This window comes from Quercus robur, chromosome 10 (assembly GCF_932294415.1).
Source record: "Quercus robur chromosome 10, dhQueRobu3.1, whole genome shotgun sequence".
In the NCBI taxonomy this organism is placed as follows: Eukaryota; Viridiplantae; Streptophyta; class Magnoliopsida; order Fagales; family Fagaceae; genus Quercus; species Quercus robur.
Genome location: NC_065543.1, coordinates 53,233,046 through 53,304,373, shown reverse-complemented (window position 1 = coordinate 53,304,373; position 71,328 = coordinate 53,233,046). Strand labels below are relative to the sequence as shown.

At 35.1% G+C, this 71,328-nt stretch overlaps 5 protein-coding genes across 9 annotated transcripts in view; 3 read left to right on the top strand and 2 right to left on the bottom strand.

Moving 5' to 3' along the window:
- Window positions 1-442, top strand: part of LOC126702798 (squamosa promoter-binding-like protein 13A) — a 4,477-nt gene extending 4,035 nt beyond the window's left edge. For 2 of the 4 annotated variants that reach the window (XM_050401655.1, XM_050401656.1), the window contains one exon: window positions 1-88. This exon is cut by the window's left edge and continues 773 nt beyond it. The gene's annotated coding sequence lies outside the window, so the exon portion shown is untranslated. Of the gene's footprint in view, window positions 89-306 lie in introns of those variants that run through there. The other 2 variants (XM_050401658.1, XM_050401657.1) reach the window with 2 other exon arrangements.
- A 26,030-nt stretch (window positions 443-26,472) lies between these two features.
- On the top strand, window positions 26,473-32,125 carry LOC126702777 (F-box/LRR-repeat protein At5g63520-like). Its single transcript, XM_050401627.1, has 10 exons — window positions 26,473-26,802; window positions 27,653-27,760; window positions 27,847-27,939; window positions 28,273-28,416; window positions 28,916-29,017; window positions 29,159-29,198; window positions 29,547-29,699; window positions 29,955-30,133; window positions 30,553-30,677; window positions 31,511-32,125. The coding sequence occupies exons 1-10, from the start codon at window positions 26,590-26,592 to the stop codon at window positions 31,971-31,973; spliced, it is 1,620 nt and encodes a 539-aa protein (XP_050257584.1). The 5' UTR covers window positions 26,473-26,589; the 3' UTR covers window positions 31,974-32,125.
- A 16,693-nt stretch (window positions 32,126-48,818) lies between these two features.
- On the top strand, window positions 48,819-53,936 carry LOC126701611 (F-box/LRR-repeat protein At5g63520-like). 2 transcript variants are annotated; one of them, XM_050399832.1, is made up of 10 exons: window positions 48,819-49,243; window positions 49,392-49,499; window positions 50,545-50,634; window positions 50,767-50,907; window positions 51,273-51,374; window positions 51,453-51,492; window positions 51,727-51,867; window positions 52,274-52,470; window positions 53,106-53,221; window positions 53,369-53,936. In XM_050399832.1, exons 1-10 carry the CDS (start codon window positions 48,977-48,979, stop codon window positions 53,793-53,795), a joined length of 1,629 nt encoding a protein of 542 aa, XP_050255789.1. In that variant the 5' UTR covers window positions 48,819-48,976; the 3' UTR covers window positions 53,796-53,936. The 2 variants fall into 2 exon arrangements, with proteins under 2 accessions (XP_050255789.1, XP_050255790.1); XM_050399833.1 differs by having other exon boundaries at window positions 48,870-49,243; window positions 52,280-52,470.
- A 4,202-nt stretch (window positions 53,937-58,138) lies between these two features.
- LOC126704346 (uncharacterized) lies at window positions 58,139-62,417 on the bottom strand. The gene is made up of 5 exons (XM_050403337.1): window positions 61,938-62,417; window positions 61,665-61,769; window positions 61,357-61,520; window positions 58,588-58,826; window positions 58,139-58,317 (listed from the first exon to the last, which is right to left on the bottom strand). The coding sequence occupies exons 1-5, from the start codon at window positions 62,415-62,417 to the stop codon at window positions 58,139-58,141; spliced, it is 1,167 nt and encodes a 388-aa protein (XP_050259294.1).
- Window positions 62,418-62,670: 253 nt separating this feature from the next.
- Window positions 62,671-63,633, bottom strand: LOC126704345 (uncharacterized). Its single transcript, XM_050403336.1, has 2 exons — window positions 62,953-63,633; window positions 62,671-62,898 (listed from the first exon to the last, which is right to left on the bottom strand). Exons 1-2 carry the CDS (start codon window positions 63,631-63,633, stop codon window positions 62,671-62,673), a joined length of 909 nt encoding a protein of 302 aa, XP_050259293.1.
- Window positions 63,634-71,328: the final 7,695 nt, after the last annotated feature.

The following is a 71,328-nucleotide window of genomic DNA, read 5'->3' as shown; positions in this document are numbered from 1 at the left end:
CCTTATGTTTCTCAGAGTAACTGTAATGGATTCTGCATTGGGATGTTGCGATGATTTTAAGTAATACTAAAGTTTCCATATTTTTAAATTTCTATGGTAAGTCTTTTATGACAGCAACATACTTGGTGAATGCCTCTTACTTTGTTGGTTTTATACTTCAATAGCTCCCTAATGCACATGGAATTTTAGTGTGCAAAATTTTGTTGACTTATTCAATTCTGTAATTTCTTTACCTGCTAATAATTTTTTTTAAAGGAGAGAGAGATGTAAAAACTATATTAATGCTGTATCTGAACCACCCTTTAGGTACAACAGCTTGGAGCTTTATGATGTGCTATTCTTTTGTGGTGTGAAATTTCTGTTCTATAATGCACTTTTGACTCAACATTTTCCTAGCTCTAAATAATGGCATATACCATTATCACATTCATATGTTAGTCCTTTTATGCTTTCTTGAAGTGCTATCTGATTCTCACTCTTCATGTGAATTTCCTAATGATACTTAGCAACTATCCAAATAATAAAATGTACAAATACTAAGACACTAAATTGTATGTCCAATTGTTCAAGTACCTTTTCAGCTTGACTAATAAAGCTGTTGTTTTACATATCAAAAATAAATTAATAAATAAATAAAGCTGTTATTAACCTAAAGGACAATGAATCTTGTGGTTTAATGGTATTGGTTGATTTTTTCTATTAATAAGAAAAAGAAGCGACATCAATTTTTTGGTACTTAATGATCAAATCAATCTAAATATTCAAAGATGGATGAAAGGGCTATTTTGAAAACAAATTAAACATGGTAGAATAAAATGAAAAATTTAGACAATGCATATTAAAAATTATCTTAAACTTTGCTAAAAATATAATTTAGTCTAAAATACACTAATTATCTAATCCCGGCCAAACAGGTTAAAGAAAACACCAAGACCATTTGCTTGTTCAAAAAATGTCAAAGAAAGCACCAACCAGTTTTTCTACGGACGCATACTCTTACTTATACTTTTACATAATTTACACATCTGTCAATGTATAATTAGATTACATCACTTACATATGGTCCAATCATTGTTCACCGTATGTTTAAGTTGTGTTAAAATGTGTGGTCCTAAACTTTTTTAACACCAAAGGATAGCCAAAACTCTGTTGCCCCTTATGGAAGGCTAGTTCCAATCCAAAACTCCAATGCCATTATAGGAAGGTTAGTTCCATCAGAAACGTGAGGACCTTTTGACTAGAGGGAAGAAAAAGGGGGGTAGGTTTGATTACTTGTGATAGGTTAGGTAATAGGTACGCAGCTTCTGACTTGTGAGTGAATGCACGTATGCCTCCATTGATGCATAGCATGCCTACGTTCAATAATAGTGCATTAAAAGAGGTGTGCTTACTAGTTATTATACCCACTATTTGATTTACCTTTTAGACTACGAATAGTGAGCAGTGAAGTAATTTCAATTGTTTTCCATGTGTAGTTTTGTTTTATTTATTTCGGTGGAAAACTTTTTCCAAAATTTCTGGTATTTGAAATGATGGAAGTAGCGACTTTTTCTATATCAGTGCTTAGTATAGTAGGCACCGCCAGCTTTAGAAAACATAAAACCCAAACCGAAAACTTCATTTTTATGTGTAAAAAATATTTAATTTTGATGGTCTATTTTGCCAAGAACCTTATTGTAATTCAATTAGTTAGCACTTCGTAGTGTTTCTAACGGAAACAAGGGTTCAAATCTCTCCTCCCCAACTATCGAATTATATATATACATATATATTCAAAAACTAAAAAGTAAAACACTAAACCAAACACCATAGGGAGCAATATTTTTGTTTTTAAAAGCTTAAAACAATTTTTGCTAGGAGCTTTGTAGCAACTGGTACCACTTGATGTTTTCAATGAAGACATTCAAAGTTCAAATCTTCTCACTCCTAACTATTGATGTATTAATAAAAAGAAGAAGCTTAAAACATATTTTAAGACGTGTTATCTAACATAAGTAATTATTAAAGTATTTTGGGACTAATGTTCATTCCTCTCATATAATTGTAGGTCCAATGATGGAGAGATCCATCATTCATGTGAAAGGTGTAAGTAACTAGGTATTGTTTTTAGTGTATTAGTATATAATTTCCCATCAAACATGCTTAAAAGTTTCATCTTAAATAGCAAATCAAAATTGGAAAAAAAAAAAAAAAAAAAAAAAGGCAAATCAATAAGAACATGTATTCATCTAGCAGATTTAATCAAATTGATGAGTTATTATTGATTTCAATAGTTTTTAAAGCATGCTATTAAACCATTGTAAGTTTTTGGTACTTCCAAGAGCAATACTTTTTCCTGTCATATAATTGTGAGTTCCATTAATCAAAATTTATAGTGGGATTATTATGTTGGAAGACGGGGGAAGCATTACTCCAGGTGTACGTATTGAATAATATTTCATCAAATATGGCTTACATCCTAAATGCATTTCTTAAATATGAATCATGTCATGTAATCAATCAACATATCTAATCAAGTTACAGAGTTATTATCTATTTAATGGTATTAGATTTCTCCTTGTGAATAGAAAACCTAACCAGAAATGCCAAAACGATGCTAATGGGACTAATGGTTTTCGAAGTACACATATCTCATAATTTACAAAAATGCCACCGGCCCCTTCAGAAAACACATAACCCAAGCTCAAAAAGTTGAAAACTTCATTTTGATGTTTTTCAAAAAAAAAAAAAAAAAAATGATATCAACATTGTATTTTGAGAATAAATTTTAAAAACTGAAAACTAAAACACTAAATCAAACAACATTGGGAATAAGAGTTTTTGTTTTTGTTTTTGTTTCTAAAAGTTGAAAACAAGTTTTTTAAAAATGTGCCATCAAACAGGGAATAATGCTCTTTTTTTTTTTTCTTTTTCTCAGATAACAATGGGCCTACCATCGGTCCATATTATTGGTTTGTATTGTTCTTGGTGTGTTGAATATTTTTTCATCAAATAGGCATACAGTTTTATCTTAAATGCCAAGTACCTTGTAACTTAATTAGTACTTCTCTATTCACAAAATGCTTAGAAGGTCTACAGGAGAAAGGGTTCAAGCTGCGAAGTTAACAATATATTGTAAAATTTTCAACCAAAAAAAAAAGAAAAAAAAAAAGCTTCATCTTAAATGAGAATGAAAGGCATGTAATCAATCAACATATCTAGTCAGAAAATTGAGGAGTTATTGTCATTTTAATGGTATTAGATACTCCCAGTAAACAAAAAACCCAACAAAAAATGTTTAAAATGTTTGATGGATTTTGAAGCACTTATTTCATAATTTACAAAACTGTCATCCACTTTAGAAAACGTAAAACCCAAGCTGAAAGCTAAAAGCATCATTTTGATGGTGTTCAAAGAGCTGATCTCAAAAAATTTCGAGAATAATTTTCAAAAAATGAAAACTAAAACACTAAAACAAACACTATTGGAAATGAGTTTTTGTATTTAAAATTTAAAAACAATTTTTAAAAAGTATGATCAAACAATACTAATTATTTAGTACTTGAGGAATCATGCTTATTCCTCTCACATAATATTGGATTCATTAATTAAATTCATGATGGAACTCATTATTTAGGTGAGAGGAGAAAGCATTTGCTTCTAGAGTATTTTCTTCAACAAATGACCGTTATAATTTCATCTACTCCCTCCTCACATGAATGGTGGATCCCACTAATTAAATTCATGGTGGGACCAACCATTCATGTGAGAGGAAGGACTACGCATTTATGATACTTCGGGAGTACCTAATAATTTTCCTGACAGATAATCAATCAGCAGATCTCTTCAAGTTGAGAAATAATTATTCATTTAATAATATTGAATACTCCTGTGAATTGAAAACCAAACCATATCTCATAATTTATGAAAATGTCACCACCCTTTTAGAAAACATAATAAAACCCAAGTTGAAAGCTGAAAACATCATTTGATTCATTTTGATGTTTTACAAAAACCTGAACCTCAACATTGTATTTTGAGAGGAATTTTCATAAATTGAAAACTATAACACTAAACCAAACACATGGGAAATAAGAGTTTTTGTTTTTGTTTTTATTTTTAAAAGTTGAAAACAAATTTTAAAATCTGTTATCAAACATAAGTAATTATTTGATACTTTGGGAGTAATGCTCATTCCTCTTATATAATAGTAGGCCCGGTTATTAAATTAGTGATGAGACCCACCATTTACGTGGAAGGAGGAAGCATTACTAGTAGACTAATTCTTCATCAAACAAGCGTTCCAATTTCATCAAACAAGCATTTATGTGTGCTATCAAACATGAGTTTTTTAGTACTTCAAGAGTAATGCTAATTTCTTTCATATAATAGTAGGTCTTGTTAATTAAATTTATTATGTGACCGTCATTCATGTGAGAAAGATGAAGCATTACTCGATTAATTTTCTATAAAACAATCTTAAACCTCTTCTTTTTTTTTTTTTTAAGTAAAGCATCAAACGGCCGTTACAGTTTCATCTTAAATGCATTTCTTAACTACAAACAAATGACATGTGATCAACAATAGATCTAGTAAGCTTATGAGTTATAATCATTTTCATGGTGCAAAAACATTTTTCAAAATGTGCTATCAACATGAGTTTTTAGTACTCCTAGAGTAGTGCTCATTTCTTTCACATAATAGTAAGTCTTGTTAATTAAATTCATTGAGTGACCCTTCATTCACATGAGAAAGATAAAGCATTACTTGAATAATTTTCTATTAAACAATCGTTACTTTTTTTTTAAAGCATCAAACAGTCGTTACAGTTTCATCTTAAATGCATTTCTTAACTGCAAATAAATGAAATGTAATCAACAACAAATCTAGTAAACTTATGATTTATTATCATTTTCATTGTATTGAAAATATTTTTTTTAAATGTGCTATCAAACATGAGTTTTTTAGTACTCCTAGAGTAATGCTCATTTTTTTCACATAATAGTAGGTCTTGTTAATTAAATTTATTGTGGGACCCTTCATTCACATGAGAAAGATGAAGCATTGTTTGAATAATTTTCTATTAAACCATCATTAGTTTTTATTTTAAAGCAAAGCATCAAACGGCAGTTACAGTTTCAACTTAAATGCGAATAAATGACATGTAATTAACAGTAGAACTATTAAGCTTATGAGCTATTATTAACTTCATGGTATTGAAAATAGTTATTTTTATTTTTTATTTTTTATTATAGGATTTCAACTTATGGCGTTTGCTTCTAATGATTGTGTTCTTTATCATCAAACTAAGACACCAATCAGTTTTTGATTGTGACAGGAATTAAACCCTAGATCTCTTATTCAACTATCAAAAACTTTTCTAGTTGAGTTAACTAGAGCCCACAAAAATAGTTTTCAAATATGCAATCAAACATGAGTTTTTTAGTACTCCGAGGGTGATGCTCATTTCTTTCACATAATAGTAGGTCTTGTTAATTAAATTTATTGTGTGAAAAGATGAAACATTGTTTGAATAATTATCTATTAAACAATCATTAATTTTTTTTTAAAAATGTAAAGTATCAAAGGGCCGTTACAATTTCATTTTAAATGCATATCTTAAATGTGAATAAATGACATGTAAATAACAACAGATCTATTAAGCTTATGAGTTATTATCAATTTCATGTTATTGAAAACTGTTTTTTTTTTTTTTTTTTGGATAAAGTTTCAACCTATGACATTTGTTTTTTATAATTGCGCCTTTTATCATCAGACTAAAACACCTATAGGTTTTTGGTGTAGGCAAAAATTGAACTCCAAATCTCTAGTTCAATTATCAGAGATTTTACTAGTTAAGCTAACTAAAACCCATGAAAACAATTTTTTAAATGTGCTATCAAACATGAGTTTTTAGTTACTCTAGAGCATAGCTCATTTCTTTCACATAATAGTAGGTCCTGTTAATTCAATTCATTGTGTGGCCCTTCATTCACATGAGAAAGCTGAAGCATTGTTTGAAATAATTTTCTATAAAACCATCATAATTTTTTTTTGTAAGTAAAGCATGAAACGGCCGTTACAATTGAAAGATGAAGCACAATTTGAATAATTTTCTTTAAACTATCATTACTTTTTTTTTTTTTTTTTTTTTTTTTTAAATTAAAGCATGAAATGGCCATTACAGTTTCATCTTAAATGCATTTATTAAATAAAAATAAATGACATGTAATTAATAATAGATCTATTATGCTTATGAGTTATTATCAATTTCATGGTATTGAAAACAAATTTTTTATTATTTTTTTTTTTTATAGAGTTTTAACTTATGGCGTTCGCTTCTAATTATTGCGCTCTTTATCATCAAACCAAGACACTAGTCGATTTTTGGTGTAGGCTGGGATTAAACCCTAGATCTTTAATTCAACTATTGGAGACTTTACTAGTTAAACTAACTAGAATCCATGAAAACAGTTTTTAAAATGAGCTATCAAACATGAGTTTTTTAGTACTCCGAGAGTAATACTCATTTCTTTCACATAATAATAGGTCTTGTTAATTAAATTCATTGTGTGACCCTTCATTCACGTGAGAAAGATGAAGCATTGTTTGAATAATTTTCTATTAAACACTATTGTACTCTTTATCACAAAACCAAGACACTAGTTGGTTTTTGGTGTAGGCGGGGATTGAACCCTAGATCTCTAATTCAACTATCGGAAACTTTACCAGTTGAGTTAACTAGAACCCATGAAAACAGTTTTTAAAATGTGCTATCAAACATGAGTTTTTTAGTACTCCGAGAGAAATACTCATTTTTTTTCACATAATAGTAGGTCTTGTTAATTAAATTCATTGTGTGACCCTTCGTTCGCATGAGAAAGATGAAGCATTGTTTGAATAATTTTCTATTAAACCCTCATTACTTTCTTTTTAAAGTAAAGCTTGAAACGGCCGTTATAGTATCATCTTAAATCCATTTCTTAAATGTGAATAAATGACATGCAATTAATAACAAATCGTTTAAGCTTATGAGTTATTATCAATTTCATTGTATTGAAAACAATTCTTTTTATAGACTTTTAACCTATGGCGTCCGCTTCTAATGATTGCGCTTTTTATCATCTTACCATCAAACCAAGACACCAGTTGGTTTTCAGTGTAGGTAGGGATTGAACTACAGATTTCTAATTCAACCATTAGAGACTATCAGTTGAGCTAACTAAAACCCACAAAAACAGTTTTTAAAATGTGCTATCAAACATGAGTTTTTTAGTACTTCAAGAATAATGCTAATTTCTTTCATATAATAGTAGGTCTTGTTTTAAATTCATTATGTGACCATCATTCATGTCAGAAAGATGAAGCATTGCTTGAATAATTTTCTATTACACAATCATAAGTTTTTATTTTTATTTTTATTTATTTATGTAAAGCATCAAACGGCCATTACAATTTCATCTTAAATAATTTCTTAACAACACATCTAGTAAGCTTATGAGTTGTTATCATTTTCTCGGTGTTGAAAACATTTTTCAAAATGTGCTATCAAACATGAGTTTTTTAGTACTTCTAGAGTAATGCTCATTTCTTTCATATAATAATAGGTCTTGTTATTCAAATTCATTGTGTGACCCTTCATTCACGTGAGAATGATGAAGCATTGTTTGAATACTTTTCTATTAAACAATCATTACTTTTTTTTTTCTTAAAAAAGTAAAGCATCAAACAGCCATTACAATTTAATCTTAAATGTATTTCTTAAATGCAAATAAATGACATGTAATCAACAACAAATCTAGTAAGCTTATGAGTTATTATCATTTTCATGGTATTGAAAACATTTTTTAAAAATGTGCTATCAAACATGAGTGTTTCAATACTCCTAGAGTAATGCTCATTTGTTTCACATAATAGTAGGTCTTGTTAATTAAATTCATTGTGTGATCCTTCATTCACGTGAGAAAGATGAAGCAATGTTTGAATAATTTTCTATTAAACAATCATTACTTCTTCTTTTTTAAAGTAATGCATCAAACGGCCATTACAGTTTCATCTTAAATGCATTTCTTAAATGCGAATAAATGACATGTAATTAACAACTGATCTATTAGGCTTATGAGTTATTATCAATTTCATGCTATTGAAAACTTTTATTTTTTGGTTTGATAGAGTTTCAATCTATGGAGTCCACTTCTGAAGAATGCACTCTTTATCATTAGACTAAGACACTAATTGATTTTTGGTGTAGCGGAGATTGAATCATAGATCTCTAATTCAATTACTACAGACTTTATCAATTAAGCTAACTAGAACCCACAAAAACAATTTTTAAAATGTGCTATCAAACTTGAAATTTTTAGTACTTTGAGAGTAATGCTCATTTCTTTCACATAATAGTAGGTCTTGTTAATTAAATTCATTGTGTGAAAAGATGAAACATTGTTTGAATAATTATCTATTAAAAAATCATTAATTTTTTATAGAAAGTAAAATATCAAACGGCTGTTACAATTTCATTTTAAATGCATTTCTTAAATTTGAGTAAATGACATGTAATTAACAACAGATCTATAAGCTTCTGAGTTATTATCAATTTCATGGTATTGAAAACAATTTTTCTTTTTTTTGGGGTAAAGTTTCAACCTATGACATCTGTTTTTGGTGATTGCGTTTTTTATCATCAGACCAAGACAACTATAGGCTTTTGGTGTAGGCGAGAATTGAACTCCAGATCTCTAATTCAACTATCAGAGACTTTACTAGTTGAGCTAACTAAAACCCACGAAAACAGTTTTTAAAATGTCCTATCAAACATGAGTTTTTAGTTACTCCAAGAGCATTGCTCATTTCTTTCACATAATAGTAGGTCTTTTTAAATTAATTCATTGTGTGACCCATCATTCATGTGAGAAAGATGAAGCATTGTTTGAAATAATTTTCTATTAAACCGTCATTATTTTTTCTTCTTTTTAAGTAAAGCATGAAACGGCCGTTACAGTTTCATCTTAAATTCATTTATTAAATGCAAATAAATGACATGTAATTAATAACAGATCTATTATGCTTATGAGTTATTATTAATTTCATGGTATTGAAAACAATTTTAATTTTTTGATAGAATTTAACCTATGACGTGATTATTGCGCTCTTTATTATCAGATCAAGACACTAGTCGATTTTAGGTGTAAATGGGGATTAAACCCTGGATTTCTAATTCAATTATCAAAAATTTTACCAGTTGAACTAACTAGAACTCACAAAAATAGTTTTTAAAATGTGCTATCAAACATGAGTTTTTTAGTACTCCGAGAGTAATACTCATTTCATTCACATAATAGTAGGTCTTGTTAATTAAATTTATTGTGTGACCCTTCATTCATGTGAGAAAGATGAAGCATTATTTGAATAATTTTCTATTAAACCGTCATTACTTCTTCTTTTCTTTTCTTTTTTTAAGTAAAGCATGAAACGGCCGTTACAATTTCATCTTAAATGCATTTCTTAAATTCGAATAAATGACATGTAATTAGTAACAAATCCTTTAAGCTTATGAGTTATTATCAATTTCACAAGTATAAGTGTTTGTAGGGTGTGGAGGGTAAAGGCCGGGGTTCAAGTCTTCAGGAGGGAGTTTCATACACATATACACTTAGATTTTGCTAGAGTAGAGTTTCTATCTTGTATCCAATAAAAAGTTATCATTTTCATTAGAGTTTTAACCTATGACGTCTAGTTTTGATGATTGCACTCTTTATCATCAGACCAAAACACGAGTTAGTTTTCGGTATAGGTGGGGATTGAACCTCAGATTTCTAATTCAACCATCGGAGACTTTGCCAGTTGATTTAACTAGAATCCACAATTTTTATTTTTTTTAATGTGCTATCAAACATGAGTTTTTTAGTAATTCAAGAGTAATGCCAATTTCTTTCATATAATAGTAGGTCTTGTTAATTAAATTTGATGATGCCGAAAAATCATCAATGAGCCACACAGCCCTTACGCGCTCATGACAGTACCTACACAACAAAAAAAGAAGACCTAACAGAGAGCACCGGTGTGGTGCCGGCCAAAGACCCTCCGAAGGTCAAGTTAGAAAACTTCTCACAACTCTAGAGTGCTAGAGTTGAGGTAAATTATGCGTATCTTAGTTTATGAGGGTCTTGGGGTTTTTATAGTAGTGTAGGGCTGACATTCGTGCCTTGGTTAAAAAAATGTTTCCTTGTAGGAGAGATCCTCTTTAAGTCGCGTATTTTGTGGAGTTCTTTCCTTATAGGACTCTTCTTGATTAGGGTTAAGTGTAGGGCGCAAGATATTTCCTTATATACTTATGCGTGTAGACCAAGTCATGTTGAATCCATCAGCTTCATCCTGTTAGCTTCGCTATCCGTCAATGCCTTTTGATCGTTCCTATTTACATTGACAACCTTCAGGTGCGCCTGTTAGTCCGTGAGATGGATCGTCAATCTTTTAGAGGTGTTTATGGGCATGTAAGCAAAGTCGTCAGCTTCCACAGGTTCGTCAGCTTTACTTTAGGAATTTCTACCTATCAACTGCCCCCTACTTCATAATCCTGTCAGTTTTAGCTGTTGGGTTGTGGAGTTGATTTATATATATTTTTTGGTAAATGGGGCATTTATTGTTTGGTTCCTTGAGCAGCCATAAATGTCAGAACACGTGGCTCAAGCCAATTGGCCTTGTTTCTGGACAAAGGTGTCGCTTCGTCTTCTGTGCGTTTCTTACCCTATATATTCTTCACTTCCTTCCTCATTTTCTTCTATTTCATTGCTGCTGATCATCAGAGCAAACCCATCACTTCAAGGATTTCGCCTACGTCATCGTGCTTTTGTTGTCGTCCTTTAGCTGAGATTGTCATCTTTCAAGAAACCGTCTGCTTTACTTGGTAAGTCACCTTTGCTCTCACTACCTCCTGTCTTTTACTTTTATCCTAGTTGATTGTGAAATTTTTTTAGAAAGACTGTCAACTTAGGTTCTTAGAATACCCCTGTCGCTTATAGGTAGTTAGATGTCTAGAAAGGCGACGAGTGAACAGTCGTTAGTCCACAAGGGAGCGGGCGACGACGAGGTCTTCACATCAGGTCATGAGCCCGAGGAGGGCTTCTCCTGGTTGTCAGAGTGGGAAACGTTAGCCCAATCTTCTGACGAGGAAGTGGAAAGTTGTGGAGGAGAAGATGAAGTAGTAAGTGAGGGCGAAGATGAGGATTACGAGGGAGAAAAAGGGAGAGAGAGTGACGGGGATGAAAATGATGGTGAGGAGAAGGTCTTAGAGAGTACTTCAGGTAGCCCAGGAGACGACCATCCTTTCATCCTCCCTTAAAAATGGACGGTAAATGACTTTCTACCAACGATGTCGGACAAGGTTTTCAACACTTTACGTGACCGTTACCAAATTTCGAATAACATCCCAATCTGTCTACTTGGGAAGTTTGAGAAGTGCTATTCAGGGAAGACCGCGGATGTCGACATGTATGATGCCATGTTCATGGCAGGATTGAGACTACCTCTGACAGCACTTCATCGTCAGTTGGCCAATTTTTGGGGTTGTTCATCAACCAAATTGCCCCCAACGCTTAGAGGATATTCATTGAGACTGAGATTTTGTGAGGTCGTCTAAGTGGAGGGAACCATCAACTAACTCTTGACAAGTTCTTTTGGTGCTACCGTCCTCAACACATTGTCTCGTCCCAGGGAACATACCACTTTGCTATAAGGAAGAAGGGGCTAAAGCTGGTATCTGATATGCTTGATTCCAATAGGAATTGGAAGGGCCGGAATTTCTTCATCAAAGGGACGAACTGGGTGTGTCATCAGGAAGAGTGGGAGACGATGTCTCATGGCTTTGACAACACTTGGGCTTATGTCAAGGATTCAGGTTAATCCCGTCTGCTTCTTTCAATTTATTTGTTTCGAATTTCTAACATCGTCTACTTTTCTTGTTTTTTCGGCTAGTGTTCGTCCACATATCACCGACGTGCAAGAAGCTTTTATTTGTCGGGTAACAGAAATCCCGTTGGATAAGCGGAAGTGTCGGGATCTCATTACACTCGACACTTTACACGCATATTATGGGGGTCCTAAGCCAACACTAAAAGCCCGTCGTCTTAACGCTTATTCCCGTCGTCGTAAGTTTATCCATTTTAACCCTTCTTTTTTCTTTCTTCGTCGGCTTGTCTAAGGCCGTCACTTGTTCCAATACTTGTTATTTGCCCTTTTGTAGAAATGGAGGCAGCTAGGCTAAGGACGCAGGTAAGGGTAGCTGCAACGTGCAAGAAAGAGGAGAATGCCAAGGGAAAGGAGGGGGCGTCCTCATCAGCCCCCAAGGCCGTCAGTAAGGGTGCAACTAAGAGGAAGGGTGACAGTAAGGACGACTGCCCGTCCAAAAAGCTGTCTGTCACGCTTGGAGAGAAGCCCCCCAAGAAGCCTCCCAAGCCGAAGCACGGGGTAAGCAAGGGGCTGATGACGACGTCCGGCCTCGTCACCCAAGATCCTGAGCGTCATTTTCTCACTCACAAGGACTATGCCTTGAAGATGATGGAGTCCATTATTAGGGACAAGGACGTGGACCCTTGTGCTGAGCAAGCCATGGAGGAGCTGGGGGCGTCAGGTCTTTTTTACCTTGCTCGGGTACGTTCCTTCCTTTGTCTTTCTATTTATTCATTCTTATGTTTAATAGCTGACAGTTATCCTGTCTTACAGGCTTTCGTTCGTATGAAAGCTTTGCAAGATAGGGGCATCACCAAGGAAGGGGTGATTACCTATTTGTATAAGCGTATTAAGAACCTGACCGACGAGCAAGAACAATACAAGGGTGCCCTTCGTACCCTTAACCAGGAGGTGAAGGAGCTGAGAGAGAAAGTGGAGGAGGAGGGTCGTCAGAAGAAAAAAGAGCAAGAGGCCAAGGAGGCGACGGAAAAGGAGTTGACGGCCTTTTTAGGCCAGGTGGAGACAACCAAGGTTGACGCCGTGAAGGAATTTAGGATCACAGACATTCATTGATTCCTATGCCGAATACTGTGGTGATGGGTTTGAGGATTGCCTTAAACAGGTCAAATCCATCTACCCTCACTTGGATTTGTCTAAGGTTTCCACGGATGACCCCTTGTCGTCAACACTTGCAGGTGACACTATTCCTGAAGAGAGTGACGACTCCACCTAGTCCGAGGTGGATCTAAAGGATGATAGTGTCGTTCTTGCCCAACCTGGTGTGGACCAGCCCATCATTCCTCTGACCCCGTTGGCCAACATCCAAATGCTGAAGATCCTTCAACTCAGGATGTCTAGGACCTGCCTCTTAAGGGTGACGAGATCCCACAAGACACCCTGTTCTCCTAAACTTTGCCTGTTTCTTTCCTCTTTATTGTAAATTTAATCTAATTTTCGAACAATGCCCTTTTGTTTTTTGGGCTCTATTTGTAAAAGCTTCACTTTATTTATGGTATTTCATATTCGTCGCTTTCAATATGTGTGTTGCTTATTGGTATGTGTATGTTCATCCCTTGCCTTTATCAATTTGTCTACTTCATGACTTAATAATTTTGATTCGTCTATTTCAAACTCGTCCATTTGTGGGCTAATAAACTTCATAATGGACTCGTCCACTTTGTGGGCTAAGAAGCTTGTTCCTTTGTGGATTATAATCTCTTCATGTGATGAATTTGTCCACTTGTGGACTTTTTAAACTTTATAATGGACTTGTCCACTTTGTGGGCTTAATCATGGATCCGTCCACTCTATTGAACTCATCAAATTTATGGACTGAGTTATGAACCTTTCTTCTTGTGGACTTGTCCACCTTAATTATGGATTATATTAAGTCATCCTTGTGGAATGAGTTCGTCCTCTTCATGGACTTTATAAGTCCGTCCACATTAATTATGGATCCGTCCACTTGTGGACCAAATCATGAACCTGTCCACTTGTGTAATGAACTCGTCCTCTTTATGGACTTATGAATTCGTATACTTATGGACTTTATGATAATAACTTATCCTTATGGGATGAACTTGTCCACTCTATGGACTTCCTAGTAAACTCGTCCACTTTATGGACTAATAATAATTCATCCTCCTGGAATGAACTCGTCCACTTTATGGACTTACTAATAAACTCGTCCACTTTATGGACTAATAATAATTCATCCTCCAGGAATGAACTTGTCCACTTTCTGGACTTACTAATAAACTCGTCCACTTTATGGACTTACTGATAAACTCGTCCACTTGTGGACTTGATAATATTTTGTAGAAAAACACATTAGTCATATCTGAATAAACTCCTTTTATTATGATAAACCATGCATTCGTAGAAAAATTACTCTCTAAAGAAAAAGACCTGCCCTTTGGGCTTAAAAAGTATTGTAGCAAAAATTAACTAAGGTAAACTGAAAAACTAAGGAGTGTAGCTAAAATTAACTAAAGTAAACTGGAAAATGAAGAGTGTTGCTTTCCACGCTATCAGCTCTACTGGTAGTACTTCCGTAGGTGCTCAGTGTTCCAAGAATGGTGCAACTTTTGTCCGTTTAGTGTCTCTAGGTGGTAGATGCCTTTCTTCTGCCATGACATAATCCTGTAAAGTCCCTCCCAGTTGGGGCCGAGCTTCCCTTGGGTAGGGTTTTTAGTGGCGCCCATTACCTTCCTCAAAACGAGATCTCCAACCTGAAAGTCTCTGTGTCTGACATGAGAGTTGTAGTGCTTGGCCATGAGGTCCTAGTACCGTGCGAGTCTTTGTTCGGCTATCGCCCTGACTTCGTCCAGGAGATCAAGCTGTAGATGCATAGCTTCGTCGTTTTTGCTTTCATTGTGGTTGTCCACCTTGTAGCTTGTGAGCTCGACCTTGGATGGAATGACCACCTCACTCCTGTATGTTAGCCAAAATGGTGTCTCTCCAGTAGGTGTTCTTGCTGTTGTCCTGTATGCCCATAGTATGCTTAGCAGCTTTTCAGGCCATATACCCTTTGCCCCCTCAAGCCGAGTCTTGATAATTTTAAGCAAGGATCGGTTTGTGACTTCAACTTGTCTGTTAGCTTGAGGGTGGGCGGGAGAGGAGTAGTGTTTTTTGATCCCCAAATGCGAGCAAAAATCCCAGAAGGAGTCGTTGTTGAATTGTTTCCCATTGTCTAAGACTAGGACCCTAGGGATCCCATACCTGCAGATGATGTACCTCCAGACGAAGCTTTTCACATTCTTCTTTGTAATGGTTGCCAGGGCTTCAGCTTCCACCAACTTTGTGAAGTAGTCTATGTCGCCTATTATAAGGAACTTCAGTTGTCGCATCGTTATCGGAAATGGTCCTATGATGTCTAATCCCCACTGAGCAAATGGCCATAAGGCTGTTATCGGGGTCAACTCTTCAGATGGCTGTCTGATGACGTTGCTGAACCTTTGACACTTGTCACAGGTTTTGAAATAAGTTTGGGCATCCTTCTGCATGGTGGGCCAGTAGTACCCTACTCGAATTAGTTTATGTACCAATGATCGTGACCCTGAGTGGTTTTCATAAATCCCTTCGCAGACTTCTCTCATGACGTAGTCTGCTTCCTCAGGGCCTAAACACCTTAGGTATGGGCAGGAGAAACCTCTCTTGTATAAGATGTCTTTTATTAGAACGAATCGCGCTGCTTGAACCTTTAGCTTTCTTGCGGCTTCCTTCCCATCTGGTAACACGCCATTTTTCAAGTAGGAGACTAATGGTGTGGTCCAGTTATTTTCAGAACCTATCTCCTGCACATCGTCGAAATTTATTAGTGGAGAAAGCTGAACAAAGGAGACTACATTGCCAAGGATGGTCATATGTTCTGCTAAAACGGCTTTGGCAAGGCGGTCGACTTGCTCATTTTCCCCTCTGGGGAATTGAACAATCTTGGCCTGTAGGTCGTCCACCTTTCTCTTTACTTGCTCTAGGTACTTCTTCATCCTTTCACCTTTACATTCGTAATCACCATTTACTTGGTTAGTGACGACCTAGGAGTTGCAATGAATGACCACACTTGTGGCCCCTGCCGCTTTGGCGAGATCAAGTCCTACCACTAGAGTTTCGTACTTCGCTTCATTGTTAGTGATAGGGAAGTCGAGGCGAACCATGCATTCAATCTTGTTTCCTTCTAGAGAAAGAAGCACGATACCTGCTCCACCAGCCTGTCTGTTAGACAATCCGTCTGTATGTATGCTTCATCGAGGACACTCATCTGCTCCTTTGCCTTCCCCGTTGGTGAACTCCACTATGAATTCAATGACGACCTGTCCCTTGATGGCGGTACGCGAGCGGTACTGAATATCAAACTTATTCAACTCTATCGCCCACAGTGCCAATCGCCTGGCAGCTTCAGGGTTGCTTATCGCTCGTCATAATGGTTTGTCGGTTAGGACGATCACTGTTTGCGCTTGGAAGTATGGTTTGAGCTTGCGGGCTGCCATAACCAAAGCGAAGGCGTGAGCTTCTCCATTGGCGGGTACCTTTCTTTTGCACCACGAGGTGCCCGGCTAATGTAGTACACGGGCCTCTAAACCTTGTCTTTTTCCCTGACTAAGGCCACGCTGACGGTTGCAGGGGAGACGGCCAAATAGAGGAAGAGCTCTTCCCCTAGTTGTGAAGGACTTAGTAGCGGTGGGGAAGAAAGGTAGACCTTTAGATCCTCAAATGCCTGCTGACACTCAGCCATCTACTCAAAAGACTTTTCCAACATGTGGAAAAAGGGTAGACACTTATCCGTTGCCCTTGACACGAACCTGTTCAGGGCGGCGATTTTGCCGTTTAAACTTTGTACTTCTTTTACGTTCTTTAGGGGGCCATCTCTACTATGGCCCTAATCTTGTCCAGGTTGGCCTTGATACCTCTTTGAGACACCATAAACCCTAAGAGCTTTCCCGCCGTCACCACAATTGCACACTAACTTGGATTGAACTTCATGTTGTAAGAGCTAAGGGTGTCGAATGTTTCCCTAAGATCCTCTAAATAGTCCTCCTCCCTTCGGTTCTTTACCAACATGTCGTCGACGTAGACTTGAACATTCCTCCCGATTTGGTTCGTGAACATCTTGTTCATGAGCCTCTAATACGTCACGCCTGTGTTCTTGAGGCCGAACGACATCACTTTGTAACAAAAAAGGCCTTGGCTGGTAACGAATGAAGTTTTCTCCTAATCCGACTTGTCCATTCAGATTTGGTTATAACCAGAAAAGGCGTCCATGAAACTTAGTAACTGGTGCTGGGCTATAGAGTCAACTAGGATGTTAACCCGCGAGAGGGGGTAGCTATCTTTGGTGCATGCCTTTTTTAGGTCGGTGAAGTCTATGCACATCCTTCATTTCCCATTGGCTTTCTTGACCAATACCACGTTTATCAACCAGTCGGGGTAGTAAACTTCTCTAATGAAGTTTGCTTCTTGTAGCTTGTGAATTTCTTCTACTATAGCCTGGTCCCGTTCTTGGGCAAATACTCGCATCTTCTGACAGACGGGTGGAAAGGAGGGCAATACATTCATTCTGTGCACTATGACCGAAGGGTCGATTCCTGGCATGTCTTCATGGCTCCAAGCGAATACATCCCAGTTATCTTTGAGAGAAGTTTAAGTGCTTGTCAAATCATCGGGTTGGCTAACGTACCAATCCTGGTCGTTCAATCAGGCTTAGAGTCATCGAGAAGTATCTCTTCAAGCTGTTCGATTGGCTTTGTCATTGTCCGGTGCTCCTCTATGTTCATGGCCTAGAGGTGGTCATCCATCTCCATCATAGCTATGTAGCATTCGCGTGCGGCTACTTGATTCCCGCGTAGCTCCCCTACTCCATAATTTGTGGGAAATTTGATCATTAAGAGGTATGTTGAGGTTACGGCCTTCCATAAATTGAGGGTAGGCCGTCCTAAGATGGCACTGTAGGCGGACGAGCAGTCGACCACAAGGAATATTACGTCCTTAGTGATCTGTTGGGGGTAGTCGCCTACCATTACGGATAATGTGACTGCACCCATGGGGTGTACCCTTGTTCCTCCAAAACCAACGAGCGGGGTGTTCGTCGAAACTAGTCGCTCTCTATCAATCCTCATATGTTCGAATGCTGGGTAGTAAAGGATGTCAGCTGAACTACTATTGTCAACCAAAACCCGGTGCGTGTTGTAATCTCCTACTCGTACGCTGACGACAAGTGCATCGTCGTGTGGGTAGTGAAGACGTCAGGCATCTTCTTCTGAGAATTTGATGATGTGGTTGTCGATCCGCGGCATCTTCAGCACGGAACCTATCAATTGGAGGTTATGGACCATCCTCAAGTAAGTTTTACGGGCCTTTTTGGACGACCCGGCAGCTGTTGTGCCCCCCACAATCATTCTTATGTCTCCTATAGGCAGCCTAGGACGCTCGTTTTCTCGTCAGAGAGCCTGCTCTTGGGGTGGATCCGTTTTCTCCTTACTGACGAACCTCTGCAGCTTTCCTTGCCTGATAAGGGCTTCAATTTACTACTTCAAGTTGTAGCAGTCAGTTGTGTCGTGGTCGTGATCCCGATAGAAGTGGCAGTACTTGTCTCTAGACCTTTTATTAGTATCCCCCTTCAACTTGCCGGGAAAGGTCAAGACTCCTTCATCCTTGATTTGCATCAAAACCTGGTTGTTTGGGGCAGATAGTAGGGTGAAGCTTATGAACTTCCCTACAAGGGGCTTGGAGCGTTTGTCCTCCCGTCGCTCTCCGATCCTAGCCATCTTTCTCCCCCTGTCTAGCCATATGTCTTCTTGTCTTTCCCTTTTCTTGGGCTTCTCTTCTCGGGCTAGTAGTGCGTCTTCTGCGTTTATGTACTTGGTTGCCTTGTAAAACACATTTGACATAGTCTTTGGGTTGTTTTTATACAGAGAAAATAGGAATTTACCTTTCCGTAGTCCATTGGTGAATGCTGCCACGAGAATCTTGTCATCCGCTTCGTCAATCGAAAGGACCTCCTTGTTAAAGTGGGTTATGTAAGACCTTAGCATTTCGTCCTCCCGCTGCTTAATGTTCATCAGGCATGCAGTGAACTTCTTGTACCTGTGTCCCCCGATGAAGTGTGAGGCGAATTGGGCGCTTAACTCCTTGAAGGTACCAATGTAGTTCGGCGTCAGCCTACTGAACCAGATCCTTGCGAGTCCCTTCAGCGTGGTGGGGAAGGTTCTGTACATGATCTCATCTGGAACCCTTTGCAAGTGCATCAAGGTCTTGAAAGACTCCAAATGATCTAAGGGGTCCTTGGATCCGTCGTAATTTTCCACTTGCGGCATACGAAACTTTGGTGGAAGGGGGAATGAAGTGACGGGCACTGTGAATGGCGAATCAATTCGGAGAACCAAGTCATCAAGGTCGCAGGACACTTGTCCTCTAAGGGTGTTCATCATAAAGTCCATTCGCTTCTTCATCATCTGCATCTCGGCGACTATGTGAGGTGGAACCATATCGGTGACGGATGGCCAGCTCGTGTCCTGTCGTTCTGGTCTACTTGGGGCATTGCTTCCTTCCGACCCTTCTTGGTTCCTTCTCTTAGCACTGGTGCCTTTTTGGTCTTCCTCTTGGGTATCTATCGCTGCGTTCTTCTGGCACAGCGGTTCCTCTAAGTCATGATTCTGCTTGGTGAGACGTTCCACTGCTGCTGTGAGGGTTTGGACTTGCCTCTCCAGGGCAGTGGGTTGCAATTCGTCGCCCTGATTGTTGGTGGTTGTTGCCATTGAACGAGTAAGTACCATGCAACTTTTTGTCTGGGAAGTGGTGAATATGGCTTATCTCCTAATCGCCATGTTCCCACAGATGGTGCCAATTGATGATGCCGAAAAATCACCAGTGAGCCACACAGCCCTTACGCGCTCGCGACAGTACCTGCACAACAAAAAGAGAAGACCTAATAGAGAGCACCGGTGTGATACTGGCCAAAGACCCTCTAAAGGTCAAGTTAGAAAACTTCTCACAACTTTAGAGTGCCAAAGTTAGGGTGAATTATGCTTATCTTAGTTTATGAGGGTCTTGAGGTTTTTATAGTAGTGTAGGGTTGACATCTGTTTCTTAGTTAAGAAGATGTTTCCTTGTAGGAGAGATCCTCTTTAAGTCGCGTATTTTGTGGAGTTCTTTCCTTATAGGACTCTTCTTGATTAGGGTTAAGTGAAAGGCGCAAGATATTTCCTTATATACTTATGCGTGTGCTTGCTCACTCCCAAGTACAGGAGATCGTAGCAATATATTTCTTAGAGTACTGAGGTCGAACCACAAGGAGTAGGGTAAATTTAAAGACAATATAATTAAATAACAATTTGAGTGAAGAAGAAAAATACTTTTGCTTGGTGATTGTTAACAAGAATAATAATAAAAACTGATTTTAATCAATAATGTAAATACTAGGGTATCGGGGTGTTTCTCTATATCGATATGAAATTCTTTGTGATCTAAGAAAACATCTATTTCATAATTGATTGTTCTTATACAATTAAAAACTTATGATTCGGTTGAATTGAGATAATTCAAGAATGCATGATAACCTCGATTGATAATGCGGTTAGAAAAGTTTTCAGAAAAACTCATTCACTTTAAATCCTGATTTCTATTTGAAACTATTAGAAATTCATCTAAACAATAAGAAAAACATGATTGAACTTATTGAAAGCATGGAAGAACTAATACATCAAAAGAAATCTAATTGAACAATCAAATATGTCGTTGATAAAAGCCTAAAAAGAATCACATTAAATATTCATACCGTATAGAAGAAACATAACCCCTAGCCCTAGCAAAGAGTTTAGGCTGCCATTAGAGAAAGGAAAATACAAGGTTTTCTCCCCAAAAATCGTTCTCCACAGCCTCCCTTCAAAACCCTAATGTCTAAGTGTCCAAAGAAAATAAAACATTTACTATTTTAATTTCCGTCCAGGTTTACAGCGGTAACTTGTGAGTTAATTTTGGCTTTCAAAAATTGAGAATTTCTAAAAACTGAAAACTGGAAAGTTGTAGATATTTAAGTCACGGTTCCAACTCATCTAGCCTTGTGTCAATTGGATTTTTGGGGAGAAAGATACGCCCAAAATACTGATCAGTGCTCAAATCAGATTTTTCCTTTTCAGATTCTGCTTTTTTGATTTCTTTCCTTATTTGAAGCTTCCAATCATGGTAGACGATCCAAGCACTCCAGCTGCACCTCCTTAGACATTTAAGCATGGTCCTTTAGCTCCACTTTAATTCTAGTTTGGCCTCCATTCTCTCACAAATTCCTGTAAACTCATCTTTCTCACATAATTTACTGAAAGTAGAAAATTACACACAATGAATAGCATTTTATTCAAGAAATTATGTAAAGATAAATAATAGGGACTAATGCAAATCATGGCTTAATTATACAAATTAAGCATAATAATAAGGAGATAACACCCATATAAATATATAACAAGTATACATTTTAAGTCGTTATCAGCGTGTAGACCAAGTCATGCTGAATCTGTCAACTTCATCTCGTCAGCTTCGCTGTCCGTCAATGCCTTCTAATCGTTCCTATTTACATTGACGACCTTCAAGTGCGCTCGTCAGTCATTGAGATGGATCGTCAATCTTTTAGAGGTGTTTATGGGCATGTAAGCAAAGTCGTCAGCTTTACTTCAGGAATTTCTACCTATCAAAATTCATTATGTGACCATCATTCACGTGAGAAAGATGAAGCATTGCTCGAATAGTTCTCCATTAAACAATCATAAGTTTTTTTTTTTAGTAAAGCATCAGAAAGCCATTATAGTTTCATCTTAAATGCATTTCTTAACTACAAATAAATGACACGTGATCAACAATAGATCTAGTAAGCTTATGAGTTATTTTCATTTTCATGGTGTTGAAAACATTTTCCAAATGTGCTATCAAACATGAGTTTTTTAGTACTCCTAGAATAATGCTCATTTCTTTCACATAATAGTAGGTTTTTGTAGGGACACGATTTTAGTTGACCCGATCCTTGTTGGTCAAGTATTGGCCCAAAAAGTCCCACACAATGAATTTCTGTAGAGTATGGGCTAAAGAACTTGGTTCCAGTTGGCTTAAGCAGTTTGTTGCATGGACTCAGGAGACATAGAAACAAGAAACAAAAGGAGGTAACAGTGAAAAGAGATCCTTCTCAGATGATATGGTCTCCAATTTGATTAACAGGCATAGATTCATGCAAATAAAACCTCTACAATGTTCTCTCCTCCCTCTCTCTCTGTTTTTCTCGTCCCCCTCTCTTGGGGGACTTTTACATATTATATAGACCCTCTTCTATCATCTGGGCTTTACACTTATTGATCATCCAAACCCCTACTTGAGCACCTGTCCCATCAGACATCCTTATCAGTTCTTTGTGAGTTGCAATGACCAAGGTAGCACTGTTCAGGGGTCTTCTCTTCATTAATGCGGCCAGGAGAGTAGCTGTGGTGCATTTAATGTGGTGGTGGCAGCCTTTGTTGAGATATTTTGGGTTTCCTTTCTTTTTACGTGCTTGGAAGGGAGACTACAGTAGCTGGGATGCACCTTTGATCCGGATTTTGGAACGTCCAAGGAGGAATTATTCCTCGGACGTGTTCTCTTTGCCCCAGTGGGCCTGAATAGGGATTCTGGGCCACGACGTCTCCTCGGACAGGCCCAGGGCCCAGCCAACCTATTATTCTGGGCCGGTCCCCACAGTTTTGTTAATCAAATTCATTGTGTGACCCTTAATTCACGTGAGAATGATGAAGCATTGCTTGAATACTTTTCTATTAAACAATCGTTACTTTTCTTTTCTTTTTTTCTTTTTTTATAAAAAAAGTAAAGCATCAAACTGCCATTATAATTTCATCTTAAATGCAAATAAATGACATGTAATGAACAACAGATCTAATAAGCTAATGAGTTATTATTATTTTCATGCTATTGAAAACATATTTTTAAAATGTGCTATCAAACATGAGTTTTTCAGTACTCCTAGAGTAATACTCATTTCTTTCACACAATAGAAATTCTTGTTAATTAAATTCATTGTGTGATTCTTCATTCATGTGAGAAAGATGAAGCATTGTTTGAATAATTTTCTATTAAACAATCGTTACCTTTTTTTAAAAGTAATGCATCAAACGGCCGTTATAGTTTCTTCTTAAATGCATTTCTTAAATGCAAATAAATGATATGTAATTAACAACATATCTATTAAGCTTATGAGTTATTATCAATTTCATGCTATTGAAAACAATTTTTTTTTTTTTTTTTTTTTTTGGTTTGATAGATTTTCAATATATGACGTCCACTTCTGATGATTGCGCTCTTTATCATCAAACTAAGATACCAATTAGTTTTTGGTGTAACAGAGATTGAACCCCAGATCTCTAATTCAGCCATCAGAGACTTTACCAGTTAAACTAACCAGAACCCACAAAAACAATTTTTATAATGTGCTATATCAAACATGAAATTTTTTGTACTTTGAGAGTAATGCTAATTTCTTTCACATAATAGTAGCTCCTATTAGTTAAATTTATTGTGTGAAAAGATGAAACATTGTTTGAATAATTATTTATTAAACAATCATTAATTTTTTTTTTTTTTTTAAGTAAAGCATCAAACGGCCGTTACAGTTTCATTTTAAATGCATTTCTTAAATGTAAATAAATGACATGTAATTAACAACATATCTATTAAGCTTATGAGTTATTATCAATTTCATGGTATTAAATAAAGTTTTTTTAAAAAAAATAAAATAAAATTTCAACTTATGGCATCCTTTTTTGATAATTGTGTTTTTTATCATCAGATTAAAACACCTGTAGGTTTTTGGTGTAAGCGAGAATTGAACCCCAGATCTCTAATTCAACCATCGGAAACTTTACTATTTGAGCTAACTAGAACCCACGAAAACAGTTTTTAAAATGTTTTATCAAACATGAGTTTTTTGTTACTCTGAGAGCATTGCTCATTTCTTTTACATAATAGTAGGTCTTGTTAATTTAATTCATTGTGTGACCCTTCATTCACGTGAGAAAGATGAAGTATTGTTTGAATAATTTTCTATTAAACCATCATTAATTTTTTTTTTTTTAAGTAAAGCATGAAACGGCCACTACATTTAAAAGATGAAGCATCGTTTGAATAATTTTCTTTAAACCATCATTACTTTTTTATAAAAAAAAAAAGGTAAAGCATGAAATGTCTGTTACAGTTTCATCTTAAATGCATTTCTTAAATGTGAATAAATGACATGTAATTAATAATATATCTATTGAGCTTATGAGTTAATATCAATTTCATGGTATTGAAAATAGTTTTTAATTTATTTATTTTTATAGAGTTTTAACCTTTGGCGTCCGCTTCTGATAATTGCATTCTTTATCATTAGACCAAGACACTGATCTCTAATTCAACCGTAAGAGATTTTACTAGTTGAACTACCAAGAACCCACGAAAACAGTTTTTAAAATGTGGTATCAAGCATGAGTTTGTTAGTACTCCAAAAGTAATACTCATTTCTTTCACATAATAGTAGGTCTTGTTAATTACATTCATTGCGTGACCTTTCATTCACGGGAAAAAGATGAAGCATTGCTTGAATAATTTTTACTTAAAAAAAAAAGTAAAGCATCAAACGGCCGTTACAATTTCATCTTAAATGAATTACTTAAATGCGAATAAATGACATCTAATTAACAACAGATCTATTAAGTTTATGAGTTATTATCAATTTCATGGTATTGAAATTAGTTTTTTATTTTTTTATTTTAGAGTTTCAACTTATGATGTCTGCGTCTAATGATTGCGCTCTTTATTATCATACTAAGATGCCAATCAGTTTTTGGTATAGGCAATGATTGAATCTCAGATTTTTTATTCAACTATCAGAGACTTTACTAGTTGAGCTAACTAGAACCCATGAAAATAGTTTTTAAAATGTGCTATCAAATATGAGTTTTTTTAGTACTCTGAGAGTAATGCTCATTTCTTTCACATAATAGTAGGTCTTGTTAATTAAATTCATTGTATGACCTTTCATTCACGTGAAAAAGATGAAGCATTGCTTGAATAGTTTTTACTTAAAAAAGAAGTAAAGCATCAAACGGCCGTTACAATTTCATCTTGAATGAATCTTTTAAATGTGAATAAATGACATGTAATTAATAACAGATCTATTTACTTTATGAGTTATTATCAATTTCATGGTATTGAAATTAGTTTTTTTTTTTTAGAGTTTCAACCTATGACGTCTATTTCTGATGATTGCGCTCTTTATCATCAGATTAAGACACTAATCGATTTTTGGTATAATCAGGGATTGAACCCTAAATCTCTTATTCAATCATCAGAGACTTTACTAGTTGAACTAATTAGAATCCACAAAAATAGTTTTTAAAATGTGCTATCAAATATGAGGTTTTTAGTACTCTGAGAGTAATGCTCAAATCTTTCACATAATAGTAGGTCTTGTTAATTAAATTCATTGTATGACCTTTCATTCACCTGTAAAAGATGAAGCATTGCTTGAATAATTTCTATTTTTTTTATATAAAAGAAAAGTAAAGCATCAAACGGTCGTTACATTTTCTTCTTAAATGCATTTCTTAAATGCAAATAAATGTCATGTAATTAACAACAGATCTGGAAAGGTTATGAGTTATTATCATTTTCATGGTAGCAAATTCTCCTTGTGAACCTAACTAGAAATGTCAAAACTAAGCCAAAGAGACTAGTGGATTTTGAATCACAAAACTTGTAATTTACAAAAATCTCCCCACCCTCTTTAAAGAAGAATAAACTCAAGTCTTGAAAACATCAATTTGATGTTTTCAAAAAACAAATCTCAACATTGTATTTTGGGAATAATTGTAAAAAAAAAAAAAAAAAAAAATTTTTAAACATTGAAAAAAACACCATGGGAACTATATTTTTTTTGTTTTTGTTTTTAATACTTGCTTAAAGCAGAATTTTAAATTGTGCATCAAACATGAATAATTATGTTGGACTCTAAGACCACTACTCCTTCATGTCACACATAATATTATGCTATGTTAATTAAATTCATAATAAGACCTTCCATTTGCGAGAGAAAAATGAGTATTAACACGCGGGATTTTGAATAATTTTCCATTAAAATAACCTTACAATTTCATCTTATATGCATTATTTTTAAATGCAAATCTAAGTAATAAACAAGCAAATCTACAACTCAAGTTGAGAATTAATGTATCATTGAAGGATTTGGATACTCCCCTTGAATCAAATTTAGAAAAGCTCTAGAACCTGATTTTGTAACCAAATTTGCAATGAATCTCATAGTATCCTAACGATAGTAACTTATTTTAAAGCAATTGGATTATGTCATAATTGTGTGAGTGTAGTGAAGTAAATGACCGATTTTTCTACCCAAAATTGGATTTCATTTTTTATATTTTTAAAAAAAAACCTAGTCCACAACTGACGTGTACATGCTGACGTGGCAAACACTCAACTATTATAAAACCCCACCAACACCACACAAACAGAGGCACACACAGACAATAGGACAAACCAAAAAGAACAACCATAGTACTCTCTCTGTGTCTTTGTTTGGTACTAGGAGGAGAGAACTGTGAGAGCTGAGGAAAATAAGAGCGAGTGAGCGAACCGGCCGAAATGTGTCTTACCGGTACAGACTGTGCCGGCGGAACCGGAGGAGGAGGGATTTCTAAAATAAACGATGACGTTTTGCAGAACATTCTAGGGAGGTTGCCAGCCTTAACCTTCGCATCAGCTGCGTGCGTTAGCAAATCCTGGAATCATGTATGCAGTCGGTTCCTCACGCGCCCTAAGCTCGCGTCGGCTCTCTCTCTCAACCCCTCTCTACAAGTAAATACTACACTCAAAAATAAATTTTATTTTATTTTTCTCATTTTTAATTATTATATATATATATATATATATATATGTATATCATTCTATTTAATTATGACTTACACTTGGTTTTAATTTTCATTATTCTTATGGTTTCAATTTTTCCATTTCAATGATATATGTTAGTTCTTTTTCAATTCTCCAAAAAGAAAGTCCTCTTTCAATATATATATATATATATATATTTTTTTTTTTTTGTTGAAAAAGTTAACTGATATCTAAAATAATATTTTTAGAAACTTTTTATTATATATATAAAAAATTGTTACAGTTTTTTTTTTTTTTTTTCATAAAAATGGTGTCCTTAGGCCACCAGTTTAAAGAATTTTTTTTTGTTTTTTTTTAATTATAAAATATTTTTAAGACTCTCAAGTAATATATTTTCATTATGTTTTTATCGCCTTTTAAATCCATTTTTCATAAAAATGGTGTCCTTAGGCCACCAGTTAATAGAACTTTTTTTTTTTTGTTATTATAAAATATTGTTAAGAAACTTGTAGCTCAAGCGATATAAATTCATTAGGTTTATATTGCCTTTTAAATCCATAGTAAAAGACGTTATCTTTTATTGGAATCGGAAATGGACGGAATGACTATATTGAAAATAGATGTAAATTAAGAGGCTGAAAAAAAAAAATTTGAAACTATAGGATAGAAATAAAAGCATGTTAAAGTTTAAAAGGAAATAATTAGTTAATTAATTACATATGTTTAAACTTTAATCACCCTCAATTCCTCATAATTCAAAATTGTGGCTCACTGATTTTTTTTTTTTTTTTTTTTCATGTTTATTTTTGTTTTATAGGAAGCTGTGAAAGAGGTATTTGATAAGGTGCTTTCGGAGCCAATTCGTCCACAATTTGCAATCGCATTCATTGGCGTGCAATTCAACTTGAAAGAGACTCACAAACTTGTATTAAGTTTAACTCTGTTTTAATTAAATATATTTATCATCCAATTTTTTTTTTTAACTAATTTTTTTTTAATAATGCTTTGTAGATTACAGAAAAGCTAGGCGGTGAGATTCCTATAATTACTAATGCTGCCACTGGAATCATTGGTGTCGATGCGAAAACTAATGTGCTCAGAGAGGTTTGTGACTGTCTCTGTGTGTGTTTGTTTAATTTTATTCATTAATTTGTTTGAAGTACATTAAATATTATTGGTATTAATTTTAGGAAAAAGTTTACTCCAAACTGGTTTGGTCGAAAATTCTTCCAACCCACTATGTGAAAATTGACAAGACTATGCATGCGTACTTTTAGTCACATGACATTTTTTAACGAGTCACGTGACTTGCTTAAATGATACATGTGAACAGTTTTATGAATCGCAAAGTATTGGGTTGGAGAAAATTCCTCCAAACTGGTTTGGAAAAAAAAAAAATTATCCTTAATTTAGTTTTTATTTATTTTTTAAATGCAGGTGAAGTGGGAATTAGGAGATGAGGATGGAACTAATTGTGAGGAATATAATACTGTAAGTAATTTAAACCGAGGGATTGTTTTGGTTGTTGGATTTGTACCTGGGCTCAAACTTGCTGCTGTCCCGCTTATACGGCCTAAGAAGGTATATAAATTCAGTCTTATATGGTAAAATGATATGACAATGCAATTTTTACATGTGCTTTATACTAGGATGCTCTCAATTTTGCTGTTTAAAATGAAAAGTGAACATTTACTAGATGGAAAAAGATCACTCCCCCTATCAAAAAAAAAAGATCATTACTGTTTCAAATTGATTTATTTCATGCATGACATTAAATATTACAAATCTGAACGTTTATGTGTTTAAATGATAATTTTAAATGACGTGGTATCGTGTCCACTGTTGGATATAAGTAAGAAAATCTTAAACCTGAAATAGACTTAGGGGAAATGGAGAAATTCTAGCTTCATGATTAAGATTTGATTTTTCACAAGTTCATGGGTGAAAATGGATATTTTAAATGATGTGGAGTTATTTCCCGCTATTTTTGAGAGGGAGTATTTGTGAGTCCTACAAATTATTCAGTAGGTTTGTAAATGTATGAAGAAATTGGCTTAGGCATTTCTTTTTCCAATGACAGGGAAATCAAATGGCCATGGTTGACAAGTTTGTGATTGATATTATGAATTATACAGCATCTGTTTCGGGTTGTACATCTCCAACTGGCATCATAATGTTTGGAGTAAGTATGAGTGTGTGTGTGTGTGTGAGTTTTGATGGGCTATTAGTTGTTTCACTTCTAAAGAAAATACATGATTTTCATTTCTTAAAGTGGGGTTTAGTTCTTTTGTGTTTCTAACGTTTGACATATGTGATGTTTTAGGATCAAACTATTGACATGAAACCCGTTATTGCAAAGATGGGTGAGAACCGAGCTCTTCTTGATTCCATTTCTTTGTTAATACTTTTCATGGATCACATTGAAAATTTTGCAATCTTTTCTGTGTCAATGATAAGTTTTCTTAGAGTTGTATGTGTGTATGTATTTATTACTCAAGCACCTGCTGGATCTTGAATTCACGGTCTCACCCTCTTCCTTGTTTTTATAAGGAGAGTATATATCCTTTCAGCTAGAGTCCATTGGCTGTATTGATTTAAGTTTTAGTTAGTAAATAGTAATGTAGTCCGAGGTATTTAGATTTTCTTGTGAATTGTAATAGATGCTATTCACATAGCTTCCAAATGATTAAATCTAACTGCTCTAACTGCAGATCACGCTATGCCTGAGGAAACAACCATCGTGGGTGATGCAAGTGGTAACTTCTTGTTCAGAAGTGGGGATAGCTCTCACAGCTACAGTGGGGATTTGTACTTTTTTGATGCTGTTGCTCTTGTATTTGCAAGGGACAAAGCAAAGTCTCATGGTACTTCATTTTGTTAATAAATTAAGCCCCAAGCTTCTAGTACTTGTTTTGAAATTAAATTTTGTGTTTTTTCCCTCTCATTTTCTGGATCATTAGCCACAATAAGAAACTTTATATTTTATCACAAATTCTCTAGTATGATATGATTGTAGTACCTTTAATGTTTCTGATGCTCCATTACGTATTGTCTTCTAATGTTTCAAATATTTTCTTTGACAAAACTATCAACTGGGGGGATTCTGTTTCAATAAGCAGGTATAGGGGAAACTCAGTTCTATGTTACACTGTCAACTGGTGTAATTCCATTTGGTCCTCAACTCACGGCAGTTTCTGTGAGAATGAAAGATCAAGGATGTTCGTGGCTTTCTGCCAGCATGGAAGGATATCATGAGATTCTTGGTGGCCAAGATCTTTTAGACAGTATTAATGAAGTGGTATGTTGATTGAGTGTTAACTTGTATATAATTATTTTTATTCACAAAGTATTCTTCTTACACCATCCATTCTTAAATTACATAGTCTACATTTTTTTGGGATGCCCCTTGCCATCAAATCTGTTACATATAATATAATGTATTTTCACATTTCCTTTTTGATAAGTAAAATGTATTTTTCACATTTCATTGTGATATTTGGAAGTTGATAATGATAAGTTGAAAAGCATTAAGTAGTTGTTATGTTGTTAAAATGCAATTGGTCTAGTGACCAAAATTTGATTTTCATAAGGTCTATTTTTTTACAATTCAATCTTATTCTCCCTTGTTCTCTATTTTGAGTTACTGCTGAGTTTGTATTTACTTTTTATCTTTTAAAGATCTTTCTTTTCCTCAAATGACAATGGATTTTGTTGCAGATGGATCAAGATGAAATCGATGAGTCTCCTGATTTGTACATCGGGGTCACACAACATAGAGAATGCTCCATTGGGTCAGTCCAATTGAGGTCGGCAACATCCTTGGCATTTTATGAAGTTTTAGGGTAAGATATCATTTTTGCCCCCTAATATGTGGTTTACCTCATTTGCATTTGTGATGACTGTTCATTCAAGCTACAAGGACTGCCATTGAGCATGTCCATTGACTCAAGTTGCATATCTTGTGTTGGAAATTTTCATGTTAATGTTGAGTTTTTAAGTCCCACATCAAGTAGTATTGAATATTTGATAAGAGTGAGAAAATTGATATACTTGGTGGGACCCATTAGCTTAGAGCTTATGTCTGTGTCCCAACATGTATATCAAGCCCCGCAGCAACACTTGAATCAGTGCTAAGTTGCACACCACTGGTATATACTCATCTAATGTGCTTCTTCAACTCTTGAATGGTGCACAAAGCTGAGTAGGTAAGTTCACCATGAAGCAATCAGCCAAATACTATCAATTACTTTGTGATAATCAGATGACTTTTACATACTGGGTTTAGTGCTTGAGAAGTTTAAAGTTTGAATGGATTCTGGTCTTGTGGCACATATGGTTTACTAAAAGACACACAAATTTTGGAAGAATGGCCTGTGGTGTGCACCTATAAACGAGTTTCTGGAATTTTCATATTTGCAAGAGGATTTTTTGTGGTGCATGTCCATAAATGATAATTTCCTGAAATCTTTAAGCAAAATAAAACAATTGTATAAATAATATGGTGTTTTCATTTCATAGAGTATTGGTAACATTTTCCTAGAGAACTTGTATTTTCGTTGAGACAAATGATTACTGATATACATTTCATTCTTGTCCTTTTCCCCTACAGAAACAGAAGGTTGAAAAGATTAACAAATCAAAAAACTGATTTCTGGGTTCTTATTGTTTTTAACAGTGGAGATAATCAGTACTTTGTTGTTGATGGTGTTGGTATCAAACCTGGTGACTCCTTCCTATTCTACCATTCTGATTCTGAAACTGCATCATCTTCTTGTGCCAATGTCTTTGAAGATCTTGAAGCTTTGAAGACAGGTTCGAATGACAAATATCACCGTGACATAATAGGTGTTGCTGATAATGGTCTGAAGAAAGAAGTCTTTGGAGGCTTTATCTTCTCTTGCCATCTTCGTGGTGAGTCATACTTCGGACGCCCTAATGTTGATAGTGACCCATTCTCTTTGAACTTTCCGAATGTACCACTGGCAGGGTTATTCTGTACTGAGGAAATCGGGCGTGACTCTCCAGGCTCAAGTGAACAAAGGGAGGGTCAAGAACCGTCTTTTGGCCGATGTTGCCTGCATGTTTATAGCACAGTTTATTTAGTGATGTCATATGTTCCTCCACCTTCGAAGCTCTGATCTTGTCCATGTTATTCTCCACAATGGTTGGAAACTTGTGGGAAAAAAATTACTCTACATGAGCTCTAAATGTATGCGTCTATGCGGATTTTGGTTTTGAAAAGTAATACTCTGAATTTATTTTTCAAGTAAAAGCTGCTGATATTAGAGTATGGACTGCAAATATTTTACTAGGAAAACTGTTAGTTTTTATATGCATATTGCCTGGAAAATTTTTCTTCAATTAATGCTATAGAGATTGGAGAAAATTTTGTTTGAGCAACTTAATTTCAATGGTTATGCTGAGTTGCAAAACGGCTAATTTGGTCTTAAAAGTTTGGTTTTAGCATTGTAAATAGGTGTACAAGTTAAAATGGCAACTAGCTTTTGGCCTTACATTCTTTTTCTTTCCTCGACCTGAAGTGCTGTACTTGCAAGCCCTGCACCATTGGTCTCCATTTCACATTATAAACCATAAAGCATAAGGAATTGAACGCTTATGGGACACCCTCTGTTAGTACAAATTGGATTCATCACATTATTCGTCAAACTAGGTTGTCAGGTTGTCGGGATGTTTTCTCGACCGAAAGTATGGTTGTCTTGAAAAGACTTTGACCCCACTTTCTTATATATATTTATTTTTTTTAAAAGGTAAAACTTAAATAGAGTACTTTATATGCAATATATAAGGTTCTTTAATTGAATTCAAATGGATTGTTTTGAATATAAATATTTTTATGGGAGTTTTGAATTTATTTATTTTTGGAAAAGAAACGCTATTCTAATCTTATTAGTCACTGTAACAAAATGTTTGAATGTAATTGAGATAACTAATATACTACATCTCAAGGTACAATATCTAAATTTTAACAAAAAAAGAAAAAAAAAATTGAAGCCATGTTTACGAATAGTGTCTTATTGATAAAGAGTAGAATAGTCTTGAAAAGACTGAGACTTCACTTACTTATATATAATTTGTTTTTAAAAAAGTAAACTTATAGTAAGTAAATTAGGTTTCCGAATTTAATTGATTATCAAAAAAATGGTTTCCCAATTAAATTTAAACCCTTGTTTTTAGAAGAAAAATCATACACTTGTTTTTTTTTAAATTTAATTATTCTTGAAAAATAGTAACACTATTCTTATGTTATATTATTATATTTAATTAAGTAGATGTAGGACACTATATCATTTTATTTTTGAGAAGTACAATATCTTAGTTTTAGCCCCAAAAAAGAAAAAAATGAAGTCATGTTTGTTTTAATTACAAGTTTGCCACCAATTTAGTTACCGTTTAAATAATTGAGCGTTTCTGAGAGAAGGGAAGTAGAGTAGAGCGGGTAATTAACTTTGTTGGAGCTGTGAAGTTGGTAGAAGAAATGAAGAAGAAAGGGTATGAACCTTACCACTACTATTAGTAGTGGTAGAGAATACTTGGAAAGCCTCATCAGAATTAGTTCTTACTTTGAAATCTGTGAGGGATCACTACAAATCTCGAAGCTTAAGCAATCTTGGTCAAGCTTTAGCCCTGATTGATACTTGATAAAATGCTTCCATTGATGATTTTAATAACATGTTGGGTACTCATTACCCTAATTAAACAAATGAAATCATTTGGCATGATAATTGGCACCCAAAGAGGACTCTATAAAAAAAAAAATTTGGGCATGGAATAGTGTATGATGCTGCGAGCTCAATAAATGCTAAACTCTCTAGTGTGATTCTAGACAAGGCTTTGAATTGGAGCTATGTAAGGTGCGATGATCTTGTTACTATTCTATGTAATTTGTCATGGATTGTTATTGGTGAATGTGATAAGGCTGTATGGATTCCCTCCAAATCAGGTACGTTCTGTGCCTCAAGTGCTTGGGACCAAATTAGGCTAAGGAGGCTTACTATCGATTGGTGGAAAATTGTTTGGTCTAAAGGCATCCCAAGGCATGCTTTCATTACTTGGTTGGCTTTGAGGGATAGATTATCTACTAATGAAAGAATAGTTAGTTGGGGAATAAGTTGTGACATTTTGTGTCTACTATGTAGAACAAGCATTGAAAATGGAGACCATATCTTCTTTGAATGCCCCTTTTTTCAAAGAATTTGGAGTATAATTAAAAGATGGTGCTGTCAAGAAGGCCTTGATGATTAGGGGTGGCTCAACCATTAGGCCATTTATGCAATGGCCTAAAGGCCCCCCCCCCCCCCTTCCCCCTCCCTGGGGGATGGAAGAAGGTCCCCCCTTAAATAGAATGTATTATATCTATTTGTCTTATACGATTGCAAAAATAAAATAAAGAATAAATAAAGTAAAGCCTCTCACCTAGGAAAAAAAAAAAAAAAAAAAAACTTCTATTAGCCAATAGATTGCTTTGTCTATCGGTCTTACAATGTAAAAATTTTAATGAAAAAAATCATTTTTAAAAATATTATATTTTTTCAAATGTTGTGCATTCTATTAATATGTTTTACTATATTTGTGGTAGCTTAAGAGCGTCAAAATTTTCAATCTCCCAAAAATTTTACTTTTCCTTTTTCTATCCATCAAAATTAAAATTTATTGTTCTTCGGAAAAATTCATTATTGAAACTCATTGTTCAATACAAGTCCAATATTGCAAAGAGAAAAAGTGACCATCTCAAACATGATAAACATGGTTTTTATTATTATATGGATTGTTTAGATTTATTTTTAGAGTTAAAAATTAAAATAAGTTTTATAAATAGATGAAAATAGTCCAATTAAAATATTATGTTATGTATAAAGGCTAGATTCTTTTTTTAATGCATGTATTGCTTCTATAATATTAACTAATAATATATTTACATTTGCGAATGTAGAAAGAAGTTATCCATAACTAAATTTAAAAAATTCCTATTTAAGATTGACTATGTTACAAGAAAGATTGAGTGAATTAGCGATATCACCAATTGAAAAGGAAATCTTAGCGGAACTTGGAAAAAAAAAACAAATTAGTAGTAATCTTGGATTTCAAAATGTAAGAAAAATAGATTTTTAAATAGAAAAAAAAAATCAAAACATAAATATTATTCAATTAATATTTAACATAAGAGAAAAACCCACTAAAAATTGTCGCTTTAGGATCCAAAATGTGTTACGTTAGTCCTAGATTAAGCCCAATTATTGCGGACTGTGAATTTAAGCCAAGCCATTTGAAGCATAATTGAGGTATTTAACAAAAACGACGTCGTGAATTTAGAAGCTTTTTAAAATTATTTTATTTCATATTTAAAATACTCTATGCATATGGAAAAAATCCTCATACCAATGTGATCTTATATTGCATGAAAGACATTTAGCATGCCAATAACATGATTAATATATCATAATTTTGACATTATCATCATGCTATTAGTACAAATAAATCAATTCAATTGAGCCTAAAGTCGTAAAAAATAAACAAATATCAAATTGATGGCTTTGCAAAAAAAAAAAATATTCAAAGGATCACTATTGGGATATTGGAAGAAACTATTTTCACATTGTTGGGGGCGTTTTTCGTCTCCCACGTGATGTTAGGGGAGTCAAGACTAAGACTTGACTTTAGGCTTGGAACATGCAGAAAAGGAAAATGAATGTGTGAGGCTAAATGAGTGTGGGCTAAGGGGAATGATTTATGAGCTTGGGGAGGGTTGAACCACAAGCAAAGTGACAAGAAAAGCAAAAATTTTAAAACGGTTGGTCTGTGTTTTGTGGGCTGGTGTGCTTCCCCTTTTATAATGGTGTTTAGGGAGGTATTGATTGACAAAAGTCCAAAAACGTAGGACTGATCAAAATGCAGAATGGCAAACTTAATTATCCTAGATTTTAGCCATAAATAGGAGATTTGCTTTTGGGGTTGCTTTGCTTCGTTGGGTAATATGACACATGATGAATATTTGGGGTAATCTTGCATTAAATGTCAAGAATTCTAAAGCTGAGTTTAACCAATAGGAGTAAGGTAGGTATCAAGGAGGAATCCTAGTGCTGCAACTAAGATTTGGACCCTAGGAAGTAGAATTCAACACCCCAAGCTAGGTATCAAAGTTTAAGTCCACTTCAGAGGGTTCTGTTGGAGATCCTTTTATATCCTCCAAACCACATGTTCCCAAATTTTCCCTTTTAGGATTCATGGGTTTGGTTCATGAATCAATTACATACATTTTTAGTAATAAAATAAACTATTTAGTTGAGGATTTTATGTGCTTGGAGGTCTTGATTATGGCTTCCTTGAGTTGTGACCAAAACTTGGGGAAGAAGGGTATTTATTGCCCATTAGCCTTTAGGTGTCAGTCTCTAGTACTATTCACATCAGAGTTGACAGTGGGACAGGTGGCCAACTCCTAATTTGGTTTGGGAGTTTAGTTGCTTCTTAAGGTAATCTCCAGCAGAACTGAATGGAGTTCACTAGTTAGGTTAATTTGCACACATGGGCTGTTTTGGCTAAGACTTCATGTTGGGCTTGGCCATGAGGGCTAAGTATTTTGATGGGCCTTTGACTTGGTGGTTCTCTTCACTTGGGCCTATTCTTTTGCTTTTTCATTGTGAGCCATACAAAATGGACAAACCTACCATATTTTGCCATGTATCTTTATTCCATATGGGGCTTTAGTTGATAGTAAAAATGAAATGTATTCATGAGATTTAATAAATATTTATGATAAGTTTTGGGTATTAGTTTCCATGGGCTTTAAATAACAATTTGAATAGTTTCTCATAATTTTTGCCATAGATTATTTTGTAAATGATATTTTCTTTGGGGCTTTTTAATAATGACCTCTAATATTTCTTGAGAATAATATTTACCATGAGTTTTAAATAGAGATAATATCCATGGTTTTCAAATAAAATATGGTAACAACCACTATAGTGGAATAATGTGATATTCTCATGGGTTTTTCTATAGATAATCATAATATGCTTGTAAGGTCAATAATTATCATGACTTTTGAAAATAGATATTATGAATGTTGTGATGTAAGATAAATAGTGACCATGGGTTCTTATATAAATTCCATGGGTTTATATTATGGTTGAAATAAATAATCATAACTTTTCGTAGGCTTTTATATTAGTAACACGAATTCATAATTCTCCATGGGCTTGATGTATGTTTGCCATAGGTTTTGGAAAAATGAATAGTGTTACGTAGCATAAATAGTTACCATGGGTTTATAATATGGTATGAAATAAATAAATATTATGGGTTTAGATAAATCATAACTTTCCATGGGTTTTTACATTAGTAATACAAATTCATAATTCTCCATGGGCTTGATATATGTTTGCCATGGGTTTTGGAAAAATGAATAGTGTCACGTAACATAAATGATTACCTTGGGTTTTATAAGATAGATTTCATAGGCTTTTAGTATTATAGTAATATGTTTAAGAACTTAAAACATTGTTAATCCTTGGACTTTAAGTAAAATACTTCTGATATGGTATTTTGCCAAGTATTGATAATTTTGGGCTTTTTACTAGCTTGGACTTTTAATAATGCCAACGGAAATTGAGCTTTTGATATTGCCAATGAAAATTAGGCTTTTGAAATATTATCAAGCATAAGTAGTCTTGGGCTTTAAAAAAGAATGTGATGTGTAAATTGGGCTCGTAGGGCCAATTTTGGGCTCAGCTAAATAATAATAATAAAATTAGACAAGATATGAGTTTTTTGGTTTATATTGTGACCCAATTTAGATAATAAGATATAAAATATTTGTGGTTAATATAATAATATGGAAAAAAATATTTGGGAAAGTCCAATAACTTATTAGTGGTGTTTGAAAATAAATAAGTGGTATTTAAATAAAATTAGGTGTAAAAAAAATGTACCCTAACACACATAAAATAAATTAGACCCCTTTAGATTGTCGCCTCAGTCCCCATAATGTGTAGACTGTTGATGATGAATGGGTATTTTATCACTTGGAAAGTATAAAATTGGAAAGAAAAAAAGACTAATAGCAAATTGTTGCGAGCGCAGTGAGAACATAGGAATAAATTTTAGGGGTTATAGGATGTTGGCGTGTGTGAGTGTGTTTCAAACATTTAGTATTTTACTTTGTGTCTCACATTAGTTAGGAGTGAGCTATTTGATGTTTATAAGTCTTTGTTGCTTGATAAAATTCACTTGATTATTGAAAAAAGTGTATATATATATATATATATTTCTGTTTATTAGTCTTGAGGATATATAAAAATTAGTCTGTTCTAGGAGTCGATTAGCAAAAAAAAAAAAAAAAGAAGAAAGAATAAAACTATCTGTCATGTTAGAAACTGGAAAAACAATAAGAAAGAAGACATTTTAGAGAAAAACAATTAGCAACAAGGCAAATTATGATTTAAAATTCATCTTAAACTATGGATGATTTTTCATTATTTTTTTTTCTATTGTGTTACTTTAATTCATGAAAATATTAAAATTGTTTATTATTACTAGTTTCAACTCTCCTTGTAAAATTGTTTAACTTAGTTTAAGTGTATATGTGTGTGAAACTCCTTCTTAGATATACCATCTAAAAAATTACTTTATTTATTGTACCATACTACTTTACAATAGAATAATGGTAAAGATAAAAATAATTTTACAAACTACTGATGTGGTGAGTAATTATTAGTAAATGAAAAATTGATATTAATTGTGGGCCTAATGAAAATTGTAGGGTCACAAATTGGAGCCCAAGCCCAAAAGGTATGGAGTCTTGGACCAAGGAGCCCAGAAACAATGAATTTGTAGAGAGTGGGCTGTAGAACTAGGTCTTAGCGAGTTGGACAGCAGTTAGTATTGAGCTATACAACAATTGAACACAAGTAAAACATGTTAACATCCATAGATCTTCAGTCTGAGGAGATTAGATGAATATATATCGATCACTGTTTGAAGATTATGGTCGTTTTTACTGCTACAATATTCTCTCTTATTTTTTCTTCGTCTCCTTCCTCATGGGGACTCCCCATCTTATATAGTCTTCTTGAAGCCATCGTGGTCTCATACTTGTTGGTCATCTGGATCTTTACTTAAGTGCTTGTCTCATCGGACATTCCCTTTCAGCCTTCTGTGAGTTGTGGTGGCCAAGGCAGCACTGTTCATAGGTCCTTTCCACATTAATGCGGCCAGAAAAGTAGCTGCAACACATTTAATATGGTAGCAGCAGCCTCTCCTTGGATATTTTGCGTTTCCTTCTTTCCTGTGGGTCTGTGGGGCACGTCCCTACTGCTAATGCCTATTGGAGGGCTCCTTCTAGTAGCCAAAGTGCATGTTTGAGTCATACTCTTCACGTCCGAGGAGGCATTCCTCCTCGGACCATCCTCCAAATGCCCCTTGTCTACGAGAGCTAAGTTGGAAATCCCTTTAGCAACTATTTCCTCTCCTCGGACATTGCTAATTGTCTCGGGTGGGGCCCAAGGCCCATTACATGATTTGAAGTCTTTGCCCTTACAAAAACCAATAAGAGTTGACCATATCAACATTTTGTAAAAATGTTATAAAATAGTTTGTACATGTAGCATTACTCCTTTACAATATACCCAACATCCAAACAATATTCTTTTATCACTTTAGTTATATATTCCTTTTTTATTCTCTATTTACTCTCTCTCTCTCTCTCCCCTCCAAGCAACCACCACCTTGTACAACCAAAATCCCAACCTAGCAACCACTGCCATCAAACCCACCACCATTGCACCACACATAGCAACCACCAAAATGACCCACCAAAGAAACAATCCACCACTAAAACCCACCACAGTCCTAACCCAGCAACCACTGAAATAACCACCACCAATCTCAACCCAGCAATCACTGAAATGACCGCCATAAAAACCAACCACCAATCCCAACTAAGCAACCACGAAACTTAGCCATCGATTCAACCCAATCAAAAAGGGGAGAGAGAGAGAGAGAGAGAGAGAGAGAGAGAGAGAGAGAGAGAGAGAGAGAGAGAGAGAGAGAGAGAGAGAGAGTTAATAAAATATGTAATTCTTTTTTTGAGAGTCAAATATGTGAATTTAAGTTTACAAACAATGAACAATAATTTGTAAAAATACCAAATTATTGTAGTAGGTTGGTATAATTTTTTACATAGAGCAATCCGGTTGTATATTTTTATTGGTTTTGGGTTGTAAAATAGCAATTTGGGGAGTTTTACACCTCTTAATGTTAATGCTCTTAATGAATCAAATAATTGTATGACTAACTTGGACAATGGATACCTGTAAAAAAGGATATCATATGATGCCCAAGTTAGTGCTCTCTCTCTATATAAATTTTTTATAATTTGCTTGTTACCTCGATCATGACTTTAATATATTTATAGTCTGTATTGAGGTTCTAGAAAAAAAAAAAAAAAAAAAAAAAAAAAAAAAAAAAAAAAAAGAAGAAGTTTGTATTGAGGTTTCATGACGCATTATGGGTGACTAAACATGTGGGACGACGATTGTAATTTTGGGCCAAATCCTAAGAAGTATATATATTCATTACCCCACATTTATGGTTTGTTTGGATTGAGGGGGAGGGAGGGGAAGTAGAGTAGAGAAGAGTAGATTTAACACAAAATTAGTCTATTTTCAGCCAATTTTACTCTACTTCTCTCCACTTTCCCTCTTCCCTCCCCCACTCCATCCAAACGAGCCCTTATATTGGTTAGACTTAAGCCTTCATGAATCAAAGTCTTGCTCAATCATTTTGAACATGTTTAAGTTAGGAAAAGACCAACTCGAATGATTTAGCTGAATTGGGTACATAAAATAAGACTTGCTAGTTACACCCATATCATAGCTAATTTAAATCTCAATACAAAATCAAAATCAAATAGATGAAAATGTACCACTTATCCAATTTCAGCATTTCTACATATATATATATATATATATATGTAGGGACACGATTCTCAAACGGCCCAACAATGACGTTGGGTTCGCGCGTGAAGGATCCCTCACAATAAGATTTGTAGAGAGTGGGCTTGAAAGGCTAGCGTTTGGTCACAGGGCGTTGGTCCGAACCGGACTTTAGGGAAACTCAGATAAGAAAAGGCTTCAGCCTGGATATCCAAGCTCTACAGCTTTGTAACTTGAGGGATTGGACTCCTTGGATCATGTCCGAGGAGCACTAATGTCTTTCTCCGGTTACCCGGTGATGGGTTTTTTGTGGTGGTGTACATATATTGTCCGGGCATTCTCATCCCTGGAGTTTTTCCCAGGAAGTGAAATGGGGGATCCCTTTCTGATTAGTTTATCTTCCCTTTTATACTAGCCTACGTTCGCTGTCCCTTGTCCACGTGTAGGGTCAACTTTTTTAGGACTGCTATCTGTCCCGTCAGTCTAATCCCGGAATTATTGGGGATGGTTAATAAAGCCTAAGAATCAGGTTCTGTTAGGTGTAGAGTCTTATCAGTGAAGGGTATTAAGGACAACTTCCCTGAGATATTTTCTGATCTTTAAAGTTTGCTCGTATACCACTTTCATCAATGAGACTTTGGGTCTGCCGAGGACTAAGCTGTCCTCGGCTGTATCTCCGGGCCATTTTGTGCCTCTTATTTTGAGCTTGGGCCATGGCCTTCTTCGGCTTGGGCCTGTGGACTCCCCATGGGCAAGCGGGCCGGGCCCATAAATTATTGGGCCCCACAATAGCCCCTCAAAACCCTGTTGTCCAACATCTTGGTTGGAAAGGTGGGTTTTGGTAATACCGAGCCCTTATTGTGGCTCATTTATTTCAGCCCTTGACTGACGCTGGCGACTCTTCACCTGCCCAGGAAGTGTACCGGTTCACGAGATGTTCCCCTTAATTTGCGCACGATGCCCTTATGCCGTTTGGTTATCCGAAGCGCGTCTTTAATATTTTCCCTTTACGAGATTCCCCAGATCTAACGGTTATTGATGGCGTGGGGGAACGAAACGGGTGTACTCTTATTTGCAGATTTCCCTAGAGATCTGAACGCATTATGTACCCTTTTCCTCGTCCCCTATATAAAGAGAGAAGACAAAGGCTGATTTTCTCATACCTGAGTCCCTCAGATTCCTCCCAGAGTCCACTTCTTCTCTCTGGTTATACCTTATCCGATAATACGTTCACCACAGTAGTCAGCCATGAGTAAACCATTTCATTCCCAAAAACACCATATCCCAATAAAGCTCGAGATGGCTCGGTCAGGGCAAGGATGGCGGAGACTCAAGATTTGTCTCCCCTTCCTTTTAGCCAAAATCCGAAGCAGGGATTTGTCACGTCCCACTTTCGGCGTGACCGAGTCAAATCCATCCATTATCACCACCATCCGCTCTCTCATGAGCATATCTAACATGGCCTCAGTGTGTTAGGAGTCAGGACTGGGGCAGGGACTAAATGCCCCTGCTTCTTCCTCTCTTCGTTCACTGACGCCGCCCTTTGCCTCTCTTTCTTCCTTCTCACCTTTTCCCTCTTCTTCTCCTCCTTCTTACTCATGTCCTCCATCTTCTTCATTCATCTCCTCCATCTTCTTCTTCCTTCTCCTTCAAATTCTTCTTCCTTGTCCTTCAAATTCTTCTTCCCTCTCCTTCATCTTTTTCTAAAGAAGGCTCTTCCCCCGATATGAGCAGTACTGAGGCAGAGATTGGAAAGACTTTGAAGACAAGTTTGAAAGACATCTGACTGTTTACTTATCTGTATTGCGGAGGCTATTGTTGCTTCGGCAATTCACTTTTTGTATAGGCTTGTTTAAGCCCCTTTTTGTACGTTGTAATAATTTTTCATATTAATAAAAGTTGCTGTTACTTTACTTCGCATATTCTGTTTTTATGTTTTTACAAGTTTACAAGCGCTGCTCGGCACAATAATATAGCATTTGAATCAATGACAACTAAGGTTAAAATATTTACTAATAAAAAGATGTCATCATAACTTTAATGAAATTATTCGACATAGCAATGCCCACCAGTGAGGGACGAAGCTCACCTTAAAATTAGCCGAGATGAGGACTAAGTGCTCGATTCGGTATAGGAAGTAACTATCCGAGGACATGTCACCCGTCAAATGAACAGTTTCCTTAAGCTAATGAACATTGGGTCATTTCGCCATCTTCTTAACACACTGGCCTTAACCTTTTACAGTATTTGAGCCGAGAACCTTCCCCATCCGAGTAATTGGTTTCCCCATAGGCTTGAGTCCGAGGACCATGCAAGTCCTAGGTTCTGTCCAAAACTTATGTTTTTCTCAGTACTTGGTTTCCCCATAGGCTTGAGTCCGAGGACCATGCAAGTCCTAGGTTCTGTCCAAAACTTATGTTTTTTCTTTTGTGTACTTGGTTTCCCCATAGGCTTGAGTCCGAGGACCATGCAAGTCCTAGGTTCTGTCCAAAACTTATGTTTTTTCTTTTGTGTACTTGGTTTCCCCATAGGCTTGAGTCCGAGGACCATGCAAGTTCTAGGTTCTATCCAAAACTTTTTGAGTTCAGATTCTCCTTTTCTTCAGATATTTCACGAGGCGCCAAGCAGGGGTTGTCCTCGGCAATGGCTATTTCTCGGCGTGGGCCACAGTCCCTGGGCCCTCATGCAGAGCGGGCCTGGGCCGCGAAGTCACTAAGCCCACGAATTAAGAGGTATCTCTACAGCCTTTGGCCACGCGGTACTCTCTGACATCCCAATGTTCGAGGTGCGCCTTTACAAGACTTCTTTAATCTTGTGGTTGCAGTTGACGTTGGAAGTTGAGCCAGAATCATTTTGTCTGTAGCGTTCCTTGGGACGCTGCGAGAATTAAATGCCACCACCTTACCCTTTAAATAAATAGGAGAGAGAGGTGTTTTACCTTCGCACAAGTCCTTCAGTTTCCTCCCAAATCATAGCTCCTATTCTCAGTGCTGTCCTCCCTTAGCATAACATGTTTGAGGCAAGGGTTAGGAAGAAGGAACTCTCTCCGCCACGGAAGCGTCGTGCCCTCCTGAGACTCAAAATAGTGAGGTATGGGCACAGGAAGCATAAGTTCAAGAGAATACTCCATTTCGATCGAGGGGAAAGGGTGTCTCTCCCTCTTTTAGTCAAAATCCGAAGCAGATTCTGTTCATGCCAGAATTTTGGTGTGTCAGAAGAAAGATTCTCCGTCATCAGCGCCTCTGCCTTGTGGCAGGCAAATATTTAGAGAAAGCCCCTCAACTTCCAGCTCCCTGCACCTTTCCTTCAGCGGTGTCAGGCTCAAGTTGGGTTCTCTCTGCACTTTTTCTTCGAGGTTGCGGGCCCCAGGCTGGGTTCTTTTGCTGCCTGAGTTATGGGCATGTAAAAGCACTGAGGAAGAACGAGGTTTTGAAGCAGTAGCCAACCTCTCTTCTGTGCCACCTCCTCGGCTTTGTTTTATTTTCTTATATCTTTCCTTTTGATTATGTGGTTAGCTTTAGTAGCCAACCTCTCGTCTGTACTGCTCCTCGGCTTTATTTTATATATTTTTCTTGTATCTTCCTACTCAATTATGTAATGAGCTCTGACATAAGCTGATTTCAGCTTTTCATTGTACGCTGTACTACTTCTTTGTTTTAGTAAAAATAGAGATTTATTCACATGTTTTGAGTAGTGATCTTTTGGCAACACTACTTTGTGAATGGGTGTGCTCCATGTGTGTGTTTCTTCAAGAATATTTAGAGCAAGATACCTTGAAACATAATCTAACTAACTCTAATTCTCCAATACTACCAGGCATTGTATCGATAATTCATAGTAAATCAGACTTAGGAAACTAACCGGGGTAACAGTTGAATATTCTGTGATAAGCGCGTGAATACCGTCCAAGACTGATAATCTCTAAATAATCCACCCGAGCAGTCGACTGGGAAGTAGGGAACTTCGATTGTGCTTTTGTGAACTTGGTTTCCCCATAGGTTTGAGTCCGAGGACCATGCAAGGCCTTGGTTCTGTCCAAAACTTATGGTTTTTCTTTTGTGTACTTGGTTTCCCCATAGGCTTGAGTCCGAGGACCATGCAAGGCATTGGTTCTATCCAAAACTTATGGTATTTCTTTTGTGTATTTGGTTTCCCCATAGGCTTGAGTCCGAGGACCATGCAAGGCCTTGGTTCTGTCCAAAACTTATGTTTTTCTTTTGTGTACTTGGTTTCCCCATAGGCTTGAGTCCGAGGACCATGCAAGGCCTTGGTTCTGTCCAAAACTTATGTTTTTCTCAGTACTTGGTTTCCCCATAGGCTTGAGTCCGAGGACCATGCAAGTCCTAGGTTCTGTCCAAAACTTATGTTTTTCTTTTGTGTACTTGGTTTCCCCATAGGCTTGAGTCCGAGGACCATGCAAGGCCTTGGTTCTGTCCAAAACTTATGTTTTTCTCAGTACTTGGTTTCCCCATAGGCTTGAGTCCGAGGACCATGCAAGTCCTAGGTTCTGTCCAAAACTTATGTTTTTTCTTTTGTGTACTTGGTTTCCCCATAGGCTTGAGTCCGAGGACCATGCAAGTCCTAGGTTCTGTCCAAAACTTATGTTTTTTCTTTTGTGTACTTGGTTTCTCCATAGGCTTGAGTCCGAGGACCATGCAAGGCCTTGGTTCTGTCCAAAACTTATGTTTTTTCTTTTGTGTACTTGGTTTCCCCATAGGCTTGAGTCCGAGGACCATGCAAGGCCTTGGTTCTGTCCAAAACTTATGGTTTTTCTTTTGTGTACTTGGTTTCCCCATAGGCTTGAGTCCGACGACCATGCAAGGCCTTGGTTCTGTCCAAAACTTATGTTTTTTCTTTTGTGTACTTGGTTTCCCCATAGGCTTGAGTCCGAGGACCATGCAAGGCCTTGGTTCTGTCCAAAACTTATGTTTTTTCTTTTGTGTGCTTGGTTTCCCCATAGGCTTGAGTCCGAGGACCATGCAAGGCCTTGATTCTGTCCAAAACTTATGTTTTTTCTTTTGTGTACTTGGTTTCCCCATAGGCTTGAGTCCGAGGACCATGCAAGGCCTTGGTTCTGTCCAAAACTTATGGTTTTTCTTTTGTGTACTTGGTTTCCCCATAGGCTTGAGTCCGAGGACCATGCAAGGCCTTGGTTCTGTCCAAAACTTATGTTTTTTCTTTTGTGTACTTGGTTTCCCCATAGGCTTGAGTCCGAGGACCATGCAAGGCCTTGGTTCTGTCCAAAACTTATGGTTTTTCTTTTGTGTACTTGGTTTCCCCATAGGCTTGAGTCCGAGGACCATGCAAGGCCTTGGTTCTGTCCAAAACTTATGGTTTTTCTTTTGTGTACTTGGTTTCCCCATAGGCTTGAGTCCGAGGACCATGCAAGGCCTTGGTTCTGTCCAAAACTTATGTTTTTCTTTTGTGTACTTGGTTTCCCCATAGGCTTGAGTCCGAGGACCATGCAAGGCCTTGGTTCTGTCCAAAACTTATGTTTTTCTCAGTACTTGGTTTCCCCATAGGCTTGAGTCCGAGGACCATGCAAGTCCTAGGTTCTGTCCAAAACTTATGTTTTTCTTTTGTGTACTTGGTTTCCCCATAGGCTTGAGTCCGAGGACCATGCAAGGCCTTGGTTCTGTCCAAAACTTATGTTTTTCTCAGTACTTGGTTTCCCCATAGACTTGAGTCCGAGGACCATGCAAGTCCTAGGTTCTGTCCAAAACTTATGTTTTTTCTTTTGTGTACTTGGTTTCCCCATAGGCTTGAGTCCGAGGACCATGCAAGTCCTAGGTTCTGTCCAAAACTTATGTTTTTTCTTTTGTGTACTTGGTTTCTCCATAGGCTTGAGTCCGAGGACCATGCAAGGCCTTGGTTCTGTCCAAAACTTATGTTTTTTCTTTTGTGTACTTGGTTTCCCCATAGGCTTGAGTCCGAGGACCATGCAAGGCCTTGGTTCTGTCCAAAACTTATGGTTTTTCTTTTGTGTACTTGGTTTCCCTATAGGCTTGAGTCCGAGGACCATGCAAGGCCTTGGTTCTGTCCAAAACTTATGTTTTTTCTTTTGTGTACTTGGTTTCCCCATAGGCTTGAGTCCGAGGACCATGCAAGGCCTTGGTTCTGTCCAAAACTTATGTTTTTTCTTTTGTGTACTTGGTTTCCCCATAGGCTTGAGTCCGAGGACCATGCAAGGCCTTGATTCTGTCCAAAACTTATGTTTTTTCTTTTGTGTACTTGGTTTCCCCATAGGCTTGAGTCCGAGGACCATGCAAGGCCTTGGTTCTGTCCAAAACTTATGGTTTTTCTTTTGTGTACTTGGTTTCCCCATAGGCTTGAGTCCGAGGACCATGCAAGGCCTTGGTTCTGTCCAAAACTTATGTTTTTTCTTTTGTGTACTTGGTTTCCCCATAGGCTTGAGTCCGAGGACCATGCAAGGCCTTGGTTCTGTCCAAAACTTATGGTTTTTCTTTTGTGTACTTGGTTTCCCCATAGGCTTGAGTCCGAGGATCATGCAAGGCCTTAGTTCTGTCCAAAACTTTTTAGGTACTTATTTGCTTTTTTCGCAGGTCAGCCCCTTGGCCATGATTGGGAGAGCTGACTTGAGGTCGGAAGCCCCTAGAGCTGCCCGTGCCGTTGGCACTACAAGATGTAAGCCCTGGCACCAGTTTATATCGGAGCGACAACTGCAGGTCACCGGAGATGGGAAAAACTCGCGAATCTCTGCTTGCTAGAGAGTTGACTCATGCTCCATCCGTGCCAACGCGCAAGCCTTCCCACAGACGGCGCCAATTGTAGGGACACGATTCTCAAATGGCCCAACAATGACGTTGGGTTCGCGCGTGAAGGATCCCTCACAATAAGATTTGTAGAGAGTGGGCTTGAAAGGCTAGCGTTTGGTCACAGGGCGTTGGTCCGAACCGGACTTTAGGGAAACTCAGATAAGAAAAGGCTTCAGCCTGGATATCCAAGCTCTACAGCTTTGTAACTTGAGGGATTGGACTCCTCGGATCATGTCCGAGGAGCACTAATGTCTTTCTCCGGTTACCCGGCGATGGGTTTTTCGTGGTGGTGTACATATATTGTCCGGGCATTCTCATCCCTGGAGTTTTTCCCAGGAAGTGAGATGGGGGATCCCTTTCTGATTAGTTTATCTTCCCTTTTATACTAGCCTACGTTCGCTGTCCCTTGTCCACGTGTAGGGTCAACTTTTTTAGGACTGCTATCTGTCCCGTCAGTCTAATCCCGGAATTATTGGGGATGGTTAATAAAGCCTAAGAATCAGGTTCTGTTAGGTGTAGAGTCTTATCAGTGAAGGGTATTAAGGACAACTTCCCTGAGATATTTTCTGATCTTTAAAGTTTGCTCGTATACCACTTTCATCAATGAGACTTTGGGTCTGCCGAGGACTAAGCTGTCCTCGGCTGTATCTCCGGGCCATTTTGTGCCTCTTATTTTGAGCTTGGGCCATGGCCTTCTTCGGCTTGGGCCTGTGGACTCCCCATGGGCAAACGGGCCGGACCCATAAATTATTGGGCCCCACAATATATATATATATATATTTTTTTTGAAAACTAAGTATGAATAATAGTCATCTTAAATCTATTTTTAAAACTTCAAGATTAAATTGAAACAAATGATAATTTAACAAAATTTTCAAATCTCACTTAATTCAACACACAAAAGGCTAGAGTTTTAGTAATAAGCTTAATCGGTTGATTCTCTTATCCCTAAAATTAGCATTTGCCAATATTAAAAGGATATCTATTGTTATAGGTTTCAAATTATTGTGTTTATCAAAACAAAAAAAACAAAAAAAAAAAAAACAAAATAAATGTCAAATTGCAAACTATACATTTAAAGTCTGAATGCGTTTAAATTTTACACTTTAAAATTTTAAAATTTAAATTTTATCCTTTTTAAAGTTTTATTCCATTTGAATCAACAGCCTTTCCGGCCATTTTTTTTTGTTAAGTCCTGCGTAAACTTGTCTGGTGTATTTAGTTTGTCCAATAATAGCTTAAAAAATTAAAGAGATAAAATCTATAAATCTTAAAATTTTAAGGCGTCAAATCTAAACACACTGCAATGCTTTGTGCGTTAGTATCATTTGGCGGGAATAGTTCCCGCGGGATTATGTGTTAGTTACATATAAAATCACGCGGGTACTATTCTATACTTTGCATTTCACAACAACGATGAGCGAGGCAGAGTCGTCGTCATCATCATCCTCATCGAGGAGATCCAAAATCAAAACGCACTGTACTACGACAACAGGGTTGTCGTCGTCGTCGTCGTTGTTCGCTCTGCTAAACGACGACGTACTGCAGAACATTCTAGCGAGACTACCGGCGTTGTCGTTCGCATCAGCGACGTGCGTTTCGAAACTGTGGAACACAGTCTGCAATCGCGTCCTCTCTCGCCCTAAGTTCGCTTCTGCTCTCTCTCTCGATCCCTGTCCCTTTGTATGTAAAAAGAACAAATTTACCACTCTACCCTTCTCCTATTTCTCTGCTTCAAATTAGGGTTTTGAGTACATTGATTGCATTAACTGAAGTGTGGATTTTTTTATTTTATTATTATTTTTTTTGTATGTGTTGAAAATTGATATAGGGTGCTGTGGAAGATGTTCTTGATAAAGTGCTATCGGAGCCGATTCGACCGCATTTCGTTATCGCAAACATTGCCCGTGGATTCGAGTTGCCTGATGCTTTTCGCTCTGTATGGATTCATCTTAATCTTTCTTTTTTAAATTAGTTTCTATTTTCTTCGTCGCGAAAAAAAATATTAAAATGTCACTCATTTCGGGTTTTTTATGGCCCCCGTGAAGCTAATTTTGCGAATATATTAGTTATGTGACCACTTTTGTAACTCGAGTTTCTAAAACTCAATTCAACTTAAAAAAAAAAAAAAAAAAAAAAAAAAATCATCTCATGATTTTCTGCATGAAACTCGAGCATCTGAGACTTAAATTTCAAAAGTGGTCACCTAACAAAATCGGACATATAACTAATGTGTTTGGGAAATTAGCCTAACGGGTGAAAAAAGCCTCATTTCTGCCATCCCATTCATTTTTTGTGAGCATATGTAACAGAATTTAAAAAAAAAAAAAAAAATTAAGGTAAATTTGTTCCTAAAATATCTTCAAGGTATTATTTTTGTCCACAAAAACTTAATAGGAGTAGAGAGTATTATATTTCTGGAGATAGTAAAAGAACTTTTTAAATTTTAAGGATGAAAATATAAGGTGAGCTATATTTTAGTGCTGAAAAGGATATTTTAGCATACACATGTGTGTATACGTATATGTATATAATTTGTTAATGTTATTTTAAGGCTGAAATATAATTTTTGGCCCAAGTTTGATTTTCCTTTCCAAAATTTAGAATGTTGCACTTTTATCCTTGAAATCGGTCTTATTTTTTCTTTTTCTTTTTTTGGTTGAATTCATGTTTGAGAAAATACAAATTTTACTACATTAGTCTTACAAACTCGAGTTTCAATTTCTAAACATAAGACAAAAGCATAGTAAAGAAATTTATTTTATTCACCAATCACAGTTGTCACAATTATTGTCTTGTCAATTTGTAAACATTTTGTAGTACAATTGATGGGGTGAAATATAATTTGTTAATGTTGTATTTCAGTCAATTTGTAAACATTTTGAGGGATGACAATTGAGCACAAACCAAATATAAGGAATGGAAAGTGTAGTTTAGCCTTATTTAGATTGTGACTTAAATGTTTGTTAGTGCATATAATACAGATTGTGAGAAGGTTTAAGAGAACTCCGATCGTTATTTCTATTGCCAATGGACTAATTGGAAGGGATGCGCTTACCAATGAATTTAGAGAGGTTCATCTCTCTCTCTCTCCTTTTCTTTGGGTACTTTTTATTGGTAAATTGTCATTTTTGGGGGAAGTTGTCGTAGAAGAATAATGATTTTACTTATGTTGATTTTTTTTAACAACTTAAATGTTAATGTAGGCAAATTGGGGAGCTACTGATGGTGATTCAGACGATGAATATGGCTCGAACATAGAAGATACAAATCATGGCATTGTTTTGACTATTGGCTATGTACCAGGATTAAAAGTTGATGCAATCCCACTTCTAGGAAATCCCTGGGTGACTAACTTTTGCACTGAAACATGAATGCTGATTTTCTCTAATAACGGCTTTATGTTAGGAAATATGAAGTATTAATATTATATATATTTTTTTGAGTAAAAGGTCATTATAATATTGATATTATGTTAATATAATGAGTTTATTTGAAATAGCCATCTTAGATGATGTGGCAGGGTGTTCAAGATAATAATGGCTTTATGTTATGAAATATTGATATTATGGTGTTTTTTTTTTTTTTTTTTTATGTTAGGATACTGCATTAATTTTTCAGTGAAAATTGGCAACTTTTTGTCATTTATTAATTTTTAAGGAAAGGTGTTAAATTTATTATGAGATGACATTAAGAAATATTTGGATATTAGGAACCCAAAGTGGCAATGACTGACAAGTTTGTGAAGGATATTAAGAAATACACAGCCTCGGTTTCGGGTTGTACATCCCCAGTTGGGATTATAATGTTTGGAGTAAGTTCATCCTTCTATATCTTTAGAACAGTTCCTCCTTGGTTGTGTTACTAACATGTGATGTGGATGATTTTATAGGAAAGGCTTGTGGACTTGAAACCCCATATTGATGTGTTGGGTGAGTATTGATCTGCCCATTCAATTTCTTTTATTTGTTTTTTTTTTTCTTTTATTAGACTTTATTTTAGAGGAGAAGAAATTAAATCTTTCGTTTGGTTTCTGAGAAAGGCTATGTAATGGAAGATTCCTTTGGTCCTTGGAAGTTTATACTATTACTAGTGAATTTTGATGATCTGTTAGTGGCAAGCTAATGCTTGACCGACTTTAGTTGATTACAACTTGTGTATTGCAGATTATGCCATGCCAAAGGAAACTGTGATTGTGGGTGATGAGAGAGGCCGCTTTCGATATAACAGTAGAGGTTTCTGTGGAAATGGCTACTGTGAAGATGCTGTAGCTCTAGTATTTGCAAGGGATAGACACAAGTCTAGTGGTAGTTATTATAGTGTTTATTTATGTGGTACTATTTGTTATCTTATGCGTCCAAAATGAATTAAGACATTATTTTCTGACATGCATATTTTATATTATTATGTATTAATAGATTTATGGATAATCATGGGAAATAAATTGAAAAATATATGTACAATTAACAGGAGAGGGGTGCTTGGTGAAGCTCAACTCTGTCCCATCATTATATGGTCTCTGTGTTTTTACATCTCTGTTACTCTATTTTTTTTTTTTTTTTTTGAGTTCAATTACTCTAATTCAATTCTTCACGTTATATACTTGTCTGTATTCTATGTTCTTACTTTCCTTTTGCTTGAAGTTATGATTTTCTATCACTTATATCTCTCTCTCTCTCTCTCTCTTTCCTTGGATTTTCTGTGTACAATAAGGTATAGGGGATATTCAATTTCGTGTTGCATTGTCCAATGGTGTATCGGCAATAGGTCCCAAATACAAGGCAGCTTCTGTTACGTTGGACGGACCTAATTCACCTCGTCGTACTACTTCTACATGGCTTACTGCTAGAAGGGAAGGAGATAGGGATATTCTTGATGGCCAAACAATGTTAGATGATATCAGTAATGAGGTACACTAGTATTTTCAAACAATAAATTTGTGGTTGAATCAAAATGTTGCTTCCCATGGATTCTTTTCTCTTGAAATCATGGGACCAGGAGATGATACCAAATGTTAGGAACTCATGGATAGAACTTACCCTTAAAAACTAGCTTGCAAGGGAAGGGTGCTCAAGAGCTTATAAACACGTGGTTAAGCTTACATTTAATCCATGTGGGACATTAGGATTATAACATGATAATCTTCAACTACTTTTCTTCTTTCTTCTTTCTTCTTTCTTCTTTTTGGTACTCAAATAAGCATGGAGACTATGTTTATGCCTTAGATGCACATGAAATGAGCATGGAGACTATATTGATGCTTTAGATGCACTCTGATACTTAAGGAAATGATTTACTAGAGTCTCTTTGTGATAGATCATTAGCTCATTCTTATGGATATTTCTGGTTTCTTCAACTATTCATTTATACCAGTGATAGTAGAAGCGTGTGTGGTTTGTGGTGCTATGCCCCGCCTGCCCCTACACTCACTCACAGATTATAAAATTTAAGAACTTTTTTATATAGAATGAGATGTGTATACTTGTATTATGTCATCTTTTCTCTTTCTATATGCTGGCTTCTCATAAACTGAAATATGTTACAGTTGGATTATCATTATGAGCTGTACCCACTGTACATTGGGGTTACTAAACAAAGAAATTACTGTATTCGGTCAAAGGAAAAGACGATAACATCCTTGGCATTTCATCGAGTTAGAGGGTAACTATTTGAAATTTATTCTTAAATGAATAATTGTGTTATTGGTGTTTCTTTCGCCGTCACTTGACTAGTGTTGAAGTTAACTAATTCTTTGTTGCATTCTTCTTTTTTTAAATAATGTCTTTTGAGTTTTTTGGCTATTGACAGGGGAGGTGAAAGTAGCCTTTATGTCGATGGTTTTAACATCAGAACTGGTGATTACTTCCAATTCTACCGTTCAGATCGTAATAATGCCTCTGTAAATCTCAAAAGCTTGAAGCAAGATGGAAGTTCCAACAATTGTCATCACAAGAGGGCTGTTCCTGTTAATATTAAGAAGGAAGTTTTTGGAGGGTTTATTTTCTCATGTTGTGGGTGCAGTGACTCATTCTTTAAACGCCGCAACCTTGTTAGCTCTCCATTCATAGAGGACTTTCCTGGGGTACCATTGGCAGGAGTATTCTGCAGTGGCGAAATTGTTCGTGCCTCTTCAGGTTTGATTGAAGAAAGCAACAAAGAGAAGTCTTCCCGCTGCTGTCTGCATGTCGGTAGCACAGTTTATCTAGTGATGTCATATACATGTCCAGAGTGTTAAATTTTTTCTGCTCTTATTAGATTGCCTTATGGACTACTAATGTTTTTCTAACAAAGCTGTCAGTTTTTATCTGCATATTGCCTGGAAAAATTTCAACTGATGCTATAGAGATTGGAGATGATTTGACTTTGAGCAATTCAATTTCAATGTTTATGCAAAATCAAACCCGAGTCGTTAAGTTTATCAGCCTCGTGCTCCAGAATCATTCGATTTCCCTCAGTTGCTTCAAAGATTTAAGTTTGTTCTGGCTATTTGTAGGATCGTTTGGCACAAATGCTGTCATCAAGTTGGTTTAAAAACATAACTAGATCTCCAAATAGTTTCAAAATAGTACAAATCAAAATAACATTATCTTGCAAATTTTACTTTTGAGGGTAGGAGTACAAGTTAAAATAGTGGGTAGCTCATGGTTTTACATTCTTTTTCTTTTCTCGTTTTTAGTTGCTGAACCTGCACCATTGGTTTCTTTGTAACATTATAAGAAAACAATTTGACCTCACTAGTTGACATATCAGGCATTGTGACCATCGAGTTATGAAAGTAAAAATTCAAAAGTGGGAGGGGTATTAATTAAGCTACAAGTCATTTGGAAAATGAATAAAACTACAGGTCGTGTTAACTCTAAACCTGAACAGAAAAGGTGGAAAATGTCTAGTGATGTAGTTTACAAATTGTCTTGGAAAAACAATAAATAAAGAGAGGCAAATTACGATTTGACTTCCCTGATAGTTAACTGCTACTGTGTTATTTACTTATTTTACATCATGAAAATGTATAAATCATTTTATATTACTCGTTTTAACTTTTATGATAGAATTAATTTTAACAAAAATAGTTGTTCAACTTATATATATATATGATATGACTTTTGAAAGCACAATTTAAAAAATCACAATTACTTTCTCAAAAAAAAAAAAAATCACAATTAAACATTTGATTTGGGTTTTTGGGCTAATTTGTATTTGTTTGGGAAATTTTTAAGAAGTATTATGTTCATAATACTTTCACAACAAATCTTAAATGAAAAGTTGTTTTTGGTTTTAATTTGAACATACTATTGAAATTACTTTTTGTCTACTAATAATAGCAAGTAATAACCGGTTACTTAGGATTTATATATGAAGTGTTGTGGGCATGAAATTTCACATAATTTTTTGGTTCAACTTTTAATGAACCAAAATTTTGGAGAGATGAAAATTTATTTTTAATGGGCTCAAATACACACACACACACATATATATTATAGGGTGTTCAAGTTTTTACTTTTTCTATACTACTATTTAAGGGGCTGCACTTGTTTAGACCAGATTTTTTTTTTGTTCCAAAATACCCCTATAGCCTATGTTTAAGTAGAGGCAAAACTTAAGGATAACTTAGTAAAAATATATCTCTAACTCTCACCTAAAACATTTCCTACAAAACAGGATCATTCTCCCACTAACCCACTTTTTCAAAGTTTTTTTTCTTTTAAAAAAATAAATCATCCTCACGTTAACTTCAAATCAATTTTTTTTTTTTTTAACATCCTCTACTTTATCCCAAAAAAAAAAAAAAATAGATATATATTACAATTTATTTAAAATGTTTTTAACTTCTTCTTAAAAATTAAAAACAAAAAACCTAATGAAAAAAAAAAAAAAAAAAAAAAACCCCACGTTTCTATCAAAAAAGTTTTTTGTCCCACCTCCACATTTTGTCCCTCACATTAATAGTTTTCTATTTTTAGAGTGCCTCACATTAATAGTTAAGTACTAATACAACCTTTTTTTTTTAATAAAATAACTATTTTTTTTCCCCACCTCTGCTTCAGCAATTTACAACCCAAAAACTGCCTGATCTCTTATCCTCCATCAAATTGCAAAAAAACCAGATACAATTTCAGTTTACATCCTTCTCCTGCTTCTTCTAATTTTTTTTTCTTTCATCCTGAACAGAAAAATATCTCCACCGCCTTTCAACAAACTCAATTTTTTGTCCCACCTTCAGATTTTGTCCCTCACATTAATAGTCAAGTACCAATACAGTTTTTTTTAATAAAATAAAACTGTTTTTTTTTCCCACCTCTGAGTCGGCAGTTTACAACCCAAAAACTGCCTGATCTCTTATCCTTCATCAAATTGAAAAAAAAAAAAAAAAAAAAAAAAAAAAAAAACGAATACAGTTTCAGTTTACATCCTCCTCTTGCTTCTTCTATTTTTTTTTTCTTTCATCTTGAACAAAAAAAAAATCTCCACAGCCTTTCAACAAACTCAAATTCACCATAGACTTTCTATGCACAATTGTCAATCCATTTCTATCCCCAATCTCCTGAAAGTTACCAAAAAAAAAGAAAACACACACACACACACTGGAAGAGGCCAATCTTGCTATGTTACTCAAAGCAGTAACCATTTTCACATTTTGTTAAGAGTGGTGACTAGCAAGGAGGAGGCAACCACCCAAAACAGAGTTACAAAGTATGAGTTTTGAGGGGTGTATAAGTTTTGTTCTTTTGAGGAATCGCAATTCAATAGCAATCACCAGTTTCATTCTTTGTTTCTATAGAGTTCTAGGACTCCCTCTTATCCCATTGGCAAAGTGATGGGTTTATTTATTTATTTTTTTCTTTGGTTCTATTAATAATTTATGTCTCAAGATGGGTTTATTGATGTGTGGGGATTTTTTTAATTGTTGTGCATAAGATGTAATACGTAGGTTGTTCATTTACTTATCAAAATTGTTCGTATTTTGTCTTTATTAAAATTTGTTTATATTTTGTCTGTTTACGCTGAGAAATAATGTTTACATTGAGAAATATGCAAGCTAAAAAATCCTATGATCACTTCGTTCAGTTTCCACTCTCTTTTGAAAGCTTTCGTTACTTTTCAAAGATTTTTTTTATTCTATCCAAAAAAAAGAAAAATAGATCTTTTTTATTTTAATGCTTTGTTCTATTTATTTAGACAAAATTTTTAGTTACTTTGCTTTCAGAAATTTTTTTCCCTTTATTCTAATATTTTGGATTAGATTGATTACTCAAAATCATTTCAATTTCCTAATTCAATGTTTAAGAAGTTGCTATCCTTTGAAGATGGTAAAAATTGGGGAATCAATTTTGTCATTTTTTAATGCGTCTTCTGAATTTTTGATTTGGGGGATTGGAAGATTTGGGAGATTGGAAGTTTTAGGGGTTACTACGTTTTTAACAGTATCCTAATTTTCTATTTTGAAATACAAGAGAATGATTTTGAAGAAAATCTGTTCAGTCATGCTAAGAGTTTCACATATGAATTTCTAAAATTTGAAGTGTTTTAAGTTTTAACTCAGTGGTGCTTCTATTTTTTGGGTAAGAATTAATCTAAAGCATTTATTAAAATTTGGGATTAGTACATTTTTCAATTACAAAAAAGACCTAGGGGTGTGATGAAAAATTATTTCACCACACATAATACTTATCACACTCTTATGTTTTTTTTTTTTTTTTTTTTATTAGAAAATGTAGTAATTTCAAATTATAATAAATACTTTAGATTAATCCTTACACAAAAAATAGAAGAGCCTCTAAACACGCGCGTGAGCGCGTACTCAGAGGCTAATATTTTATAAAAATGGTCAAGATTTTTTTTTCCTAAGGCAGTTAAGAATCTATTTTAATTTAAAATTTAACTTTTTAAAGGTATATAAAAAAATATTTCAAAGTCCAATGTTCATGTGATCTGACCAGGAAAGCCGCCCCTAGCCATTAGTCCCCTCCCAAAACGAGGTCCTATTTGGTGTTTTATTAATGTTTAAATAATAAATTTAATATTTATTTATTTTTTTTAATTAAAAATTTTAATTAAAAAAAAAAAAAAAAAACCCACCCCTACCAAATCCCTTATTTTTTTGGACATTGTCGGCGACTCCAGTTCAGTTCTTTGCCGGAGGTTTCGTAGACCCATTTTCTTCGCAATACATTATAATAATTTAAGACTTTTTTTTTTTTTTTTGGGTAAACCTAATATAAGACTTAGTCTTTAGGTTTGAAAATTGAAATATATACTTTTTTTTTTTTTTTTTGGTGCTAAACATGTATACTTTTGTTTGCTGGAGAATAGTTTTGAACTTTCATTAGTCAAACTGTTTCTAATTCCTTGGTTTTATTAAATAAATAAAAAAAAAAATTCTTTTTTGGGTAAACCAAGATTACTACATTAACTAGGAATTAACAAGTCTATTACCATGCATATTTACTTTATGAAAAGCCAAAATATTTTCCACCACAAGCGGTGGTTCTAAAAGACAACAAAAGATGATAAGGAGTTAGCTCCTAGCTTTGCCAATGCGTTTGCACACTGGTTAGCTTTGCGGTAGGTGTGTATTACCTACTTATTTGGGATTGCCTTCAATAGGTTCTTGCAATCAGTTAGGAGGGGTTTCATCAACAAATTTTTAGAGTCATTGTTCATGAGAATTACAACACTTAAAGCATCAAGTTCTATAATAAGGTTATTCAACCTGAGCTCCCTTGCCAAGTTCAGCCCATCTCTTAGTGCCCACAGTTCTGCAACAATATTGTTGGTATTACCAAGAGCTCTAGCATACCCTCGTATCCAATCTCCTTCATGATTTCAAATTATACCTCCTCCCCTGGCCCTTCCTGGGTTTCCCAAAGTTGAACCATCTGAATTTAGTTTCATCCACCCTTTTAGTGGCTTCTCCCACCCTACTGGAATGATGGTTTTGGGGTTTTTTACTTTTGTATCCATACCAATGGAGAAAAATTCTACACTGACCTAGATGCATCATTTCAATATCAGGTGGTCCACCTTACCTGTCCAAAACACAAAGTTATTCCAATGTAACCATAGCTGCCATACTCCCATCAGAAACAGTAACTTCCACAGAATACCCATAAATTTGGAGCTCATCCTAGCCTTGCAATTGAGTTCAAGCCACTCTCCAATTCGAAGCTTAAAGGAATCTCTTAGGCAATAAGGGATTTGCAATTCTTGCCAGAATTTTTGAGCTATTTCGCACTCCCTGAGAAGGTGGTCTATGGACTCATTGCTCCTGTGACACATCATACATATTGGGTTAAAGTTTAAACCTCTTGAACCCAACACTTCCGCCGAGGGTATGCTATTGTGCAAACATAGCCATAGAAAAAAAAAAGTTTCTAATTCCTTGGGCCTAGACCCTAGAGAATAGTTTCTCTCTCTCAATGATGTCATTTGGTTTATTTATTTATTTATTTATTTATTTATCATTATTATTTAGAAATAAATATTAAAATAATAAGTTTATTAATTAAATATTTAAAAATCACCAAAAACAACATTATTAAATGGAGGTCTAATGGAAGCCTCGATTGAATACAATTTTTAGTTTTTACTTATAATTTTTTAAAATCTCAATTTTTCTCACAGGTATGCTTTAGGATATTTTTAACAAAAAGTTAGACAAACTATTCTTAAACGGACACTTAGAGGACAAAAATAACTTAAAATAAAGTTAAAAAGGACTAAAATGAATTCTAGTAAAATCTCATAATTTTTGTCACAGCTCGCCATGTGACAAGTTGCAAGTGGTGAAGATGTGGAACAACCATTTAATCTTCACCACTCACAACTCGCTATACGACAAGTTGTGGGATTTTTTTTTTTTTTTTGGTATGGCCGGCATTTTCCATGACATAGGTTTCAAAGTTCTACCAAGAAGGACTGTTCAATGGCCAATGTTGTTATCAGAGTTCGACATTACTTATGTCACATAGAATTCAATCAAGGTACTTAAAAGTTTTTTTTTTTTTTTTTGAGAAATAATTACAACATGCTGCTAATCCCGTAACTCAAACCCTTTCCCCCTTAGACCCTCAAGCATTTTGTACATGAGGAAGTGTCATTTCAGCTACAAGGCCTTTGACGGGTACTTAAAAGTTAATTGTATTTATATATACATAAAAAAAAATAACAATAGTAAATGGCATAGATTTCAAAGTTCAAATAATTATATATAATAATAATAATAATAGTAAATGACATACGATTCAAAGTTCAAACGATTATATTTATATGGGTTCTAGTTAACTTAATTGGTAAAATTTCTGATGGTTGAATAAGAGATCTGGGGTTCAATTCCCTCCTACCCCAAAAACCGATTGATATCTTGATATGATGATAGAGCTATCATCAGCAATTAAGGAACTTAAAAGTTAATTGTATTTATACATACATAAAACTGGTAAAATCTCTAACGGTTGAATAAGAGATTTGAATTCAATTTTTGCTTACACCCAAAATTGATTGTGTTGCTCTATCATCAGCCTTGTGCTCTAGAATCATTCGATTTCCCTCAGTTACCTCAAAGATTTAAGTTTGTTCTGGCTATTTGTAGGAGCGTTTGGCTGACATATCAGGCATTGTGACCATCGAGGTATGAAAGTACACATTCAAAAGTTGGAGGGGTATTAAGGTACAAGTTATTTGGAAAATGAATAAAACTACAGGTCATGTTAGCTCTAAACCTAAACAGAAAAGGTAGAAAATGTCTACTGATGTAGTTTACAAGTTGTCTTGGAAAAACAATAAATAAAGAGAGGCAAATTACAATTTAACTTCCCTGATAGTTAACTACTATTGTGTTATCTTACATCATGAAAATTTAAAAATCATATAATATTACTCATTTTAACTTCCCTGATAGAATTAATTTTAACAAAAATAGTTGTTCAACTTATAATTGATGAATTAGTTGATTGTATCGCTGATGTGGACAATGAATACCTACCAAAAAAAAAAAAAAAAAAAGATATAAGAAGACATTGGTGTGATGTTGGGCTTGGGATCTTTGATGCCCAAGTTAGTGTTATCTCTCTCTCTCTCTCTCTTAAGAAGCTATGGTTTTTTAATTATAAATAATTAGTGTTACCTCAAACATGTCTTGGAATTTGGTTTACATGCAAGTTTCATGGTGGGGTATGGCGGCCATTATGTTGAATTTATGTTATGGTAGTTGTAGGGGCAACAATTATAATTTTCTTGGAATTAGGTTTATATGCAAGTTTCATGGTGGGTTATGGCGGCCATTATGTTGAATTTATGTTATGGTAGTTGTAGGGCACAATTATAATTTTGGGCAAGATGTTGGAAAGCTTATTAAATTGAAATCTTGCTTAATCATTTTGAATGTGCTACTCAAATGATTTGAATGGACTGAGTACATAAAATGGGACTCTTTTATATCCATATCATAGTTAATTTTGATCCTCATTAATACAAAATCAAATAGATAAAAGATGTACAACTTCTCCAAATTTAAAAATTATATTTTAAAGGTAACTTAGGTAAGTATGAATAAAAGTCATCTGAAATCCATTTTTAAAATTTCAAGATTAAATTGACACAAATGGTACTCCTTTAACAAGATTCGAATCTCACTTAATTAGTTTTTCTTTTTTCTTTTTTTGATAGGAAGACTGAAACTTTTATTACGTATTGCAGTCTCAAGTAAGGTGTTTGGCATAGAGATGACTTGGAAAGTAGAGGGCTTTGGCAGCCATTTATCTCTCCCAATCTGTATAGAAGTGTCATCACCCACTTGCCATCGGTGACCGGCCCCAACAACATCTTGGGCAGCCATTATGCTTCTCCAAGCATAGGAGGGTGTTCGGCCCAATTCAGCATGGATGTAGTCACGGTCAGGGAAGTAACATGCCTTGAGAACACGATGAACTAGGGAGCGTGTGTTGCTTTGAAGGTGCCAGCCCTGTTTTGCCAAGAGTGCAATGTTAAAAGATTTTTGATCACAAAAGCCTAAACCTCCATCTTTTTTGGGTGCACACATTTTTTCCCAGCTTAACCAAGCCATTTTATTTCTCCCTTCCTTTTGGTCCCACCAAAACTTACAAACCATACTTGTCATCTCATCATAAAGGGAGTCTGGAAGCTTAAAAACACTCATTGTATAGGTGGGAATCGCTTGAGCCACTGCCTTGATGAGGATTTCCTTTCCGACCTGTGAGAGCAACTTCTCCTTCTATATCGAGAGCTTGTTATCTAGTCTTTCCTTAAGTGCTCGAAAGGTATTTCTTTTTGAACGACCCACCAGGGAAGGTAACCCCAGATAAGTCTCATGTTGTCTGATAACTTCTGCCCCAAAACGATGTTTAATGTCCTCCTAAACCTCAAGTGTTCTGTTTTTGCTGAAGAATAAGGTAGTCTTGTCATGGTTGAGTTGTTGGCTAGATGCTTGTTCATAGGTCTCCAAGATGTGTTGTAGGTGAGTACAATCAACACTAGTGGCTCGACAGAAGATTATACTATCATCTGCAAAGAAAAGGTGGGAGATCTGTGGACCCCGTGGGCATGCAGCAACACCATGGATTGCCCCACTTCTAGAGGCTTGATTGAGGAGGGCGGATAGTCCTTCTGCACAAAACAAGAGAAGAAAAAGGGATATGGGGTCCCCTTGTCGCAAGCATCTCGTAGGGGTGATATGGCCACGGGGCTCGCCATTGATCCTGATGGAATATGTAACAGAGGTAACACAAAGCATCATAAGGTTAACCCATTTAGTATTAAAACCCATCTTTAACATTATATCATGAAGGCAGCCCCATTCAACTTTATCAAAAGCTTTACTCATATCAAGCTTTAAAGCCATTTCCCCAACCTGCCTACTTCATTTTTGATTTAGGTGATGCATGGTCTCAAAAGCCACTAATGCATTATCTGTAATAAGCCGAGTAGACATAAACGCACTCTGGTTTTCACTAATGATATCAGGGAGGAAGCATTTAAGCCTATTTGCAATAACTTTGGAAGCTAATTTAGAGATAACATTGCTTAGGCTTATGGGTCTATTTTCTGTTATCTTGGTAGGGTTTTTCACCTTTGGGATGAGGACGATATGAGTGTCATTGAACGGCTGCAGTTACTGGAGCAGTGTTTGTAGGGCCGTTGGACTGAAAAATGGAGTTGAAGTAGTCTAGAACAACACTTTCCACAGCCTGAGCATCCTCTTGCCATACCCCATTTGTGTCCGTAATGCCTCGGATGAGGTTTCTGTCTTTACAGTTAGAAGCTTTTTGGTGAAAGAAGGAGGTGTTTCGGTCGCTATTAGTGATCCACAAATGTCTGGACCTCTGGTGCCACATTGTGTTTTCAGCATCAAGCTAGCAATTCAAAGCTTTACGGACCTCTTCAATCTTTTCATGGTTAGGATGGTGATGTTGTTCTAGAGATTGTAATTCCTTTTCCAACCTTGCAATCTGCCTTCCGACATGCCCAAACTCAGTTTTGTTCCATGCAGATAGCCGAGCTCTACAGCTTTCAAGGCAGTTGCTAATTGGCGCACCATTTGGGTTGTATGGTCCTTCCATCCATGCCTCCTTCACTATTTCAGCACAACGTGGGTCACGAAGCCACATTGCTTCAAAGCAGAAAGGTGGTCGAGAACGTTTGAGCCGAGTCTTAGAGGGTGGCAAATGTACTGCAATCATGGAGTGGTCTGAGGTGGACATTGAAAGGTGTTGAACTGATACTCCGAGGAATTTGGATTTCCATGCAGCGGTGGCAAGCGCCCTGTCTAGGCGTATGCTAATGCGACCCTCAGTGGGATGGTTCCGCGACCATGTGAATGGAGATCCACAATAGCCCAAGTCCAGAAAACCACAATGTGAGATCGCCATGCGAAAACGGTCCATCTGCTTGGCAGGTCGGAGGCATCCTCCAGCCTTTTTCGCTTGGCTGAGAATTTCATTGTAGTCACACAGACACAGCCAAGGTAGAGTGTTTGATCGTCCAAGGGATTCAAGAAGAGTCCATATCTCTTCACGCTGTTGGTATCGGGGTGGCCATAGAAACCAGTTAGCCTCCATGTTATACCTGTTATATCACAGACAATATGGGCATCGATAAACTAGCGTGAAAATTTTTTGACATGTACCTGACTGCCTGGTTTCCATAAGAGTGCCAAGCCTCCACTTGAACTATCACTAGAGACCACCAATCCTTGGTTATATTCCCAGTTTCCTTTCATGTTATTCAGTTGTTCAGTAGAGAGTTTTGTCTCCATTAAGAAGACACAGATGGGAGCTTGCTTCTTCCATGCTCTCTGGAGAGCATTCACTGTACGGAGGTTCCCAAGCCCCCGACAGTTCTAGCACAAAATACTCATTATGTACGGTGGTGTTGCCAAGCAGCCATCGCTGATCCTAGGTTGTCTGCCATGAGTTTGCCCAGAGTACGTGCCTCCTCATTTAGCAACTTTTGCTTTTTTTCATCAAAAGAGTCTTCCATAATCACCTCCTAAGAGGATTTTCGTTTAGAGCCAGACATGTGGCCGTAGGTCCCACTGGTGTCCATTATTTGTCGAGGTGGCCCAAGCCGACACCAAGAACTTTATGGTGGGCCCACAGGTTCAAGGGGGGTGGATGTTATGGAATTGTTGGAATTTTGGTGTGCTGCATGGATTATCATAAGAAAGAATAAGGCTAAAATACAAAATTCACCTTTTGAGTTTTGTTAGAATTCATTTCAGCCTTGTAATTTTTTTTTTTTTAGACAATCCAGTCGTTTAAGTTTTATAAGTGACCAAACAAGGCCTTTGTTAAGTCTCCATTTAATTATGCCATTAGCAATGGTTGCTCTAAGAATTTTTTTAAAGGTGATCATTAAAAAACTTAAATTAAACAAATTTTAATTTAAAAAAAAAAAACTTAAATATAACGATGTGACAAAAAAAAAAAAAAAACACAAATATATAAAAATTTTAAAATTTCATTCAACAAGTTTTCATATTTTGAAATCGTTTTTTTATAGATTCATTATCAATGCTATCAACTACATTTTTTTTTTAATGTACACAACCAAGCAACTATTAAACTATTGATCTAGCATTCATTTAATATGTAGCAATATAAACAAAATGCATCATCTTTTTTAATGATCTTTTTCAACCAATTTTTGTACTCTTTAAACTAATTAGGATTAAATCGACCAATTCTCCATTAATTTATATTTTAGGGAAATCCTGGTCAAGAGGTTGACAAGAACCTCTTTGTAAATATGCTCTAATTATTTCATCCCGATCATGAGGATGAAAAGATGAGATATTTTCTCATAGGCTAGGATATGAAAGAAGATTATTCAAGTAAATACGAATTGCTTAAAAGATGAATTTTGCAATAAAAGTGATTTCCTTATAAGAAATTTGTTCATAGTGCTAGCAAAAGAATAAAGGGTAAACTATAAGTTCATTCAATATATTCAATTTGGTCATTCAACTATTACATTAATCATATTCAATAAAAATATTCAGGTATTACTTTAATGCATACGTATGTGTACAAAATGTATTACATAAATTCAACAAATTTAACTAAAGACTAAAAGTAAGCACCAACTGGCTAACTATTTGAAAATATACATTTTTTTAGAATATATATATATATATATATATATGTATGTATGTATGTATAAAATATGCCTTTTGAAAACACAATTTAAAAAATCACAATTAAACATTTGATTTGTGCTTTTGGGCTAATTTGAATTTGTTTGGGCAATTTTAAATGATAAGTTGTTATTGGTTTTAATTTGAACTTAGGATCCATTTGGATACCGTTTATTTTGCTGAAAACTGAAAACACTGTAACAAAATAATTTTTAAATGTGTGAATAGTGCCGTGGGACCAATTTTTAATGAAAAAGTTTTTGAAAAGTGAGGTTTGTGGGTCCCTAAACAGTGCATGGGACCCACTGGAGTGCACTGTCCACCGCTTATTTTGCTAGAGTGAACAGTGCACTGATAGACAAAGTCAAAAAGAAACGCGGGTCTCTCCAAAACAAAAAAAAAAAAAAAAAAAAAAAAAGAGGAAAACGCAGACGCCAGCATTTTCATATGTATCCAAACCCACACTTACTACTGAAATTATCTTTTGTCCACTAATAATAGCAAATAACAACTTGCCATTTAATATTTATTTGTGAAAGTGTTATGAATATAAAAATTTTCATAATTTTTTTGTTCAATTTTTAATGAACCAAAATTTTGGAGAGATGAAAATTTATTTTTAATAGGCTCAAAATTTTTTTTTTGAGGGTGTTCAAGTTTTTTTTTTTTTTTTTTTTTAAGTGGTTGAGATTTTTTTCTAGAGCGGTCAATAATTTATATTAATATAAAATTTAACTTTTTAAAGGTATATAAAAAAATAAAAATTCAAGTCCGATGTTCAGGTGATCTGACCACCTTTCTCCTTGTTAACAAGTAAAGCCGCCCCTAGCCAGCCATTCGTCCCCTCCCAAAACGAGGTTTTATTTGGTGTTTTTTAATGTTTAATTAATAACTTTAATATTTTATTATTTATTTAAAAAAAAAAAAAAAAAAAAAACCCACCCCTACCAAATCCCTAAAAAATGTTTAAGTGCTGGTCAGAGGTGGAAATCGTTCTCTTTATTTTTTGGGACATTGTCGGCCACTCCAGTTCAGTTCTTAGCCGGAGGTTTTTGGGACTTTTTTTTTTTTTTTTAATGAACATAAGACTTTAGTCTTTAGGTTTGAAAATTGGAATATATTTTTGTTTGGTAGAGAACATAAACTCATTACAGTAGTACTTTAATTTTGTTTTTGGTCAATTCAATCATTTAAGTTTTAAAAATGTATGATTCTCAAAAAAAAAAAGTTTTAAAAATGTTCAATTAAGGCCTTTGTTAAGCCTCCATTTAATTCAGCCATTAATAATGGTGGCCCTATAATTTTTTTAAGAGTGGTCATTAAAAAAATTAATAAAAATTAAACTTGAATATTATAACGTGACAAAAAAAAATGCAAAAATATAAAGTTTTATATTTTTTTTCTACGAGTTTTTGTATTTTAAAATTGTTTTATTATAGATTCATTATTAATATTATCAACTAAATTTTTTTTCAACGTACACAATCAAACAATCATTAAACTATCTATCATTCAATTAATAAGTAACAATATAAACAAAATGTAACATCCTTTTTTATGATTTTTTTTTCCCAACCAAATTTTGTACTCTTTAAACTAATTAGGATTAAATCGACACAATTCTTCATTAATTTCTTTTTTAGGGAAATCATGGTCAAGAGGTTGACAAGAACCTCTTCGCATGTTCTTCATCTTCAAAGGTTTGTGATGGAAGTTCTTCGGGGCTTTTGGGGCTCAATCCATAGAGCTTCAATAATTTGTGGTTTGTTGAAGTTTCTGGAGACTTTTAAGCTTGACTCCAGCAAACTTTAAGATCTAGGCAAGTAATTTGGACGATTTTGCTTCAAGTGTTCTTCGTATTCGAGGTTGAAGTTATTGAAATTCTTGGAGGCTTCAGGGCTTGATTCCAACAAAGATTCTGTACTTCTGAATATTCTTTTTTGTTGTTTGTGCTCTAAATGTCTAAGTATGTGTATGGAAATGCCTTAGGAAGGCTTCTATTTATAAGAGTTTGGGGGTGGGTGAGCAACATGTGGCGGAGTCTGATTAATGCCATGTGTTACAATTTGATTGGAGGAGCTTTAAGACTTTTTTTCTTCAAGACACGTGGCATATTTTGATTGGCCGAAATGTCTTGATTTTCGAGGTGACACATGTGAGCACTCGATTGGACTGCCTATGTCATTGTTTACATGCGTCGGATTACTTACGTCATTGCTTACACGTGCCAATGTATGATTGGGATTTTGCATGCTTTTTATGTTTTTATTTCATAACACTTAGCAAATTTCTATTGGTTCCTGAATGTTGATGGTAGAACCTAGTTGTAGTACATAGTGTTTTGTAATTGGCCATACTTTGTGGACTTCGTAGTATAATGTACCAGGTTGTGATAGGTCGGAAAATCCTCTCTTAGAAAGAATGTCATAAATGTCAAATAACAAATTTTATTTTGAATTCAAAAAGAGAACTTCTAAAATTTAGGATTTTTTTTCTCTTCACATTCAAAAAAGAAATTACAGTTACTGTTTATTTATAAAGTTTATCATTTTTATTTGTTTGAAAAAAAAATTCTATTATTAACCCTTACAAAAAAAATAAATATATAGAAGAGTCTTATGCGCATACTTAGAGGCTTGTGTGTGTGTGTGTGTGTGTGTGTGTGTGTGTGTGTAATGATTTTAAAATATGCATCTTTAAAACACAATTTAACAAATCACAACTAAACATTTGATTTGGGCTAATTGTATTTGTTTAGAAATTTTTTTAGAAATGTTATGTTCACAATACTTTTTAAATGGTAAGTTTTTATTGATTATAATTTGAACTTATCACTGAAAATTACCTTTTGTCCACTAATAACAATAAGTAATAATATGTCATTTATGATTTATTTATGAAAATGTTGTGAACATAAAATTTCTCATAATTTTGTAATTCAATCTTTAATAAACTAAAATTTTAGAGATCAAATTTTATTTTTAATGGATTCAAATATTTATTATGGGCGTTCAAGTTTTTGTTTTTTTAAGGTGATCAAGATTTTTTTTTGTTTTTTTGTCAACAACCTATATTAATTTAAAATTTAACTTTTTTTTAAGTAGATAAAAAGAAAAAAAACATTTCAAATCCGATGTTCATGTGATCTGACCGCCTTTCTCCTTATTAACAAGTAGCCCTTAGTCCCCTCCCAAGACGAGGTCCTATTTGGTGTTTTTTATTTATTTTTTATTTTTTTTAATATTTAATTATTTATTTTTAAATTAAAAAAACTTTAATTAAAAATAAAAACCCTCCCCTACCAAATCCTTGGAAAAGGTGCAAGTGCTGGGTCAGAGGTAGAAATCGATTTTCTATTTTTTGGACATTGTCGGCGACTCCAGTTGAGTTCTTTGCCGGAGGTTTCATAGACCCATTTTCTTCGCAATACATTATAGTAATAATTTCAGACTTTTTTTTTTGGTTAACCAAGTAATATAAGACTCTCTTTTTTTTCTTTTTTCTTTTTGAGAATCAAGTAATATAAGACTTAGTCCTTAGGTTTGAAAATTAGAATATACTTTTGTTTGCTAGAGAATACTTTCGAATTTTCATTAGTCAAATTGTTTCTAACTCCTTTGGTTTATTAAAAAAAAAAAAAAAAGTTTCTAATTCCTTGGGCCTAGACCCTAGAGAATACTCTCTCTCTCGATGATGTCATTTGGTTTATTTATTTATTATTATTTAGAAATAAATATTAAAATAATAAGTTTATTAATTAAATATTTAAAAATTACCAAAAACGGGTCTACTAAAAGCCTCGATTGAATACAATTTTTAGCTTTTACTTATAATTTTTTAAAGTTCTACCGAGAAAAAAAAAAAAAAAAAACCTTAAAAAGGAAACTTAGACATAAAGGACAAAAATAACCGAAAATAGAGTTAAAAATGACAAAAATAGTTTTTTTTTTTAATCAACTAAAATAAATTCTAGTAAAACTTTAAAGATATGTTTTGTAATTTTTTTTTTTGGAAGAATAATAGTTATTGAAAGGACACAAAAATCACAACTCGCCATAAAATAAGTTACAAGTGGTGAAGACGTGAACTCACCATTTAATTTCCACCATTTATTACTTTCTACATGACGAAAAAATTCACTCTGCTTTCGTTACATGTTTCTTCTCCCTCACATGAGGGTGAACCCACAGAATAACTTCTCCTACATGACAAGTTGTGGGATTTTTTTTTTTTTTTTTTTTTTTTTTTTTTTTTTTTTTTTATCATGGCCGGCATTCAAAGTTCTACCAAGAAGGACTATTCAATGGCAAATGTTGTTGTCAGGGTTCAACATCACTTACGTCACACAGAATTCAGTCAAGGTACTTAGAAGTTAATTGTATTTATCTATACGTAAAAAAAATAATAATAGCAAATGACATGGGTTTCAAAGTTAAAATGATGTAAGTCATCGGTCTATTTGGGATCTAATAATTTGGTTGAAATTGAAATTTTTTTATTGAAAATATTATAGATAAAGGTAAAAATTAATTGAAATAGTATAATGTGACTTATGAATAGTACCAAAAAATGTAATAGGATCCATAAATAATAACAAAAATAAGCTGAATAGTAGAATAAATTGGCAAAATTTGCCAACTTATTTTCAGTTTCAGTTTCAGCAAAAAGTTTTTTGAAGTTCAGTTTTTTAAACTTATTTTCAGTAAAAAGTTTTTATGTGGATTCCAGTTAACTCAACTGGTAAAATTTCTGATAGTTAAATAAAATATTTGGGGTTCAATTCTCGCTTAAAACTAAAACCGATTGTCTTGCTCTATCCTAAAAAATGGACGCAATAAATTAAAATTCTCTCAAACAATTGCATATCTAAAAATAATTAAAAAATAATATTAGTAATAAAAAAATCCACGTGGCTGGACCATGTTATTACATAGTAAAGCAGCCGTGAAGAGTAAGCCAAAGCATATTGTCTTTAGCTTTTTTGTTTTGTTTTTTGTTTTTGTTTTTTGTTTTTTTTTTTTTTTTCGATTTCAACAACTATGTCAGAAGCAGAGACTTCTTCATCTTCTTCTTCATCATCATCAACATCGTTGTAGTTGTTGTTGCCAATGTTGAGAATGAGCAAGACCAAAATGCACCGTATGACGCAGTGGTTCGAGGAGATAAACACAATTTAACAAATCACAACTAAACATTTGATTTGGGCTAATAGTATTTGCTTGGGAAATTTTTGAGAAATGTTATATTCATAACATTTTCACAAAATTTTCTAAATGGTAAGTTTTTATTGATTACCATTGACTACCCAGGAGTGAGCACAGCAGTAATATAGAAGCATAAACAATGATAAAATAGTTTATAAAGAAGAGAATAGCAAAATAGATATAGTCAAAATAGATTAAAACAGAGTATGGAACATAAAACTGAAACAAATAAAATCTTACTTGAAAATACTTCTGTCTTTGATTATACTTGAAAACAAACTGTCTTTCTTACAAGCTTTGAAAATAAACACTGTCTGAAGAGTTACAAGATTACAAAGTAAAATCTATAAAGGGTTACAAGATTGTCTGTCTGGAAAGGTAAGGCTACAAGATTATCTGTCTGAAGGAAAGGTTACAAGATTACAAAAAGATAAAGTAAAGTACAAAAGTCTTTCGGGGAAAGGGAAAAGGAAAGCTAAAAGTCTTTCTGAGAATTGGACCTTGGAATGGAAACTTAAACTTTAAAACTGGACCTTGGAAATGGACCTAGAATTTGAACCTATCTTCTGTCTTCGGAGTCTGTCTATTTATAGATAAAGTGAACCATGGTAAGTCTTCAAAAGTAACCTGAGTTAAGTAAAGTGAACTCAAGTTAATCTGTCGGTAGAATCTTGAACAGTAAAAGCCTATCTCGAACAGTAAGAGTCTATCTGTCGGTAGAATCTTGAACAGTAAAAGTCTATCTGGCAATCTGTCCGGGTACGCATGCTGGTGAACAATAAAATCTGTCTGTATCTGTCTGGACTGTAATGGATCTGTCTGGAAGCTATCCATGCATGTCGGTGAATAGTGATCTGTCTCCAGTGAATAGTGATCTGTCTCCACTGTCTGTCGGAAGAGTATTCTGTCTGTCT

What these genes read in the sequence shown, in the direction of transcription:
- LOC126701611 (XM_050399832.1), top strand. Translation starts at nt 48,977, where the DNA reads ATGAGCGAGGCAGAGTCGTCGTCATCATCATCCTCATCGAGGAGATCC. An exon ending in GGATAGACACAAGTCTAGTG is followed by an intron (nt 51,868 to 52,273) that starts GTAGTTATTATA and finishes GTGTACAATAAG; the next exon opens with GTATAGGGGATATTCAATTT. An exon ending in GCATTTCATCGAGTTAGAGG is followed by an intron (nt 53,222 to 53,368) that starts GTAACTATTTGA and finishes GGCTATTGACAG; the next exon opens with GGGAGGTGAAAGTAGCCTTT.
- LOC126702777 (XM_050401627.1), top strand. Translation starts at nt 26,590, where the DNA reads ATGTGTCTTACCGGTACAGACTGTGCCGGCGGAACCGGAGGAGGAGGG. An exon ending in CTCTCAACCCCTCTCTACAA is followed by an intron (nt 26,803 to 27,652) that starts GTAAATACTACA and finishes TTTGTTTTATAG; the next exon opens with GAAGCTGTGAAAGAGGTATT. An exon ending in TAGACAGTATTAATGAAGTG is followed by an intron (nt 30,134 to 30,552) that starts GTATGTTGATTG and finishes ATTTTGTTGCAG; the next exon opens with ATGGATCAAGATGAAATCGA.
- LOC126704345 (XM_050403336.1), bottom strand. Translation starts at nt 63,633, where the DNA reads ATGGAGGCTAACTGGTTTCTATGGCCACCCCGATACCAACAGCGTGAA. An exon ending in ACCATGAAAAGATTGAAGAG is followed by an intron (nt 62,899 to 62,952) that starts GTCCGTAAAGCT and finishes ATGTGGCACCAG; the next exon opens with AGGTCCAGACATTTGTGGAT.
- LOC126704346 (XM_050403337.1), bottom strand. Translation starts at nt 62,417, where the DNA reads ATGGCTTTAAAGCTTGATATGAGTAAAGCTTTTGATAAAGTTGAATGG. An exon ending in GCAAAAACAGAACACTTGAG is followed by an intron (nt 61,770 to 61,937) that starts GTTTAGGAGGAC and finishes TTGCTCTCACAG; the next exon opens with GTCGGAAAGGAAATCCTCAT. An exon ending in GTTGGGGCCGGTCACCGATG is followed by an intron (nt 58,827 to 61,356) that starts GCAAGTGGGTGA and finishes GATGTGTCACAG; the next exon opens with GAGCAATGAGTCCATAGACC.